Raw genomic sequence first — 72,089 nt, 5'->3', positions numbered from 1 at the left:
TCAGGCACAGTCCAAACGAGCATGCGCTGTAGCCCAAAATTAAGACTTTGCCTCAGGAATGACACAGTCAGGCAGAGCATACTCAGTTGGCGAAACACTGGAGTTAGGCTGCGGCTGGGGTAAATCGGCACACAGGAAGGAGCAACTGCGGAAACACTTCGTTCAATTGGGAGGGGAGTCATTTTGGAGTTTGGTGAGGAGTATCGTAACGCCAGTGAGCAGCATCCTGTGCCACAGACCAACATTCTTCCGGTGTTGTCTATACTGTTAATCATGATAGGAGCGTAAAGTCTGTATTTATGGCAACTGGACATCACAGTACCCGGGTACGGTAGGCTGTGCCCAGACATTAATGCGTGCACGGAACACTTTGTTTTATTATGAAAACACATATCTGTTCTGGGTAGGATGACTATATAGACAATTACACTTGCTGCCTCTGCACTGTCAAATTGTCACGTACAGTTTAAATCATAGAGGGACAGCGACACATGTTTGCATTGAATGTTGCTTTTCAATATTTACATGACTGTGATGCAGAGCTGTGTGGTTTGCATTCACACTGTTATCATCTGCCTTATCTGTGAGGCTTCAGCTAACAAGGGTATTCAGGGTGGGTGATGTGTTTTCTCTATGTTTAGGTAGATAACTGGGAAGCTCTTGTGATGCGCCACTAGTAAGTTGTCTTCGCACACACACACAAACACACAATTACTGCTACTACGCAGAGGGCTTAGCAAGCAGTAGGCAACTGAATAGATTGTTCTATTATTTCAATTTAATGCATGGTTCTTATTGTTTGTTTTGGGAAAGTGAAACAATCATTTATGAACCCAACTGCAAACAGTGCTTTTCATGTTGCGTGGTTTTGCTGCATACTGTGGATCCCACAAAATACAAGACTTAAAATGAAGCATAAGTCACAAAGGGAATTTCACTGTGCTACAATGCGGCCTAGCGGGGCTGTGCAACCACCGCCTGCCCCATCACATGCATCTGCGTGCTCTTCATCTGCGTGCATCTGCGTGCTCTGTGACTGTGGGGACAGCAGTCACACATGCTTTTTCACACTGAACTTCCACCCCGTTACCCGTAAGCGGGAGTGTGATTGGCAGGTCGTCACTTGTTTTTTAAGTGCAAACAGATGGTATTGTTGAGCTGTCAGACATCGAGAGAACCACCATTGGATGAAGGAAACATTATATCCACGCCTGCACCTTTGTGAAAGATTGGCTGGATTACCTGCAGTTAATTATTGCGTTCCACAAATGGAAAGGAGTGTAGAATGCACAGGTGTTGTACCTTGCTTGGCAGCAAAGGAACAATATCTTAATATTCCAGACAATTTTAGGATGGCAGAAAAAGTGTCAGCTCTATGGGCAAATTAAATAGAGTGGCAAAAGTGGGCAGGTGGGTACAGTGGCCGTGTTCTGTGTGTACCAGGACAGTAAAGGAAGCCTCACTTTCTATCCCTCCTAATGATGAAATGCAGTAAGGAATTCCCTGAGTTTGCTATAAAAATAGCGTTGCAAAATGTGCATGAGGGTGTCATGCAGAGGTGCTAGAAATAGCTTGGCACCAGTGGGGCACAAATGGAGTACAACAGCCACTTTTTGTATGCCACTAAGTTGCAGCATTTTTTGCTATTATTATAGCTTATTAAAAACAGAGCAGGTGGGTGTAATGCAGAGGTGCTGGAAATAGCTTGGCACCATTGGGGCACAAATGGAGTACAACAGTCACTTTTTGGATGCCAGTAACTTGCAGCATTTTTGGCTATTATTATAGCTAATTAAAAACAGAGCAGGAGGGTGTAATGCAGAGGTGCTGGAAATAGCTTGGCACCAGTGGGGCACAAATGGAGTACAACAGCCACTTTTTGGATGGCACTAAGTTTACTCAGTGTTTGCTAGTTTAATGGCTTAGTAAAAATGAGCTTGAGTGTGCAATGCAGAGGTGCTGCAAATAGATTTGCACTAGTGGGACACTAATGGAAGTCCAAGAGCCACTTTTAGGATGCCACTAAGTTTACTCAGTGTTTGCTAGTATAATGGCTTAGTAACAATGAGCTTGAGTGGCCAATGCAGAGGTGCTGCAAATAGATTTGCACTAGTGGGACACTAATGGAAGTTCAACAGCCACTTTTAGGATGCCACTAAGTTTACTCAGTGTTTGCTAGTATAATGGCTTAGTAACAATGAGTTTCAGTGTGCAATGCAGAGGTGCCGCAAATATCTTTGCACCAGTGGGACAATAATGAAGTCCAACAGACACTTTTAGAATGCCACTAAGTTTCCTCAGTTTTGCTAGTATAATGGCTTAGTAAAAATGAGCTTGAGTGTGCAATGCAGTGGTGCTGCAAATAGCTTTGCACCAGTGGGACAATAATGAAGTCCAACAGACACTTTTAGAATGCCACTAAGTTTCCTCAGTGTTTTCTAGTATAATGGCTTAGTAACAATGAGCTTGAGTGTGCAAAGGGCAGGAGGGTACAGTGGCAGGGTTGTGGGTCAGTGTAGAGGAAAGGAAGCCTCACTTTCTAGCCCTCCTAATGGGGAAATGCAGCGAGGAAGTCCCTGAGTTTAGCTACACAGACGCTGTTATCTTCTGTAGCTGTTAAAATCTGTTTCCACGGTCCTGTCACCTATGGCTCTGAGCCTGCTGTAATTAGCCCTTACAAGGGCTAAAAGAAACTTCTATCCCTATTCTGTATAGCGCTGTGTGTATAGCGTACACAGCAGTATCGGAGACAGGAGCTACGCCAGCGGTGACTGACACCCAGACGCAGAAGGCAGATAATGGCGTTCTGACGGGCAGATACCCGTTTTTATAATTCAGGGACATGTGACATGGACATCCTATCACACATGCCGTTGCTTCTCTGGCTAAAAGTCCACTTAGCTGTGTGTGTGTCTGGGATTGGCTGACATGCTGGCCCGCCCCACTACACGCGCGCGCTTAGGGAAGGAAGACAAGGAAAAAAAAAAATGGCGATCGCCATTATCTCAGCAGCAGTGATCTGAATGCGCAGTCCACGCACACTATACATTGAAATTTCATAACAGTGTGAGTCCCAGAGTGACTTACATTATTACAGCGAAAAGCCAGCTAGTAATTAGCTTGGTTTTTGCTGCTAGAACCGTTCTAGTACGTAACTAGAACTATCGAGCTTTTAGCAAAAGCTCGAGTTCTAGTTCGATCTAGAACAGCCCCCAAAATCACTCGAATCGCGAACTGGAGAACCACGAACCACGAACTGCGCACAACTCTAGTCACGTTACAGTATTCACCTTCAAATAATCAAACCAAAAAAATGGGGAAAATAGGGGGTAAGGGTGGTGACAGTGGTGGTCGCCCAAGCAGTGTGATTGAGCCAAAGAAAAAGGTTCCTGCTTTATCTACCTCTGCCTTCCTATCTCAATTTTCTTGTCCACGTGGGAAAGCACTCTTTCGCCCTGAACAGTGCGAACAGGTAACGAGTTGGATATCAGAAAATGCCTCCAGTTACTTGTCGAGTAGCAAATCCCAAGGGTCCACACAGACAGACTTGAGTAGCCTAGAAACTATAAATGCATACAGTTGCACACTGAAAAAGCCAAAAATGTACAAGGGAAAATATGACACTGCATTACTGCAAAAGAGAGATATTTAGTTTATGTAATGGCCAATGCATGTAAGCCCGGAAACCAACGGCAAGGTATATCTCTGTAATCCGGGAACCTAACTTAAATGCCAGGCAGTTTTGGATGTGCGGGTCAGGTTTTTTTTTATATTTCTAGCGAGTCTCTTTCTGACTTAGCACTCCGCCCTAAGACCTGGCTGTGTTCATAACCATTGTAGCAGGAGCTTAGCTGGACGGCCAGGTCTAGGAAGAGTTCTGGTGGTCCTAAACTTCTTCCATTTAAGGATTAAATAGGCCACTGTGCTCTTAGGAACGTTGAGTATGGCAGAAATTCTTTTGTAATCTTGGCCAGATCTGTGCCTTGCCACAATTCTGTCTCTGAGCTCCTTGGGCAGTTCCTTTGACCTCATGGTTCTCATTTGGTTTGACCTGCACTGTGAGCTGTGAGGTCTATTATAGACAGGTGTGTGCCTTTTCAAATCAAGTCCAGTAAGTTTAATTAAACACAGATCAACTCCAATGAAGGAGTAAAACCATCCCAAGGAGGATCACAAGGAAATGGATAGCAAGTGACTTAAATATGAGTGTCTGAGCAATGGGTCTGAATACTTATGACCATGTGATATATCAATTTTACTTGTTTAATAAATTTGCAAAAGTTTCTACATTTCAGGTTTTTTTCTGTCAAGATGGGATGCAGAGTGTTCATTAATGAAAAAAAATTAACTTTTTTTGAATTTACCAAATGGCTGCAATAAAACAGAGTGAATAATTATTTTTTTTCAGTAAATAATTTTATTAAGTTTAAGGCAAAGTGAACAAAGTATCGCTCATACCACATATAAGATGTAAATGTACATCGGTTAAAGTTAATTCAAACATGTGGATCAGGCAAATAGCACTGTATTGTGAATACTTTTACCAAGATAGGAATGGTAAAATAAGAAAAGAAAACAGAAAAAACAGAGAAAGCAAATCAATTCAGATTATACCGTGTCATGGTACAACTTCTCAAAACAGTATTATGGAAACTATTTTAACTATAAAGACTGAGTGGAGATCAGAAAGAGAGAAGAAGGAAGAAAGAGATAGGTATAGGAAAGAGAAGAGGGTATGAGGGGGGGGGGAATAGATAGATAGATAGGAGTAAGTCGGGCGTCCAGAGAGCTCATGCGCACAAATATACGAATCTTCACAAAGATTACAAATACCAGTTAAAGGAACCTGGGGGATAAACGACCACAGTATAGCCCCTTATCTGTGCCAAGACGAATATTCCGGAGTCTCTCGGAAAATGAGCCAGGAAGTCCACGTGCCAGCATGTGCATCCCATTTGTCACTGTCATCTGCCATCAGGGATTCCATACGCTCCAATCTATTTATCTCCTCCAAAAATTCCCTCATAGAGGGGGTGGTAGTTGTCTTCCAATGTCTTGGAATAATCATACGAGCAACGATGAGAAAAAAACGCAAGATACCTCTTTTGGTCACAGAGAGAGATCCAGGAATTAGGGACAGTAAGGCTATTTGAGGAGTGGGGATTACTCGAATACCCGACAGTTGAAAGTACACTTCAAAAATTGAATCCCAGAATGGCCTTATCAAGAAGCAATCCCACCATATATGTTTCATAGTACCAATTTCGACTCCGCATCTCCAGCAGGTATCTGGTACTGTGGGGAAGATCTTATGCAGTACGTCAGGGCATCTGTACCAGCGTGTAAACATTTTAAAATTTTTCTCCTGTGCACTACAAGAAATGGACATTTTATGAGAGAGTGTAAAGATTTTGTGATGATCTTGTTCCGACAACGTAATCTGGAGCTCTCTTTGCCAGTCCTCCAGATACGTTGGGGTCCCTTTATACTGGGCTGTACATAAGAGGTTGTAGATCAATGCGATGGCATGCTGCGGCACGGCTTTTAATGAAATTAGAGTCTCAAAGTGTGTAGGTTTGGATAATAGAGCGTTTCCCGGGGATTTTTTTTTAGAAATGTGGTCAATTGAGTATATTCCAGCCAGGATAATCTCCTCTCCGGGCATGACTACTGCAAAGCCCCAAAAGACGCCGTTCCAGATAATTTCCTAGCCACCTGTCCCAGTGTAGCTCCGTCTGCGGAGTCCCAACATAAGAAGGTAGATCTCTTCAACGCAGGGGGAAAGTCTAAATTATTAAAAAGTGGGCTCATACTTCCCGGTCTGTGGGATAAGTTTAATGTCTCCAGATGTCTGTCCCAGAAAAGCATGAGCGCCTGAGTCAGAGGTTGAAACCCCGAGACCGCCGGTCTCTGTTGAAGGGGGGCCCATAGAAGCTGTGCCAAAGGGAACGGGGAGAGATGGGACTCAACGCCCACCCATTGTTTATTGAGATCGTTAAATCTCCAATCTAAGACCCTCGTGAGGAGGACACTCTGGTAATATTTTTCGAAGTCAGGTAAACCAGCGCCTCCCCTGGATTTGGGTCTCACCAGTGTGGCGTATCGAATCCGCGGTCTTCCCGTCCCCCAGACAAATCTGCTACACGCCCTCTGGAGCTGTCTAAAATACTGTTTAGCAACTTTTACCGGGACTGTTTGGAATAAATAAAGAAACCTCGGGAGTATGTCCATCTTGAGGGCATTGATCCGGCCAAACCAGGAAAGTCGGCCCCGGTTATATCTATTAAGATCTGCAAGAGTTCTAGTAAGCAGTGGGGAGTAATTAGCCTTAAACAACTCATCCGGATTGGCCGAAACAAATATCCCAAGATACTTGATAGATTGGGTCTCCCACTTAAATGGGAAGGCGGATTTTAGTCTATTGACTTGTGTGGTAGGAAGAGTAATATTAAGGGCCTCTGTCTTTCAGTAGTTTACTTTGAAGTTAGAAACCATGCCAAAGCGTTGAAATTCCTGGATGAGAACTGGAAAGGCGATTTCCGGGTTTGTTAGATATAGAAGGAGGTCATCAGCGTATAAGGCAAGTTTATAATATTTCTGACCTATATCAAAGCCCTTTATATCGGGGGAGTTTCGAAGGGATATAGCCAAATGCTCCATGGCTATCACATATAGAAGGGGTGAAAGAGGGCACCCCTGTCTAGTGCCATTAGATATTTGCAGGGGAGAAGATAGAGTATTATTGGCTTGAACTCGTGCCGAGGGCTTATGATACAGGGCAGAGATTCTCTCCAACATAGTTTGACCGATTCCCAGCTGTCTGAGGGATGAGTGTAGGAAGGTCCAGTTAAGACGATCGAATGCCTTCTCGGCATCGATCGATAGAAGGCAGGCTGGAGTACCTTGTCTGTACATGTGGGAGGTCAAAAGTAGAGTTTTAATAGTGTTATCGCGCGCCTCTCTACCCCGGACAAACCCTGTTTGGTCAGTATGGATTGAGGCAGGCAACAGCGGGGACAACCGGTTAGCTATTAGTTTGGCGAAGATCTTGATATCTACCCCTATAAGAGAGATAGGGCGGTAGTTGGAGCATAGCGATGGGTCCTTCCCAGGCTTGGGAATCACCGTTATGGTAGCCGCAAGAGTTTGCGCGGCAAAGGGGCAAGCTGAGGATATAGCGTTAAAGGTCCTGGTCAGGAAGGGCGTCAGTTCCAAGGCGAATTGCTTATAGAAATTGGCCAGGAAGCCATCCGGACCAGGACTCCTACCATTGGCTAGACCCCTAATAACCTCAGTGACCTCCTGTTCGCTAAAAGGGTCATCTAGCATGAGAGAGTCCACATGGTTCAGTGGGGGGAGAGGGGTACCATCGACATACTCGTCCACTTTCGCTTGGCAATTTGTTGGGGACATGTCCGCCACTGGGCCACCTTGGTTGTACAACCCGTCATAATAGTCTTGGAATACATCTGCAATTTCATGAGGTTTATATGCTGAATGGCCATATGGTGATTTAATGGTGGGGATAAATGTAGAGGGCAGGCGAGGATTAAGAAACCTAGCCAGAGCTCTGCCTGGCTTGTTAGAGAATTCGTACATAAATCTCCTACCTCTGTCTCGGTGACGGGCAGACGCTGCATCCAAGAGGGACCCCAGATCTAGTCTAGCCTTGAGCAAGTCTGTTAAAATCTGAGGGTCATGGGTCCGTCTATGGGCCTGTTCTAGGTGTTGGATGGAAGTCAGTAATCTATCTATTTTGCAAGCTCTATCCCTCTTGAGTCTGGTTCCCTGTTGAATAAAAGTCCCCTGGATCATCCCCTTCAGGGCCTCCCATTGGAGCGGTAAGGGTGTTGGGTCATTGGCGTGAAATTCGAAGAAGTCCATGATGGTCTTCCTGATGGCTGACTGACATATCTGATCTTTTAATAAGTGTGGGTTCAATGACCGTACCAACTCCCCAGGGCGCAAGTCTGTCAAGAGGAAAGAAAGTGACACCGAAGCATGATCGGACCACACCATAGGGTCTATAGTACAGGCCGGGTCATGTGAGAGTAGGTGGTGGCTAATGAAAAAAAGGTCTATTCTACTGTACATATCATGGACAGGAGAATAGAAAGTGTAGTCCCGTGTTTTAGGGTGTAGGGTACGCCAGATGTCAATAAGCCTCAAGTCCAGTAATTTACTCCTAAGACCCCGCAGTTTTACTGCAGGAACAGAGGACCTACCCGAGGAGGAGTCAACAGCTCGATCAAGGATAAGATTGAAATCTCCTCCAAGAATCAAGGAGCCTTCAGCGAAGTCAGAGAGGGTGTTCAGGTACTTTTGGCAAGTCCTGGCCGGGTCCTGGTTGGGGAGATAGAAATTGGCAATGGTAAATAATTTGGTACAGATCTTAAGTTTGATAAAAATAAATCGCCCCTCTGGGTCGGACTTAACTGCTAAGACCTGGGCTGGGAGAGATTTATGTAGAGCGATGCTAACTCCCTTGGATTTTGCAACTGAATTGGTACTATGAAACCAGGAATTATAATACCTATGCTTAAATGTGGGAGTGTGGTCCGTTTTAAAATGAGTCTCCTGAAGCAATAGAATATGGATTCTTTTTTTATGCATGTTATAAAGGATCTTGGATCTCTTCTCTGGTACATTAAATCCTCTAACATTTAACGAGCATAGGTTGAGGTTCGCCATCTTAGAAGCCCTATCTTCTGGGCACCCGAGAGAAGAGTAGGGAGATGGAGAGGGAGAAGAAAGAAACTGAGATTACAGGAAAGAGAGGAGAGGAAGTAGAACAGAAAAAGAAACCAGAATAAAAAGACTAGTATCAAAACCTGTCTTTACTTAGCCTCCTGAGTCCTAGCTCAGAAGGCAATTAAACTGAGAAAATATTCGTAACTAGTGTTCTAGAAACACACCCTAATGTGGGAGGTGACTGAAATAAGAATTATTCTTACCGTTAATTCGATTTCTAGGACCTTCCACGACAGCAGGTAATTCCCTCCCCTTTTATATTCATATATTCATGGATATGTTGTACTTCTCATTTGCTATGGGTTCTTTGTAAGACACTGGCTATGGGAGGTGGGAGGGTCCTTTTAAACCTCTTGAACTTCCTGTCCCAATTAGGGCGTGGGGAGACAACCTCCTATGCTGTCGTGGAAGGGACTAGAGAAAACTATGTCGCCTGAAGGACGGCTGCTACACCACCTAACTAGTTAATACCGAAAAGGGGTAGAAGAAAAGGAAACCACAGATGGTCAGTCACCCGACCAAAATGAAAGTAACATATATAACAGCTAACAGCTCAAGTTCAATATAATTAATCACAGCAACAAGGTGAGGAATGCAGCAAGAGAGATAAACTCCCATCTCCTGGCTCACAACTCGTGAGGCTTTTAGGAGAAGCATAGATACCCATGGGGGTTCAGGCGTCCCAACTCAGCATTGGAGCATGCCGGGAGGGGAGGCAGAGAATCCCAACATTATTAGAATTAGTGATGCCCGGGGGAGGGGGGGGGAGGGGGGACAGGAAAGGAGAGGAGGGGGAGAGAAAAAAAAACAAAAACAGACGGACAAAGGGCAATATTGGTTAGGCATCAGAGTAGGCCATAACAGCCCTCATTCCTCCTTCAAACTACATGTATAACCCAGTAGTCCCGAGAGTTCAGGTCTCCGCCGATGAGGATCTCGGCGACTTCTGGGATCTTGGTCGCTGAGTACGGTGTTGATCAGGTGGGAAGGGACCTCCACGACGGACCATTCTCTGGGGTGGAGGTGTAGTATACGGCCAGTCCAGCAATTTTATCCCAGGGAGATCCAGAGCCGAAAGAAAATCTGGCCGGTCAGCCGGAGACCTCAAGATGATCAGGTTGGGACCTTTCCTGACTTGTAGTTGAAAAGGATAGCCCCAGGAATAAGCAATATTGTTGTTACGTAGAACCTCCAGTAGGGGTCTCAGGGCTCTCCTTTTTGCAAGTGTTGATCGGGAAAGATCCGCTAGAAGTTGTATGGGAGTTCCTTTAAAATCCAGAGTACCTTTATCTCTTGCTTTTCTCATAATATTCTCCTTGACCTGGAAGAAGTGTACCCTGCAAATAATGTCCCTTGGCCTCTCTGGGTCCGGGTTTCTAGGCCCCAGTGCACGGTGTGCTCTGTCCATCTCAATGCGTGTTTCAAGGGGACGTTCCAACAAGGAGTTAAACATCCTCTGCAGTGTAGAGGTCAGATCCTGAGGCCCGACTGACTTCGGCAAACCACGAATGCGCACATTATTTCGCCTGTTGCGGTTTTCAGCATCTTCAATCATGTCAAACAAGAGGTGGATCTGTTGAGCCTGCTGATCTATAAGCTGTTGTTGTGAGCTTTGCTGAGAGTATAAATCCTGGGTGGACGATTCAAGGTCCCGCACGGAGTTAGTTAGTGATGACATATCCTCCTTCAAGGAGCGAATTTCAGTTTTACACACAGCCTCCAGGCGGGCAATGTATCCCTCCATATCCATTTTGGTTGGCATAGCATTGATTTGAAGCCTTAAAGCTGATATTTCTGAGCCTTGGTCTTCCCCATAGTGTTGCAAGGGAGTAGCTGTGTTCTCCCCTCCATGGCAGGGGAGGGCGAGCAAGCTCTGCTCCATAGCCTCTCCTGAGCCGGCTGCTGGGGTATTTGAGTGCTGTGGGGCAGGGAACGACCGAAGGAGATCCTCTGCTCTGTGAAGCCCCAGGGGGAGAAGCGCGCCCTGCAGCCAACTTCCCACTGCTCACCCCTCCCCCATCAGTCACCACAGGCCGGTCTCCAGTGCCTCCTTCAGGAGCCATCCATCCAGGAGCCTGCGATGCCGGGTCAGTCTGCAGCCCCTCTCCGGGTTGCTGTGCAGAGCGGGCGGGGGAAGCAGGAGAACGCTCAGGCTGTGACAGCCGGGTCGCAGCAGCACGTGTCCCGGTCGCCATTACAGGCCTGGGAGGACGCTGGGCCTCAGTCAGGTATGGCACAATACCTTGCCCCCCACGGCTGGGAGTCCCTCTGGCAGGCGTCTGCGACCGGAGACCTGCTTTCCCTCTCATCTGACCCCCCGGTGCTCGCTCTTGATAGCTGGTGGGTGGTGGTGTTTGCAGCCGTTACTGAGGAGCTCCTACAGTGTGTGTCTTGCCGGCTCCATGTCCAGGCCACGCCCCCCAGAGTGAATAATTTAAAGGAGTCTGAATACCCACTGTATATAGTCCCCTAAGATATGCCTTCATAGCTTCCCAAACAGTCCCAAATAGACGCTGGCTCTTCACTAAACCTAAAATATTCCTGTAAACCCCCTCCAATAGTGCCGCCTTCTTTCACCAACTGCAGCCAAAAGGGATTTAATTTCTATAAGGGCCTACCCTGGTTCCATTGTTCCGCCAAATCTAATTCTACACATAAGGGCGAGTGGTCTGACCCTGTCTAGGGAAGTATTTGGTTCCCACTACCAATCCTTGCATTGCTTCAGTACTAGGGATGAGCGAATGTATTCACCACTATTCGGTATCCGACAGCTAATAGGGTATCCAAGGTATCCGCTATCCAATGGCTAATATGGTATTCGCTCCGGTACTTTCATTTTCGTTTCTGGACTTCCTGGTGACATTTTACAGTGAATGAACACATCTGACGTTGCTTGCCCTCACAGTAACGCCGCAGCCATATTTGTTGTGGTGTTACTGTGATTGGCTTGGCCGCACGGCGCCATAGTGGCTATAAAAGCCAGCGGCCATTATGGTCAGTCGGTCTCTGCCTCTTTCTTTCTTACTCACCGATTACTGGCGCATCGCTGCATGGCTCTCACACTGTGGGGGGTTCTCCAGTTTTTGAAAATGTCGGCCGCACATTAATCCATCTTGTATTCCCTGCTTTCCCTGCACATCGGTGCCTATGATTGGTTGTAGTCAGACACGCCCCCATGCTGAGTGACAGCTGTCTTACTGCAACCAATCACAGCCGCCAGTGGGCAGGTCTATATCGTGTAGTAAAATAAATAAATAATTTAAAACAACGACGTGCGGTCCCCCCCCAAATGATACCCAGCCGAGGTAAGCACACAGCAGCGGGCCAGTATTCTCAAGCTGGGGAGGGCGAGGGCCATGGTTACGGCCCCCCCTCTCACAGCCGAGAATATCAGCCCCCTGCTACCCCAAGAATGTCGCATCCATTAGATGCGACAGTCCCGGCGTGTCATCGGCTCTTCCTGATTGCCGTGATGCGGTGGCCATCAGGGTAATAGGGAGTTAATATCAAACCATAGCTGTCACTAAATCCAAGATTAGTAATGGCAGCGTCTATGACACACCATCAATAATCTGTAAGTAAAGTAAATAAACACAACACCGAAAAATCCTTTATTGGAAATAAAACACCAAAAAGCCCCTCTTTCACCACTTTATTAAGCCCCAAATATCCAGGTCTGGCGTAATCCAACTCTGTGACGTCTGTGAGTGAGTGCCCAATGCAGCCTCTTTCCGTGAACTGCTCTGATTTTTAGAGGTGTGTCCCGCGGCTCACAGCTGATGCCCGGCTCATCCCCTAAGTGCATAATAAAATTAAATTAAAATTGTAAATAAATTATAATTATAATTTAAAATTATAAATAAATTAAATTCTTTACTAAGACGGCCGGGACTCGAAATCGTGAACTAATTCTCCTTAGGCAGCAGCTCTACCCATTGAGCCACTGCCTGTAATGAAAAGCATAGGCAGATTTGGTAATCTTGACCTCTGTATTGCAGTAGAGAAACCAGAAGCAGATTATTCAGCTACAAAGATGAGAGAGAGAGAGAGAGATGAGACAGAGAGAGATGAGTGAGAGAGTGAGATGTGAGTGAAAGATGAGAGAGAGAGATGAGAGAGAGATGAGAGAGAGAGATGAGAGAGAGAGAGATGAGAGAGAGAGAGATGAGAGAGATGAGTGAGAGAGAGATAGAGAGATGAGTGTGAGAGAGAAAGAGATGAGTGAGAGAGAAAGAGATGAGTGAGAGAGATGAGAGAGGGAGATGATGAAGATAGATAATGGATAGATGGATTAAAAAGGATAGATGAATAGATAGATAGACAGGCAGACCGATGTCAAACACATATATAATGTCCCCCCCCCACCCCTGCATATTCTAAGCTGGCACTCTTGTGACTTTCATGTGCCACTAAAGGGTGCCTAGCCTTGTATTTAGAAAAAAAAAAAAAAATAATGGAAAAAAAAAGCGACGTGGTATTCCCCCCATTTTTGATAGCCAGCTAGGGTAAAGCAGATGGATGAATGTCACCTGACATTAAGCCCAGCAGTTGGTGATGTCATGGCGTCTATCAGATACCCGACATCACCAACTGTCAGTAATAAAAGTAGAGAAAAAAAAATAGACGACAAAAAAAAAATATTTGAAAAAGCACTCCCCAAAACATTTTCTCTTTCACCAATTTATTGTAAAGAAATAAAAAAAATCTGTAATCCATTGTGGTAGTCCCACGATGACTTTGGACCTTCTAGAATATGGTGTCCCCCATTTTCTAGGAGTGCAGACTCTCCATATGAGGAGTGTGGGTGCAAAGAATCTGCACCCACACTCCCCGGGTCACAGCAGCGGTGTGCATGCAGCCAGCACAGCTCTACAGCCATTGTCAGTGAACACAGGAAGCTGAGCTGAGCTGACAGCCATGCTCTGCGCATGTGTATACCGTGTATTGTGAAGGGGGAGGGATGCGGGGATCAGCTCTGCAGAAAAGGTAAAAACAGCGGTGGAACGCCGTTAAACATCGGGAGGGTATGCGGGGGGACTTAGCTGGACCCAGGGAGTAGTTTTCTGTCGCATGTGTCATGGCACATGCGACAGAAATCAGAGGAAGAGGGTGAATGCGGACGACGCGTCAGTGTGCGTCCTGTCACCTTGGATGAATCGGGAAGGGGCAGAAATGCAGTGAGGCACCTTCTACAGGCTAAGGCTATACTGTTTCTGCCTTTTCCCATCCATTTCAGCCTTTTCCTCAGTCACCACAGGTCACCCACGGGTCCAACATAAAGTTATTCGAGTTTCCCATAGACTTGCATTGGGTGTCGGATATTTGCGAATACTCGAATAGTTGCGAGGTATTCGGCGGATATTAGGCGGAGCGAATAAAAGGGTATTCGATCATCCCTATTCATTACCTAAGGCAAAATCTATATGTGAGAGGGATGAAAGAAGGGAATTTTGTTACTTACCGTAAATTCCTTTTCTTCTAGCTCTTATTGGGAGACCCAGACGATTGGGGTATAGCTACTGCCCTCCGGAGGCCACACAAAGCACTACACCAAAAGTGCAAGGCCCCTCCCCTTCTGGCTATACCCCCCCGTGGTATCACGGGTACTCCAGTTTTAGTGCCAAAGCAAGAAGGAGGAAGCCAACAACTGGTTTAAACAAATTAACTCCGATTAACATCGGAGAACTGAAAAACCGTTCAACATGAACAACATGTGTACCCGCAAACAGCAAAAACAATCCCGAAGGACAACAGGGCGGGTGCTGGGTCTCCCAATAAGAGCTAGAAGAAAAGGAATTTACGGTAAGTAACAAAATTCCCTTCTTCTTCAGCGCTCTATTGGGAGACCCAGACGATTGGGACGTCCAAAAGCTGTCCCTGGGTGGGTAACGAAATACCTCATGTTAGAGCTGCAAAACAGCCCTCCCCTACGGGGATGTCACTGCCGCCTGCAGGACTCTTCTACCTAAGCTGGCATCCGCCGAAGCATAGGTATGCACCAGATAATGCTTGGTGAAAGTGTGCAGACTCGACCAGGTAGCTGCCTGACACACCTGTTGAGCCGAAGCCTGGTGCCGTAATGCCCAGGACGCACCCACGGCTCTGGTTGAGTGGGCTTTTAGCCCTGAAGGAACCGGAAGCCCAGCAGAACGGTAGGCCTCTATAATTGGTTCTTTGATCCATCGAGCCAAGGTAGCTTTAGAAGCCTGCAACCCCTTGCGCGGACCGGCGACAAGGACAAAAAGTGCATCGGAACGGCGCATGGGCGCCGTGCGGGAAATGTAGATCCTGAGAGCTCTCACCAGATCTAGCAAACGCAAGTCCTTTTCATACCGGTGAACCGGATGAGGATAAAAGGAAGGCAAGGGTATATCCTGATTAAGATGAAACGAGGATACGACCTTAGGGAGAAACTCCGGAATGGGGCGCAGCACTACTTTGTCCTGGTGGAACACCAAGAAGGGAGCCTTGGATGACAGAGCTGCCAGCTCAGACACTCGCCGAAGCGATGTGATCGCAACAAGAAACGCCACTTTCTGTGACAGGCGAGAAAAAGAAACTTCTTTGAGAGGCTCGAAAGGCGGCTTCTGGAGAGCAACTAGTACTCTGTTCAGATCCCATGGATCCAACGGCCGCTTGTACGGGGGCACAATATGACAGACCCCCTGCAGGAACAAGCGCACCTTAGGAAGACGTGCTAGACGCTTCTGAAAAAACACGGATAGTGCCGAGACTTGCCCTTTAAGGGAGCTGAGCGACAAGCCCTTTTCCAACCCTGATTGCAGGAAAGACAGAAAAGTGGGCAATGCAAATGGCCAGGGAGACACTCCCTGAGCAGAGCACCAGGTTAAGAAAATCTTCCACGTTCTGTGGTAGATCTTAGCAGAAGTTGACTTCCTAGCTTGTCTCATTGTGGCTACCACTCCCTGGGATAAGCCTGTTGACGATAGGATCCAGGACTCAATGGCCACACAGTCAGGTTCAGGGCCGCAGAATTCTGATGGAAAAACGGCCCTTGAGACAGCAGGTCTGGACGGTCTGGAAGTGACCACGGTCGGCCGACCGTGAGATGCCACAGATCCGGATACCACGATCTCCTCGGCCAGTCTGGGGCGACGAGTATGATGCGGCTGCAATCGGATCTGATCTTGCGTAATACTCTGGGCAAGAGTGCCAGAGGCGGGAATACATATGGGAGGCGGAACTGCGACCAATCTTGCACCAAGGCGTCTGCCGCCAGAGCTCTTTGATCGCGCGACCGCGCCATGAATGCCGGGACCTTGTTGTTGTGCCGAGACGCCATTAGGTCGACGTCCGGCACCCCCCAGCGGCGACAGATTTCTTGAAACACGTCCGGGTGAAGGGACCATTCCCCTGCGTCCATACCCTGGCGACTGAGGAAGTCTGCTTCCCAGTTTTCTACGCCTGGGATGTGAACCGCGGAGATGGTGGATGCTGTGTCCTCCACCCAATTCAGAATGCGCCGGACTTCCTGAAAGGCTTGCCGGCTGCGCGTCCCTCCTTGGTGGTTGATGTATGCCACCGCTGTGGAGTTGTCCGACTGGATTCGGATCTGCTTTCCTTCCAGCCACTGTTGAAAGGCTAGTAGGGCAAGATACACTGCCCTGATTTCCAGAACATTGATCTGAAGGGTGGACTCTAGCGGAGTCCACGTCCCCTGAGCCCTGTGGTGTAGAAACACTGCTCCCCACCCCGACAGACTCGCATCTGTCGTGACCACTGCCCAGGATGGGGGCAGGAAGGATCTTCCCTGAGACAATGAGGTGGGAAGGAGCCACCATTGTAGAGAGTCCTTGGCCGTCTGGGAAAGAGAGACTTTCCTGTCTAGGGAAGTTGTCTTCCCGTCCCATTGGCGGAGAATGTCCCATTGAAGTGGACGCAGATGAAACTGCGCAAAGGGAACTGCTTCCATGGCTGCCACCATCTTCCCTAGGAAGTGCATGAGGCGCCGCAAGGGGTGCGACTGGCCCTGAAGGAGAGATTGCACCCCTGTCTGTAAGGACCGCTGCTTGTTTAGCGGAAGCTTCACTCTCGCTGCTCGAGTATGGAACTCCATGCCAAGATACGTTAGTGACTGTGTCGGTGACAGATTTGACTTTGGAAAGTTGATGATCCATCCAAAAGTCTGGAGAGTCTCCAGCGTAGCATGTAGACTGAGTTGGCATGCCTCTTGAGAGGGTGCCTTGACAAGTAGATCGTCTAGGTAAGGGATCACCGAGTGTCCCTGAGAGTGCAAGACTGCTACCACCGCCGCCATGACCTTGGTGAAGACCCGGGGGGCTGTCGCCAGACCGAATGGCAGAGCCACGAACTGAAGATGGTCGTCTCCTATCACAAAACGTAGAAAACGTTGATGTTCTGTAGCAATTGGCACGTGGAGATAAGCATCTTTGATGTCTATTGAGGCAAGGAAGTCTCCTTGAGACATTGAGGCAATGACAGAACGGAGGGTTTCCATCCGGAACCGTCTGGCGTGCACATGTTTGTTGAGCAGTTTTAGGTCCAGAACAGGACGGAACGAGCCGTCCTTTTTTGGCACCACAAAGAGATTGGAGTAAAACCCTCTCCCTTGTTCCTGAGACGGTACAGGAACCACTACTCCTTCCGCTCTTAGGGAGTCCACCGCCTGCCGCAGGACATCTACACGGTCTGGATGTGGGGAGGTTCTGAAGAACCGAGCTGGAGGACGAGAACTGAACTCGATTCTGTACCCGCGAGACAAAATGTCTGTCACCCACCGGTCTTTGACCTGTGACATCCAAGTGTCGTAAAAGCGGGAGAGCCTGCCCCCGACCGGAGATGCGGAGGGAGGGGACTGGAAGTCATGAGGTAGCCGCTTTGGAAGCGGTTCCTCCATTTGCTTTCTTGGGGCGTGCGTGAGCCCGCCAGGAATCTGAGTTTCTTTGCGTCCTCTGAGTCCCTTTGGACGAGGAGAATTGTGTTTTGCCCGAACCTCGAAAGGACTGAAACTTCTGCTGCCACTTTCTCTGCTGAGGTTTGCTTGATCTGGGCTGGGGTAAAGAGGAGTCTTTACCCTTGGACTGTTTAATGATGTCAGCCAATGGCTCGCCAAACAGTCTATCTCTAGATAAAGGCAAGCTGGTTAAACATTTTTTGGAACCAGCATCTGCTTTCCAGTCCTTTAACCACAATGCCCTGCGCAAAACTACCGAATTGGCAGACGCCATTGAGGTGCGGCTGGTAGATTCTAGGACCGCATTGATAGCGTAAGAGGCAAACGCAGACATCTGCGAGGTAAGGTGCGCCACTTGCGGCACCGCTGGATGTATGATAGCATCCACTTTTGCTAAACCAGCTGAAATAGCTTGGAGTGCCCATACGGCTGCGAATGCTGGAGCAAACGACGCGCCGATAGCTTCATAGACAGATTTTAACCAAAGGTCCATCTGTCTGTCATTGGCATCCTTAAGTGAAGCGCCATCCTCCACTGCAACTATGGATCTAGCTGCAAGCTTGGAAATCGGGGGGTCCACCTTTGGACACTGGGTCCAGCGCTTGACCACATCAGGTGGGAAAGGATAACGTGTATCCTTAGAACGTTTAGAGAAACGCTTTTCTGGATGAGCGTCGTGTTTCTGGATTGATTCTCTGAAGTCAGAGTGATCCAACAGAGCACTTAATTTACGCTTGGGATAGAGGAAACGAAACTTCTCCTGCTCTGCCGCTGCCTCTTCTGCTGAAGGGGCTGGGGGAGAAATATCTAACAGCCTATTGATGGCTGAGATAAGATCGTTTACCATGGCGTCCCCATCCGGGGTATCCAGATTGAGAGGGGTTCCAGGATTAGACTCCTGATCACTCTCTTCAGACACATCACATGGAGACTGATTGCGCTGAGACCCTGAGCAGTGTGATGACGTTGAGGGTCTTTCCCAGCGAGCCCGCTTGGGGTGGCTGGGGCAATCATCTGAGTCATTATACTCATCCTGAGAAGCCGGGGACCCCCTTGCAGTCTGGATTAAATCCAACTGCGGAGGATTAGAGGACATAGACCTCGCCGTGTCCATAGACTGAGCCCCAGGCATGGATTGCAAAGTTTCCAGGATTTTTGCCATAGCCACAGACATATTATCCGCAAAAACTGCAAAGTCTGTCCCTGACACCGGGGCAGGACTTACAAGCGTCTCAGCCTGGGTCACTACCTCTCCGGACTCCGGCTGGCGAAGCAGCACCGGATCTGAGCATTGCACACAATGGGGGTCATTGGAGCCTGCTGGTAGAGCAGCCCCACATGCAGCACACGCAGTGCACACAGCCCTAGCCTTGGCAGCCTTGCGTCTTGTGGATGACATGTTGCTGCCTCCTCAGAGCGATCTGGGGTATACAGCCAGGAAGCGACCTCACAGTGCAAGAAATCAATAAATATCTATGTCCAGTGACACAGTACACTAATACACAGTAAGGCACTAGAGGGGCCAGCTGAAAAGCCGCTTACCGCCCGCTTAAGAGCGGGTGTGTGGTCTCCCAAAGCCCCTCAGTCTAGGTCTCCCAGAGCCTTGCGTCCTTCCTCCAGCCAGACATGCATGTAATGGCTGCCGGCGTCCTGAGAGAGGAAGGGGGGCGGGCCCTGGGCGTTCCTGACCAAGAGCGGGAAGCCTGCTTCCCTCTGTGCCTAGTGAGAGGGCTGGAGCATGTAAATCAGGCTCCAGCCCTCGTCGCTGCCGTGAAACAGCGTCTCTCCCCTACCCTGATTGACAGGGTGGGGGCGGGAACGATCGGAGCTGCCGGCGTCCTAGGCCCAAAAGCCGGGGACTAGAGTTATAAACGCCCCCGCCGTAAAAGCGCGGTCGGCGTATCCCCGGCGCACCACAAGTCACAGCAGCGCCGCCGGTCCAGTGAGGGTCGGCGCTGCGTTCCCACAACACAAAGTCCCCCAGATAACTGTAGGAACACCAGCTCAGTGTACGGTCCCCGGCGCACTACAACGCCCAGCCAGCCCGGAGTGCGTCTGTGCCTGCCGGGGACACAGAGTACCTGTATGATGCAGGGCCCGGTCCCTGATGGTACTCCTGCTCGGCATCCACCAGGTGCTATGGGTCTGTGGATGGAGCCCGGCGTCAGAGCTTTGAGGCCGGCAGGATCCCACTTCCACAGAGCCCCCAAGGGGATGTGGAAGGAAAACAGCATGTGAGGCTCCAGCCCTGTACCAGCAATAGGTACCTCAACCTTACAACACCATCCAGGGGTGAGAAGGGAGCATGCTGGGGGCCCTATATGGGCCCTCTTTTCTTCCATCCGAAATAGTCAGCAGCTACTGCTGACTAAAATCTGTGGAGCTATGCATGGAATGTCTGACCTCCTTCGCACACAAAGCTAAAACTGGAGTACCCGTGATACCACGGGGGGGTATAGCCAGAAGGGGAGGGGCCTTGCACTTTTGGTGTAGTGCTTTGTGTGGCCTCCGGAGGGCAGTAGCTATACCCCAATCGTCTGGGTCTCCCAATAGAGCGCTGAAGAAACGTAGCCTAATAGCATGAGTATTGATACACCTCTGGGAGCCAAGTCCTGCACAGGTCAATTAGTGCTGTTTCCTTAAGGAAATTACCAAGGGGCGTACAGTTTCCTCCCACTTTTCCTGTCTCATGCCTCCCCTTATCCCAATGAGAGTTTGAAATATTATTAAAGTTTCCCATTATCACAAAGGGAATCCCTGGAAACTCTGCAATTATATTTAGCAAGCTGTGAATGAGTTTACTACAGTATGGCGGAGGTATATATAGGGATATAATTAATATAAGTCTAGCCCCCAGCCTACATGACAAACATACATACCGACCATCCTTATCTGTAATGACCTTCAGATATTCGAACTGAGTACCCAAATGAATCAGTATGCTGACCACCTTGGAGTAAACAGAGTATGTGGAGTGGTATCCCACCCTGAGCCACCTTCTATTTAGTAGATGCAATCTCTCCGGTACCATATGTGTTCCCTGCAAACAAATCAGATCAGGTTTTTCTGTCCATAGAAATTGAACTACAGCCTGCCTTTTAATGCTAGAGGCAAGGCCCCTGACATTCCAGCTAATTAATTTATGCATCCTGCCATATTGCAAGCCAGAGAATACATGCAGCACTAGAATCCCTTTACGAATGATATGAGACTTTCGACCAGCCCACCCACCCCCTAACCCCCAGTGCAAAAAACCCTCCCAACAATAAAAATATAAAAAAATCATTGCCATCAGTCCCCTTTTCAACCGGGACAGAGGGCACAATATTGCCTTAGCCATTCCACCAGATAACATGTTCGTCCTTCACCGATAGTTCTCCTCCAAAAAAACAGGGCCCAATTGGCCATCAACAGAAGAAGAATAAGGGCCTCTGGAAAATTCTCTGTCACCTTTTTGTGAACCTGGCTTTCCCTGTGATCTGTTCATCAGTACTGCCATATCTTCGCAATGTCCCTAAGAGAAAGGGGGGGAAGAAAGAAAGCGGGAAAGAGAGAAAAGAGAGAGAGAAAAGAAAGCCACCATAGCGCCTCTTTAGGATCCAGGAAAAAGTGCACAGTTCGTCCCACCACCACTCTGAGCTTTGACAGGTACATCAAGAGAAGATTGTGCCATTTAAATGTGGTATATTCAATGATGTCGATGAACTTGGCTCTTTGCTTTTGCACTTCTATAGAATAATCATGAACAATCGAGATCTTGGAGCCATTAATAGTCAGGTCCGGATGTCCTCTGGCATGCTTCAGGATGTTATCTCTGTCCCTGTAGTGCAATATTTTGGCCAGGACAGGTCACGGTGGGTGTCTAGGAGTCAGAGGGCATAGGGACCCTGTGAGCTCGCTCTACCTCATAGAAAGGATGAAGATGTTCGGCTCCAGTTGGAGATGAGCCTTCCACTTTCTCTAATATGACAAATAGTCTCAGATTATTACTCCTCGACCCGTTTACTAGGTCGTCCATTTTTGCCAAAAGTGCTGCTATTTACTGTGCTGAGCACTGCCCATCTCTGTCAGTCCCTACCATACAGTCCTCCATGACACTGACTCTCTGCTCCCTTCTCCTGTTCTCGCTTTTAACTCATGTAACTTGTGATGCATAGATAACATGTCTTCTCTGAGACTCCTCTGCTGCTGAGTCACCTTAGTAATTGAAGTTTTGCAATGCATGACGGCCATTAGAATGTACTTAAGTGTGGGCTCCTCAGGGACAGGTGGCCTGCAGAGCTGCCCCCTTGACTGTGCAGCCTGGGATCCACCACCTCCATGTAGGCCTGATCTCCAATGTCTCCACCACTCCTGTCTAGCCTCCCCCTCTCCTCACTTCCTGCTGTGCTTCATCCATGCCCTGGACTATTATCCTGCTCCGGCCATTAGCTGCTTTGTAGGTGCAACCCTGCTCTTGTGGTAAAGGTCCAGTCACACTAAGCAACTTACCAGCGATCCCAACAACGATAGGGATCGCTGGTAAGTTGCTAGGAGGTTGCTGGTGAGCTGTCACACTGCGACGCTCCAGCGATCCCACCAGCAACCTGACCTGGCAGGGATCGCTGGAGCGTGGCTACACGAGTTGCTGGTGAGCTCACCAGCAACCAGTGACCAGCCCCCAGTCTCCTAGTTACAGCACACATCAGGTTAATTAACCCGATGTGTGCTGCAGCTAAATGTGCACAGAGCAGGGAGCAGCGCACACTGCTTAGTGCTGGCTCCTTGCTCTCCTAGTTACAGCACACATCGGGTTAATTGCCTGATGTGTGCTGCAGCTATCTGTGCACAGAGCAGGAGCCGGCAGCACAGGCAGTGAGAGCGGAGGAGTCTGGTATCAAAGGTAAATATCGGGTAACCAAGGACAGGGCTTCTTGGTTACCCGATGTTTACATTAGTTACCAGCCTCAGCAGAAGCCGGCTCCTGCTCACTGCACATTAGTTGTTGCTGTCTCGCTGTCACACACAGCGATCTGTGCTTCACAGCAGGACAGCAACAACTAAAAAATGGCCCAGGACATTCAGCAACAACCAACGACCTCACAGCAGGGGCCAGGTTGTTGCTGGATGTCACACACAGCAACATCGCTAGCAACGTCACAAAAGTTGTTCGTTACCAGCGATGTTGCTAGCGATGTTGCTTAGTGTGACGGGGCCTTAAGTCTTTAGTCCTGTACAGGGGTGTGATAGTGAAAGCCAAAGTTAAGCAAAGATAAGTTTCCAGGCTCCAAACTTGGCCAGACTATTAACGTTCATTCTATAGGGTCCTATAGGTGAAGACCACGTCATTCTGTACTAATACCTATGAAAATAAAGATTAGTGTAGTTCAGGCAAACAAAGAATGGAAGTTTCAAAACTACATATTACACTTGTAGTAAAATAGGCAGACCTCACATGTACAGTTTGCTTTATAACCCTTTCAGATACTTTGCCTAAATTAGGAGCAAATTGATTCATTCAAAATAGAGTGGCTTGCGCAAAGTCTGTCCGAGGAAGCCTTTTTGAGCTGATGGACTCTCACCTCAAGCTTGCTCCTCCATCCAGCAGCTACTCTGTAGATGCAGCCCTGGGCTTGTGGTAAGTCTTTATACCTGTACATGGGTGAAGTGGTGAAGGCCAGGGTTTCTTTGGGACATACAGAATGGAGTGACTTGCGCAAAATCTGTCTGAGAAAGCCTTTTTCAGCTGATGGCCTCTCGCCTGAAGCTTGCTCCTGCGGCCGGCAGCTACTCTGTAGATGCAGTCCTGGGCCTGTGGTAAGTCTTTATCCCTGTGCATGGTTGAAGTAGTGAAAGCTAGGGGTTCCTGTTAGAAATTCAGAATGGAGTGGCTTGTGTAAAATCTGTCCAAGGAAGCCTTTTTGGACTGATGGCCTCTCGCCTCAACCTTGCTTCCCCGGCCAGCAGCTACTCTGTAGATGCAGCCTTGGGTTTGTGGTAAGTCTTTACCACTTCCCCCATGTACAGGGATAAAGCCCAGGGTTCCTTTGGGGCATGTAGAACGGAGTAGTTTGCACAATGTCTGTCTGAGGAAGCCTTTTTGAGCTGATGGCCTCTTGCCTGACGCTTGCTCCTCTTGCCAGCAGCCACTCTATAGATGCAGCCCTGGGCCTGTGATAAGTCATTGTAGGGTTCTACAGCTAGTTGATTGAAAAAAATCATCTTATTCTTTGGGTCAGCAATGATTATGGCAAAACCAAATTTAAATGTAATTATTTTGTGTTTCTTTTATACAAAATGTGCATTAATTGTACAAAAATAATAAAAATTATTTCCATAGAAATTTGGTGTCGCCATATTCTTCTAACCCAAGAATAAAATGTACCCTATATTCGTGCAGGATGGCAAAGAGGATAAAATTTAAGAAGCAAAAAAAACCCAGCAGAAATGCTATTTTTGTTTAGATTCCTTCCCATAAAGGGTTAATAAAGGAAGTTTACGATATATGTACCTTAAGATGATACCACTGGCAGAAAGAACTCATCTTGTAAAAATAAGAAGTCCTTGTATGACTGTCACCGACAAAATAAAGTTGTGGCACATAGAACGAAATAATAAAAAAGTTGGAAAACAAATGGTCTGGCATAAAGATTCAAACTGGCTGTGACGCTAAGTAGTTAAAGGGGTTGTCCTTGACTACACAACCATGTCTGCCTTCTAAAAAAAACTGTTACTGCCTATTGGTTGTGTCTGGTTTTGCTGATAATGCTTTACTGAAGTGAACAGGGGAGAGTTTCAACACCACCCATAACCTAGAGATGAGAAATGCAGTTTTTGGGAGAAATGTTTCTATCTACAGACAGCCTGTTTAACCCTTTCACCATCCTGTGATGTTCCATTTTTCATTATTGCTTTTTATTCCCTTGTTTCAAAGAGCCTTAACTTTTTACTTTTTTACTTTTTCCACCAATATAGCCATATGAGGGCTTGTCTTTGCGGGACGAGTTGTACTTTTTAAAGACACCATTCATTCTGCCTCATATTTTACCGAGAAAGGGAAGCCAGCACGATCTGAAAGCGGCATGCATCATATAAAAGGGCAAATTAACAGATTTATTCCAACTGTACTATAATACAAAATGAGATTTTCAGCAAATAATTGATCAGTTTTTTGAGCCACCCCTGCCACGTCACGGCAAATCTCAATAGGTGGGTCCTACTCTATATTATGTATTTCACGTGCCATGTGTCCTCATAGATAAAATAAAAGCAGAAACATATTGGAGCACACATACCTGTAACCTATATATATAACCACTTCCATATTGCAAAAAGAGGCAACTGAGGATAAAAGGGAGCCCAGGTGCCAGCATGTGCAGCAGACACCACACATACCAGGACAATGTCAGAAATGACCTTCACAATGCCAGACCAGCAACCATAAATAAAGGCAGACCAGACCCCTGTATGGTGCTTAATTAGCAATGCCTGTGGAAAAGGGTGAGGCAGCTGAATGTAAACAGTCACCAACAGGAGTAATATATTGCAAACTAGGGGTATATATTCCTCCTCTTGGTGGCTGTTCACATTCAGCCGCCTCACCCTTTTCCACAGGCATTGCTAATTAAGCACCATACTTGGGTCTTGCCCGCTTTTATTTATGGTTGATGGTCTGGCACTGTGAAGGTCAGTTCTGGCATTGTCCTGGTATGTGTGACGTCTGTCTGTGCAGGAGGCTCTCTGTGAGGGCGGTTGGCTGACTGTGCGGCTGCAGTGGCTGTGTGGAGCAGGGTGGTGCGGCAGGTGTCCCAGATGCTCTGGTTTCAAATGATGGCACCTGGAGTCGTCGCGTACGCAGATGGAGCTCTTGTCTCAAAATCTTGTCATTGAGCTGAGAGCTCAATCTGTGCACGCAACGCTCCGTGCGCCATTTCTTTGAAGCCCGCACTGTCGACAGAGCATCTGGAACACCCGCCGCACCGGCCTGCTCCACACTGCTAGCACCACCCTAACCTCCTGTGACTCCGCTCCACTACCGCTGCCGGCCCCACTCTGGTAAGACAACACCAGAGTATAAGACGGACTCCAATTTTTTTACCTTTTTTTATCTCTAAATTTGGGGTACGTCTTATAATCTGGTGTGTCTTATAAAACGAAAAATACGGTACTTATATATAGGGTTCAAGAGAAATACACTCACGCATATATACAGTTAGTATAAACACATCCATTAGCATAAATTAAACATAAATCACCTAAGGATGACTATATAAGTAATCCATGAGGTGCAGCAACTCTACTGAATACTGAAGCAGAAAAGGAGAGTGGAATAAAGTTGCAAAAAGCAAACAAACATTTATTAGAACAAAAATAACACAAATGATAAAACAATTAACCTACAATTTGACCACCACACAAAACAAACCAGTCCAAATATAAATAAAGCCGGGCAGTGATACAGTGGTAAACATTAAACCTACAAACACTACCCTAAAGAAAACTCAAACGAATTTATTGCAAAAAATAATCTTTATTGTTTAAAATATATTTTAAAACAGTAGTACAGCAGAACAAAAATGTGAAAGATATACCAATTACATATACCCCATGATGTAAACAATCAATCATCAGTCCGTCAGTTTAGGGTATCCAACCCAATATCAATATGATTTTAGTTATAGCGACAAACTCAAGATAATAATATCAATATGGCAAAAACTGAAAGATCATTTTACAAGAAAAGGACACAGGCTTAATAAGAGAGCAACTGTGACAAGATTGTATTATATAAGCAAAGGAATGTTTATAATAATATGATAACCAGAAAAAGGCTTATAATAAAGCCCAATAAAAAGTAACAATATTAAACATGCCTGCTATGAAAATTACAGTGCTACATATTATGACAGCCTCACCAATATCACCCTGACTTGTTTCGCCATGGCTTTCTCCAAGGGCGTATTTAGCAGAGAGTGATCTGAGTGGGGTTTTTATAATATTGGTGTACCAATTCACTAACCCAGAGATCAGTGTCATTAAAAAAAATTAACCAATGAACGTGCATGGAATAAGTACTGAGGTCCTAACATTGGTGAATTAAAAAAAATGCAACAAATATTTGCATAAATAATACACTCACCGCAGGTGAAAGAGCAGCTATGGAATTAAATAAGCTTTCAGCGTTCAAAAACAGGAAACCGGAAGTGAAGGGAAGCAGTGCAGCGGGGAAAAAACTTCCCCGCGTGTATAGTGCTTCCACTTAGGAGGAAATAACAAAATAAAAGTGTGCGCAAGCCCCATGGAATCTTAGAACAATCCAAAAAAGTTTTTCCTTGTTGTCCTCTGTGGTGACTGTACCAAGAAATCTTTCAAACTTTTTGACCTCTGAAAGGTAATGTTAGGGTCAGATGATAAATATTGACTGAGAATATTATCCGGCAGAAGAATATCCCAGTGTTTTTTCAAGATGGTACGTACCTCTTCAGAGTGTGAGTTGAAGGTGGTAATAAACCGGATAACATCTTCTTGAGGTTTCAATTTCTTCAAATTATTCAGAAGTGTCCGCCGCTCGATGTTTTTGGCAGCATAATAACCACGATTCACGTCTCTAGGATGATAGTCTCTAGACAGAAATATTCTTTTTTGTTCTTTAGCCTGCGTTTCAAAAAATGTGTCATTGGAGCATATTCTTTTTATTCTTAGAAATTGTCCCTTTGGAAAGTTCCTGATCACATGTTTTGGATGGGATGATCTGGCATGAAAAACTGAATTAACGGCAGTTTCCTTTCTGAATAAATCAGAATATATAGTCCCATCCAAACCAATATGAAATTTAACATCCAAAAAATCAATGACGTTGGTTCCATTTCGGTATGTAAGCTTCAGAATGATGTCATTCTGATTGGCAGCCAACATGAAAGACTCAAGTTCCTCCTGGCTACCCTGCTAAACGAAAATGACATCATCGATGTACCTTGACCACATGTGGACTTTCTCAGACAGAGGTAATGGATCAGTAACAAAGATGTTCCTTTCCCACAGCCCCAGGAAAAGGTTAGCATATGAGGGGGCACAAGCCGCCCCCATTGCTGTTCCCTGGAGCTGTAGGTATAGAACATCTCTGAAAAAGCAGAAATTATGATGTAATATGAACTCAAGGAGTTCCATAATTAGGTCTGCCAAACCCCTGTCAAGATTCGAAGAATCAAGAAAGAATCTCACCGCTGTTAAACCATCTTTGTGACGATTGTTCTACATCAGTTGTAATGAGTAACATATCTTGATCAAGATGCAAGTCTTCCATCTTCTTCAAAATGTCCTTCGTATCCCTAAAAAAGGAAGGTAAAGTCTCAACCAGTGGCTGTAGATAATGATCCACAAATTTACAGATGATTTCACAAATATTTCTATTGCCTGAAACAATTGGCCGCCCGGGGGGTACCAATGGGTTCTTATGCACTTTGGGCAAAAAATATATTGTCGAGACAGTGGGATCATCAATACATAAGGATTCTGCTTCTTTAGTAGACAAGATACCATCTTCAACCCCTTTTGCAAGAATCTTTTTCAAACTAGACTGAAATTCAGTCAGAGGATTGTACAACAAACGTCTGTAACATTGGGAGTCACGTAGCTGACGCATAGCTTCCTTTTCATAGAGGGCATGTGGCCAAATGACCACGTTGCCCCCTTTGGTCAGACGGCTTGGTAACTAAATCTTCCATTTTAGAAAGATCCTTCAATGCCTCTCTTTCAGCATTGGTACAATTATCATGCAAAATGGTTGGTAAGATGGTTTTCAAATCCTTGGCCACCAGATGCACAAAAAGTTCTATAGTGGGACATATAGCGAGCGAAGGAAATTTCTTAGATTTAGCGATGAGTGAAGGCACCTTACCTACAATTTGATCATCTTGCTCTCTCAATAATTCCTCAAGGATTTGGATGGCTTCTCTCTCTTGAGACGTAGGAAAAATAGATCGTAAATTCTCATCATGAAAGAACTTCTTAAACAATAGCTTCCTTGCAAAAAGGTTCAAATCTGTGACAGCTGAAAAACAATCGAATTTGGAGGCAGGACAAAAGGATAACCCCTTACTCAAAACACTAATGTGTGCACGCGTCAGGGTGATATTGGTGAGGCTGTCATAATATGTAGCACTGTGTAATTTTCATAGCAGGCATGTTTAATATTGTTACTTTTTATTGGATCTTTATTGGGCTTTATTAGAACCCTTTATCTGGTTATCATATTATTATAAACATCCCTTTGCTTATATAATACCATCTTGTCACAGTTGCTATCTTGTTAAACCTGTGTCCTTTTCTTGTGAAATGATCTTTCATTTTTTGCCATATTGATATTATTATCTTCAGTTTGTTGCTATAACTAATATGATATTGATATTGGGTTGGATACCCTAAACTGACGGACTGATGATTGTTTACATCATGGGGTATATTTAATTGGTATATCTTTCACATTTTTTTCTGCTGTACTACTGCTTTAAAATATATTTTAAACAATAAAGATTATTTTTTGCAATAAATTCGTATGACTTTTCTTTAGGGTAGTGTTTGTAGGTTAAATGATAAATCAAGATAAAAGAGAAGATGAAAAGCAACTGCAGGCAAAATTACACGGCACAGATTCAAGTACAAGTATAGTGCATCTGTGACCAGTAAAAGCTTAATATAATCAGACACAGTGGTCATAGAGTCACAAGGGCATGATCACAGAGACAATAGCGGTGAACATGAAAAGAGAAATAAAGTGCCAGCAATGCAAAAAGTAAAAATCCCAGGTGGGTGACGCGTGTTTCGTGTGGTTCACGGAGCTCGCTTTATCAGACAGGAGTGTTATGATTTATGTGCAACCACAAGGGCCTAAAATCCCTGTGATTACTGGTCACATGATAAGACGACAGTCCAGTGAGTGATGGCGTGGACGGCGCGAGCATCCGACATCCACCTGCACAGTGTCCATCCTGCCTGATAAAGCCTGCTATGTGTACCACGCAAAACAGGCGTCACCTGCATGCGACTTTCACTTTTTGCACTGTTGGCACTTTACTCATTTCATGTTCACTGCTATTGTCTCTGTGATCATTCCCTTGTGACTCTATGACCACTGTGTCTGATTATATGAAACTTTCGCTGTTCACAAATGCCCTATACATGCATTGGAATCTGTGTCATGTAATTTTTCAGCAGTTGTTCCTCATCTCTTTTATCTTGTTTTATCATGTGTGTATTTATTTGTTCTAATAAATAATTGATCACTTTTTGCAACTTTATTGCACTCTCCTGCTTTTTGGTATGTATACATTAGGTCCAGAAATACTTGACCGAGGCCGAATCTTTGTGATTTGGGCTCCGTCTGACACTATTTGTTTCATTTTAAATGAAACAACTATGATGCAATTGAAGTGTAGACTTTCAGGTTTCCTTAAAGGGGTTGAACATCATTATATGCCTAGTATTATAAATGCACAGATGAGGTTTGTATAGGGCACCAGTCACACAGGTACGCATGATGCACAGTTTCTTCATGACGCCTATACTATTAGATCAGGTGGGCTGCCCATCATTATATAAGTGCACCCCACATGACAGACACACCAATTCACCCGCCCAATATAGGGCCCGGCTGCATCCTGCATAAAAATGTGCAATAAAAAGAGAAAATATAATGTAGAATTCAAATATCAGCTCACATAGAACATAATTGGAAATTATTTTAGGGACTTGCAAGTATGGAGACCCTTGATTTAGATTGCGGGTTTGCATATTTTGACCAAAATATAGAATGATACCTCATGTATTTTATTCCTTTTACACATTTTTATTGTACATTTTTCTATTTTTATGGAGGATACAGCCAGGCTCTTTAGTGTCAATCCTGTGGGGTGTACTTATATAGTACTAGGTAGTCCGTCTGATCTAATAGTAGTCAGCAATAGGCTGTAAGTTGGACATTGAGCACTACACATACCTGTGTGACTGGCGCCCTATACAAGCCACACCTGTGCGCATTAATACCAGGCAGCCGCCTCCTCCATGATTTGTTAGGTTGTGAGTTGTTGTTTCATCATTATTTTCACCCTTGCTGCCCCCACCTTTATCATGGGGGTCTGCGGCGTCCTGTAGTGCATTGGTGATCTGACCTGGTGTTGGTAATGGCCTCTTATTTTTTTAGTGATGACATCTCACATAACCTCAGGAGAATATGTTGACGAAAGAAAAAACACCCTGAGAATCATAAAATTATCACTGTCCATCACTGAAAGTTGGTGGGAACTTCATGTGGATAAAAACAAAACAAAAAAAAGCAAAAATCCTGGTTTTAAGCATTTCCCATTTTTATGGTGGCTGTTAGACCATGCAGAACGTTCTATAGTATTGTATAAATAGACAAATTACAAGTGATTTTCATCAGTCGTCTGCAGCAGTTGCCTTGTCATCAAAGTCACAAAAACCTCATACGAACTCTATTATATCCCATCATAATATGAACAAGTGGAATTGAATTCTACTCAAATTTTACAAAAATCCACCTTCATGAAAATGAAGGTTTTTTTGTAATTTGCTTTTTGCATTGAATCAGCAAATCCGCCATTTTTCGGAACCTTTAATTGCCGTAAAAAATGTTAAAAAATAAATTCTTCAATGTATCTGGTATCTCTGCATCACCCGCATCTTCAGATCGCCTCCACTCATGCCAAAAGCCTTGCACATCTCATACTAGGCCAAGACGTCCAACTATAATGGGAGCCCAGAAGAGTTCTGCGTAAATACACAAAAGGCTGCGGTGTGACCTGTGCGTGCCCTAATCAAAGCTGAATGTCCTAGCCCAGCATGACACCCGAGGATTTCGGCGTGAAAGAAGGCAGTTGGAAGTTGTCATGAGTAGGGGCCAGAGAGGGGAGCATAAGAATTTTGCAAGTCACCTTAAAGGGTTGGTCCAGAGAAAACAAATTATCACCAATCTATGAGATCGGTCATACCTTGCCGATTGGAGAGGGTCTGACTGCTATGACCCGCACCGATCAGCAGAACAGAATTTTAATCCATGTTGCAAAATGACGCCCGACCATAACTTTATCATTTTTTATGGAGCTGCTGAAAAAAAAAACGACTGCAGAGCTTAGGGGACCCCATAAGGAATGATTGGAGGAAGGAGCAAGTGTGCGCAGTGCTGCTCTATTCCAGGAAGGAAAAAAGTTAGGTGTTGTTGATTGGTGACTCACTCCCCGATCGGAAAGCATACGTTATCCCCTGACAATCCCTGTAATGTTTTGTTATTTTCAGATAAAGAAGTAAAAAAAAAAACTGAAAAAAGTTAATTCCCTTTAAATGCATGTCAGATCATGTACAATCCTCATCAACATAAACGTTACTGCATATAATTATATACATCATGCAAAATTGCAAACAAAAAAGAGGAATGGCAATAAAGGGAATCTGTCAGGAAAGTTGTGCCCCGACTGCGGGTGGCATGGGACACAGATGACAAGGGTGGCACAGTTACTTAAGATTAGCCTTTCAAATGTTGGGATGTTATCAATACCATGGATATCAAGAAGAACAAACAATTCAATTTTGAAACAAATCATTCACACAGGTCACTCCAAGCCTAGATCACCAAGCTACGACTTGCCTACTTTGGACACATCCTACAAAGAGAGCAATCACTGGATGAGGGCATCATGGTGGAAGAGTAGAAGAGCCAAGGCGAAGAGGAAGACCAGCAACCCGTTGGCTTGATACTATGAAGATAACAGCAGAGAAGACTCAGGTGGGCCTATCTAGGCTGCACAAGATCTATCTTCCTACACAGCGATCATCCATCAAGTCATCATTAATGGTGACCGCACACTGCTCCATACTTGACCGAGAAATGGGGCTCGAATAAGGGCCGTTTCACATTTGCGCTATTTTAACGGATTCGGGCTCCGTTATAAATACATTACAGATAATTTATTTACAGTGGAAGCGCGACATCATGTGGACACAAGCGGGTACTGCATAACACACACACGCGCCATAGTAACGCGCTTCCACTGTCAATAAATGAACTGTACGGCATATGTGATGGATCCCGTTTCCGTCAAAACAGCGCAAGTGTGAAACGGCCCTAAGCTTGGTGCTTGGCCAAGTATTACGGATGCTCAGATGTGTTTTTACAGTGTTCACTGTGCGGCAAATATGACTTGGAAACGTGACTGTTATATCAGCACGATTACAGCGATAAACTTGTGTAATTCTTTTTATATTTTAGTGGTGCAGTCTTCATTAGTATAATTGTGTATCACATAGTTTAAAATGTTTGGGAGGTTTTATGACAATTTTGGCACTTTGTTATTTTTTTGACATGGTGGTGTCACATACAAGCCTCTCATTTGGATTTTTGATCTTAAGAAAAGCACCAATCCAGTATCAAAATGCGTTGGTGCTAATAAAATCCTTTTCTGAAGCTCCAAGGCTCCTCACTTTCCGCATCGCACCTTATTCTTTCATTAGGGTACAGTTCCACTACCATATAGCTTCTGATCCGAGAGCATAGAAAGCGATCTGCTGCGAGCATCAGCCAAGGGTCATGCGACTGTGATGCGATCTTGCGATCGTATCACAGCTGTGGAGAAGAGGGAGGGAACACTTTCTCTCCATCTTCTCCGCTGCTTGTCTTTTCATAACTCGCACTGCACGCGGATTACATGCGAGTGCAGTGCGATGTTTCTCATGCTCCCATTGACTTGTACGGGGGTGCGTGAGCCGAGACTTGCTGCCAAACGCAGCGTGCTGCAATTCATTCAGCATGCCGCTATGGCATGAAAAATCAATCGCAGATGGACACTGCCCCATAATTTTGCACTGGAGTGAGAGCAATCCAATGTTTTATTGGATTTTACTCAGTCATGCAAAACGCAAGTGGAACCGGGTACAGTTCCACTTGCAATTATCATGGACGACTGCAATCAGATAAAACATAAGATTACACTCCCACCAGTGTTAATCAGGCAGCGTCCTTCTGCTATTTTTTCCTCAGCTCTAATCATGCTGAAGCTCAAATCGCAGCATCCTGCGTATGGCTGCGTAGATCGCACCAGATTTGCTAATGCAAGTCTATGGGTGCAGAAAAATATCGCACAGCAATACATACACATGTCAAACAGATGCTAGGTGAGAAAAACCTACACACTCGCATAGCACTTGCACGGCACTCACATGTCATACGGATGCTACGTGAGGAGAAAAAAAAAACGCACACTCACATGACCATATACATAATACTCTCCCACTTCTCGGGACAAGTATCAGAGTGATTATTTGTATGCCAGTGGAACCGTACCCTTATGGTAAATTACATACAAGCCAGAGATAGACCGTGACATGTGGGAGGTTAAACTCTGATCACTGCTGTTAGAGGCGGCTGCTGGCTGTGTAACACCAGCCAGAAACTATAGTGCACAGAGCAGGCTCAGCTCCTGAGGCGGCCACTCCGTACACTCACACCCAACAGGCGGCACATATGTACAGCGCATGGTCAGAAGCGCTTCATAGCTGCATGTTGAGCTGCCCACGTGGCAAGAAAGTGGAATCTGCTCACCCACTACGACTTTGTCTAGATTTTGTCTCAACGTACGACTAAATCTGGTGGAACGTACCGTATTTTTCATTTTATAAGACACACTGGATTGTAAGACGCAGTCCAAATTTAGAGGGGAAAAAAAAATGGGGTCCATCTTATAATCCGTTGGTGCCCTACCAGGGAGGGGGCAGCAGCGGTGAAGGAGCGAGGGTTACAGGAGCCAGGGGTGGTGCTGGAATAAGCAATGATGCTGCGGGCGGTGCGGCAGGTGTCCCAGATGCTCACTGCGGGGCAGAAAAAACATCCAGAAACTGTCAGCGGTGCAGGCTTCACTGATAAGCCGAGATCTCATCTGCACATGTACCACCTCTGGGAGCCATTTTCCTTAAGTCCGCTGCTGGGACATCAATGGGCCGGAGGTGGCGCGTGCACAGATGCCATCTTGAGTCAAGAGCTCCATCTGTGCACGGGCCAATTCCGGGCACCATTATTTGAAGCCTGCACTACCGACATGGCTCGTCTCACCAACTGCAGCACAGAGCAGCTCACACAGCACTGCTGTGACGGCTCTCCACCCCCCCGGTAAGCTACATTTCAATTATAAGACGCATCCCTCATTTTCCTCTCAAATTTTGGGGAGGAAAAGTGCATCTTACAATCCGAAAAATACGGTAATTTTAAACTCATTCGGCCTGCCAATGCCACCTGCAAAGTTACCCACACTTTTTAGACAAGTTTAGGGTTGGTGGAAAAGAGACAAAAGTCTTCCAGATCTGATGCCACGTGACCCTCCATGTTTTACATTGTGACATTTCAGAAAAAACACAAACTATGGAAAATAAGTCGGGTACAGGGAGAGGAGTCTGCGGGGCGGCTGCCGCTGACTTCTCCCTGCTTTTTCAGCACTGATCTCCTGACCAGTTCCCTTTACACAGATTTACATTCAAGTAAGGCTCATGGATAGTGGATATGAATTATATCGGATACCAAAGTGTAATAAATATATAGAGCAGAACGATAAAGTGACAGCAGGCTCTGTATACGTCTTTGTCTAGTACATCTTTTAAAAAAATAAATAATTTTTTTGGAGGGCAGGACTGAAAATAAGATAAAGTGTCAACTCTGAAGTTGCTCTTAAATACATTCTGGAATCGGTACAAAACGGTCTTAGTTAAAGTTAGTTTTCCTTAAATGTCTGTTGGGTATTTCTATGGCACTGACTTGCAGCGGCCAGGATCCCCCCACAATGCCTGCTTGTATGGCCACTCCTGTGACCACAGCCAAATCCGGGTCTACAGACGTATTTGGTTCTTTGTCAAAGTAGTCCCTGATAACTTGGCGTATGCACGGTATGCGAGTGGAGCCCCCCACGAGAACAATTTCATCCACTTCATCCTTTTGGAGGTGTCCTTCCTTCAGCACTCGCTCAATGGGAACCAAAACCTTCTGGAAAAGGTCCTCGTTCAGGTGCTCAAATAGCTTTCGTGAAATCTCAGCTTCAAAATGGACCAGCTCCGTATTTCTGTGGTCATCCTTCCAGTCCTCCTCACGCCGCGCGGCTTTTTCCACGGGCGGCATCTTCTTACTCTTATCTTCCGCTTTACTTTGTTGACGTGTGGGCAATCTCAATGGCATACGGACCCAGGAGGAATTGTGCAAGGTGAGGTTCAACTTGATGGCCTCCACGGACTGCCGGAGCCTGTGGATTTCTTCTTTTAGTGGCGGCAGTGCCCCATATGTGGTATAAATACTGTCATATAAATACTGTAGGAGCCTCTGATTGAAGTCCTGTCCGCCGAGCTTATTGTTACCTGAGAGGATACAAGAGAGGAGTAAAAACAATGGCCAAATGGACAGCAACCCTCCTGTTTCTTTAAGGAGCAAGTTGTAATTTTGACTGACTTCATTCACTTTACCTTATAAATGTATAGAAAAATTCGGAAAAAATTCTAAATGTGGTGAAATGGTTAAAAAACAAACAAAAACCTATTCTTCCATTATACTTTGGAGTTTGTTTGTATGGCATTCCATGCAACTTGAAAATGATCATGTGTGAAAAGGGGTCTCTCTTGGTATTAATGCACACTAAGCAATATTCGAAAAAAGGAGGCGCTCATAAGTGTGTATTGTATATATTTATGCATGAAGAGAACTAGTTTGCCATCTGTGTGATCCCTATGGGCTAATCAGTCTGATTAATTGGCTGACAGAGGCTCGTACCTGCCATGGCTCTCGTTAGGAACATCCCTCCTTGCTTGTTCAGCAGCGAGACGTCCAGCGTTCCTCCTCCCAGGTCCACCACCAGGACATTGAACACGTCAACCTTGTGTAGTCCGTAGGCCATGGCTGCAGCTGTGGGCTCATTGATGATCCTCAAAATATCTAGACCTGGAACACAAATAGAAAAGAACATAAACACCATAGTAAAATACATCAATAACAAAAATGCACCAAAGCCACAACTGCAGAGACGTTTGATCTTTGTGACATATTCGAGGTCAAACCCACGAACGAGCCGTTCACTGGAATGACTGGATTGGAAAAGTCACCCTCACCAGTGAGAAACAAGGTTTTTTGTTTGTTTTTGTTTTTTTTTTTAAAGGGTTGAAACTGGAGAAAATTGGAGCCATTTTATGAAAGCCAAACTTTTTTTCTTTGATCAAGGAGACGGCTGACGGAGCACCCTTCCCAATCACAGAAAATTATGCAGCGGCACCTTTCTCTGCTCCTGCCTGACACTGATCAGTCTGATGGGTGCAGGGCAGGACAGGTAGCACCCAAGACCTGCCCATCACTAACACCGCACAGATGCTGCAGGTCCTGAGACGCTGAAGGATCTTTCAAGTCATTCGATCAGTCACGTCTGGGAGAAACTTCAAAATGTGGACAGTCAACACCAAATACATATAGATTTTTTTAATTGCTTGTTCCGACTTAGGCTAGTTTCACACTTGCGTAGAACGACATCCGTTGCATTGCGTTGTGTGACGGATGCAACAGATGCGTTGCATATAGTGGAACAACGGATGCAACGGATCGTACAAAACAACGGAATCAGCTTTTTTTTTTTTTACAGTTTCACTGGCGGCTATTGTGAGCGATCAGCTGATCGCAAACAGCAGCCGGTCGCCGGGTGATCAGCTGATCGTTCGGCGGCCGAGAATGTGTGCGGGGGGCGGAGTGTGGGGTGGGTGGAGCTGAGCGGGGCCATGGCGCTGAGGACAGGTGAGTGTGTGCACGCATGTGCATGTGTGTGTGTGTGTGTGTGTGTGTGTATGCGTGTGTGTGTGCACGTGGAGTGGAGTGCGGGAGGGGACGGAGCCAAGCGGGGAAGTGTCGGGCTCCCTGCACACGTAGCCAGAGTAAATATCGGGTAACTAGGCAAAGCACTTTGCTTGGTTACCCGATGTGTACCCTGGTTACGGGTGCAGGGAGCCAGAGAGAGCATACGCAGTGAAATCCTAAGGATTCCGCTGTTCAAAAAAAACGTTACATGCTGCGTTCCTTCCGCCCGGCAGAAACAACGCAGCGTCGGCCAGCCGAAGCAACGCAGGTCCTTTTGGCACAATCCGTCATCCATACAAGTCTATGGGAAACAGCGGAATCCGTTAACGGATTCCGCTGTTTTCCAAAAGGGCGGATTGTGACGGAAGGAAAAGAAGGGAATTTTGTTTACTTACCGTAAATTCCTTTTCTTCTAGCTCCAATTGGGAGACCCAGACAGTGGGTGTATAGCTACTGCCTCTGGAGGCCGCACAAAGAACTACACTTAAAAGTGTAAGGCCCCTCCCCTTCTGGCTATACACCCTCCCGTAGGAGTACGGATTCCTCAGTTTTAGTACCAAAGCAAGAAGGAGGAAAGCCAATAACAGTTTCAAAACCAAATTCAATCCGATAACTAGATCGGAGAACTTAAGAAACAACGTGAACAACATGTGCACCCGAAAAAACGAAACCCTAAAAACAGATAGGGCGGGTGCTGGGTCTCCCAATTGGAGCTAGAAGAAAAGGAATTTACGGTAAGTAAACAAAATTCCCTTCTTCTTTTTCGCTCCTAATTGGGAGACCCAGACAGTGGGACGTCCAAAAGCAGTCCCTGGGTGGGTAAAAAGATACCACATGAACGGGCTGTCATACAGCCTCTTCCTACAGGTGGGCCACCGCCGCCTGAAGGACCCGTCTACCTAGGCTGGCGTCTGCCGAAGCGTAGGTATGCACTTGATAGTGTTTGGTAAATGTGTGCAGACTCGACCAGGTAGCCGCCTGGCACACTTGCTGAGCCGTAGCCTGATGCCTCAACGCCCAGGACGCACCAACGGCTCTGGTAGAATGGGCCTTCAGTCCAGATGGAATCTGAAGCCCAGCAGAACGGTATGCGTGAAGAATTGGTTCCTTGATCCACCGCGCCAGGGTGGATTTGGAAGCTTGCGATCCCTTATGCTGACCAGCGACTAGGACAAAGAGCGCATCCGAACGGCGTAGAGGCGCCGTGCGAGAAATGTAAATCCTGAGTGCTCTCACCAGGTCCAACAGATGTAAACCCTTTTCAAATTGGTGAACTGGATGCGGACACAAAGATGGCAAAGTGATATCCTGATTGAGATGAAAGGAAGAAACCACCTTGGGAGAAAACTCTGGAATTGGACGCAGTACTACCTTGTCTTGGTGAAACACCAGGAAGGGAGATTTGCAAGATAACGCCGCCAGCTCGGACACTCTTCGAAGAGATGTGACCGCTACAAGAAAAACTACCTTTTGTGAAAGCCGAGAAAGGGGAACCTCTTTCAAGGGCTCGAAAGGCGGCTTTTGAAGAGCAAGGAGAACCTTGTTCAGATCCCAGGGTTCCAATGGCCGTCTGTAAGGAGGAACGATATGACAAACTCCTTGGAGAAACGTGCGTACTTTAGAAAGCTGTGCCAAGCGCTTCTGAAAGAATACGGATAACGCGGAGACTTGACCCTTAAGCGAGCTAAGGGACAAACCTTTTTCCAACCCAGACTGCAGGAAGGAAAGAAAAATTGGCAATGCAAATGGCCAGGGAGAAAACCCTTGAGCCAAGCACCACGCTAAGAATATCTTCCACGTCCTGTGATAGATCTTAGCTGAGGATGGTTTTCTAGCCTGTCTCATTGTGGCAACAACTCCCTGAGACAAACCTGAGGCCGCTAGGATCCAGGACTCAATGGCCACACAGTCAGGTTCAGGGCCGCAGAATTCAGATGGAAAAACGGCCCTTGAGACAGCAGATCTGGACGGTCTGGTAGTGCCCACGGTTGGCCTACCGTGAGATGCCACAGATCCGGGTACCACGACCTTCTTGGCCAATTTGGAGCGACGAGTATGGCTCGCTGGCAGTCGGACTTGATTTTCCGGAGAACTCTGGGTAACAATGCTAGAGGTGGGAACACATAGGGGAGTCGGAACTGCGACCAATCCTGAACCAAGGCGTCTGCCGCCAGCGCTCGGTGATCGTGAGACCGTGCCATGAAAACTGGGACCTTGTTGTTGTGCCGTGACGCCATCAGATCGACGTCCGGCGACCCCCAGCGGCAACAGATCTGTTGAAACACGTCCGGGTGAAGGGACCATTCTCCTGCGTCCATGCCCTGGCGACTGAGAAAGTCCGCTTCCCAGTTTTCCACGCCTGGGATGTGAACTGCAGATATGGTGGACGCTCTGCTTTCCACCCACGTCAAAATCCGCTGGACTTCTTGAAAAGCTTGGCGACTGCGTGTTCCCCCTTGGTGGTTGATGTACGCCACCGCCGTGGAATTGTCCGACTGAATCCGAATCTGCTTGCCTTCCAGCCATTGTTGGAAGGCTCGCAGGGCAAGATAGATTGCTCTGATTTCCAGAACATTGATCTGCAAGGTGGACTCTTCCTGAGTCCACGTCCCCTGAGCCCTGTGGTGGAGAAACACCGCTCCCCACCCTGATAGGCTCGCATCTGTCGTGACCACTGCCCAGGACGGGGGAAGGAACGACTTTCCCTGTGACAATGAGTTGGGGAGAAGCCACCAACGTAGAGAGTCCTTGGCAGTCTGAGAGAGGGAGACAGTCCTGTCGAGGGACGTCGATTTCCCATCCCATTGGCGCAGAATGTCCCATTGGAGAGGGCGCAGATGAAACTGCGCGAACGGGACTGCCTCCATTGCTGCTACCATCTTTCCTAGGAAATGCATGAGGCGCCTCAGTGAGTGCGACTGGCTCTGAAGGAGAGATTGCACTCCAGTCCGTAGCGAGCACTGCTTGTCCAGTGGAAGCCTCACTATCGCTGATAGAGTATGAAACTCCATGCCAAGATAAGTCAGAGATTGGGTCGGGGTTTGATGAGACTTTGGAAAGTTGATAATCCCCCCGAAAGTCTGGAGGGTGTCTAGCGCCACCTTCAGACTGTGTTGGCATGCTTCTTGAGAGGATGCCTTTATAAGCAGGTCGTCTAGATACGGGATGACCGAGTGACCCTGCGAGTGCAGAACAGCTACTACTGCCGCCATGACCTTGGTGAAGACCCGGGGGGCTGTTGCCAGACCGAAGGGTAACGCTACGAACTGTAGGTGCTCGTCGTGTATGACGAAACGTAGGAAACGCTGATGCTCTGGTGCAATCGGCACGTGGAGATACGCATCTTTGATGTCTATTGATGCTAGAAAATCTCCCTGAGACATTGAGGCTATGACGGAGCGTAGGGATTCCATCCGGAACCTCCTGACTTTTACGTGTCTGTTGAGCAACTTTAGATCCAGGACGGGACGATACGATCCGTCCTTTTTTGGGACCACAAACAGATTGGAGTAAAAACCGTGACCCTGTTCCTGAAGAGGGACGGAGGTCACCACTCCTTCCGCCTTTAGAGCGGCCACCGCCTGCAACAGAGCATCGGCTCGGTCTGGTGGTGGAGAAGTTCGGAAGAAACGAGTTGGCGGACGAGAACTGAACTCTATCCTGTACCCGTGAGATAGAATATCTCTCACCCAACGGTCCTTGACGCTTGCTAGCCAAATGTCGCCAAAGTGGGACAGCCTCCCACCGACCGCGGGTGTGGGCATCGGAGACCGCAAGTCAGGAGGACGTCGTTTTGGCAACGGTTCCTCCGGCTGGTCTTTTTGGGCGTGACTGAGACCTCCAAGAATTTGAACGTCTCTGGTCCTTTTGAGTCTTTTTTGACGAGGCGAATTGGGACCTGCCCTGTCCTCGAAAGGACCGATAACCAGACTGACCCCTCCTCTGTTGGGGCTTGTTTTGTCTGTGTTGTGGCAAGGAAGAGTCCTTACCCTTGGAGTGTTTGATGATTTCATCCAAACGCTCTCCAAACAATCGGTCACGAGAAAAAGGCAAATTGGTTAAGCACTTCTTGGAATGAGAATCTGCTTTCCAATGTCTCAACCACAGAGCCCTACGCAAAACAACTGAGTTGGCTGACGCCACTGCCGTGCGGCTTGTAGCGTCCAAAACAGCATTAATCGCGTACGACGCGAATGCCGCCATTTGCGAGGTCAATGGTGCTACCTGCGGGGCAAATGCACGTGTGACTGAGTCGACTCGCGCAAGCCCGGCCGTGATAGCTTGGAGTGCCCATACGGCCGCAAAAGAAGGCGCTAATGACGCTCCAATCGCTTCATAGATGGATTTCAGCCAGAGCTCCATCTGCCTGTCCGTGGCATCTTTAAGTGCCGCTCCATCTTCAACAGCAACCAAGGATCTAGCTGCAAGCCTGGAAATTGGAGGATCCACTTTTGGACACTGGGTCCAACCCTTGACCACTTCAGAGGGAAAAGGGTAGCGTGTATCTTTAAGTCGTTTAGGAAAACGCCTTTCAGGATAAGCGTGGGGTTTCTGGATTGCGTCTCTGAAGTCAGCGTGGTCCAGAAAAGTGCTTAATGTACGCTTAGGGTATCTGAAATGGATTCTCTCGTGCTGCGAAGCTGACTCCTCTACAGGAGGAGCTGGTGGGGAAATATTTAACATCTTATTGATGTTAAATATAAGATCATTAACTATGGCGTCACCATCTGGTGTATCTAGATTGAGAGCGGTCCCAGGATCAGAATCCTGATCAGTTACGTCCGCCTCATCACCCATAGATTCATCCCGCTGGGATCCAGACCATTGAGATGAATGTGAAGGCCCGTCATAACGAGCCCGCTTAGGCTGCCCGGGGCCATCGTCCGAGTCAGAGTCTTCACCCTGAGGTGTAGATGCCCGTCCCGGAGCTAGGAGCTGAGGGGGACCAGGGGGCAATACATGCACAGTGTCCGTGGTCTGAAGTACAGGCCTAGCTCGCAATGTGTCAAGAATTTGTGACATAGTGAGAGACATTCTGTCAGCAAAAGCTGCAAACTCAGTTCCTGTCACCTGGACAGCATTCACAGGTGGTACACCCTGGGACACGTCCAGCAGAGGTCCCGACTGTGCAAGCGCCGCAGGGGCCGAGCACTGCACACAATGGGGGTCCGTGGAGCCTGCCGGTAGAAAAGTCCCACATGCGGTGCAGGAAGCATACAATGTCTGTGCCTTGGCACCCTTGCGTTTTACGGGCGACATGCTGCTGGCTCTCTGCATGTGAGAGAGTCTATAGCCAAAGGGCGACCAGCGCTATGTAATACCAAGTATTTGTAGCAACAAAATACTAAGAATACTACGAGCACAAGAGGGGGTGAGCCCTGAGGGCTGCTTACCGCCCGCTGAACAGCGGGTAAGAGGCTGCAGAATGCCTTGTCTGGGTCTCCCCGGCTCCCCTCTGCAGCTCAGCGTGTCAGCAAGAATGGCTGCCGGCTAATGTGGAGAGGGGCGGTCCGTGGGAGTTCCCAAACAAAAGTGCGGGAACAGTGTCCCCTCTGTGCTGACTGTGAGGGCTGGAGTATGTAAAAACGCCTCCAGCCCTCAGCGCTGATGCACTGGCCAGCGTCCCGCCCCTCTCCTGACTGGCAGGTCTGGGGGCGGGAACGAACGAAAGCAGGCCGCAAAAGCCGGGGACTCGAGTTATCAGCGCGGCCGCCGTAAAAGCGCGGGCCGCGCTGAAGTCCCCGGCGCACTACAAGTGCCAGCCGCGCCGCTGTTCCAGCGGCCGGCGCGACCGAGTCCTAGACGTGGGCAGCGTCCCGCCCCTCTCCTGACTGGCAGGTCTGGGGGCGGGGAACGAACGGAAGCAGGCCGCAAAAGCCGGGGACTGTAGTTATCAGCGCGGCCGCCGTAAAAGCGCAGGCCGCGCTGAAGTCCCCGGCGCACTACAAGTGCCAGCCGTGCCGCAGTCCCAGCGGCCGGCGCGGCCGATTCCCATAAGTGTGCCTGCTTCAGCTAAGCTGAATGAGGCCATGGCACAGGCGCCGCAGCGCTGATGTCCCCCGGCGCACTACAACACCCAGCATGCTGCGGTGTGAGCGCCAAATGCACGGGGACACAGAGTACCTTAAGGAAGCAGGGCCATGTCCCTGATGTACTCCGCTCCATCCAGCATCTTCTCCAGGGGCTGTAGATGGAGCACGGTCTCAGTGCCTGGAGACCGGTAAATCCCACTTCACCCAGAGCCCTGTAAAAAGGGATGGGGAAGGAATCAGCATGTGGGCTCCTGCCGCCGTACCCGCAATGGGTACCTCAACCTTACAAACACCTCCGACATAAGTGGGGTGAGAAGGGAGCATGCTGGGAGTCTGTATAGACCCTCTTTTCTTCCATCCGACATAGTCAGCAGCTGCTGCTGACTAAAAACAATGGAGCTATGCGTGCGTGTCTGACCTCCTTGCGCACAAAGCTAAAACTGAGGAATCCGTACTCCTACGGGAGGGTGTATAGCCAGAAGGGGAGGGGCCTTACACTTTTAAGTGTAGTTCTTTGTGCGGCCTCCAGAGGCAGTAGCTATACACCCACTGTCTGGGTCTCCCAATTAGGAGCGAAAAAGAAAAACGCAAGTGTGAAAGTACCCTTAGAAGCAAGTTTTGATAAAAACTAGACTTTTTTATTCATATTATTTATTTAATTACTTTCTGACTTTTTTGCTTTTACATTATGCATTGGTTCCGTAAGTAGACCTACATGCAATATTAAATCACTTAAAATACCCGACATGGTTGTGCGGTGTATTATTTCTGCATGTATGGCTATGTGCACGTTGCCACGTTTTTTTTTTCTTGCATATCTCTATGCCATTAAAATCTATTAGAATCCTAAAGTGTTGTGCACGTGTTCAGGATTCTTTCCTTACGGCACTTCAATTCTTTCTGCATTTTTAGCTGCGGTTTCACCATTGAAAACAATGAAAAACAAAAAGCAAAAAAAAAAAAAAAAAAAAAAAAAAAAGGACACAGCAAAACATGCGTTTTTGAGACAGCATTTTTCCTACTAGGAGATGTAGATTTGGATGCAGGATCTGCACTGTGGGCACACCGCCTAAAAAGTCTACTGACAGGTGACCTATAGGACTCAGGCTACAGTAGATGGCGAACTCTGAGGCCACAGTTAGGCTTCTGGTTGCTGTTGCATCCCGTGGTCCTACCATGCGATGACAGAGGGAGCTCTCGTCCCCTGTCTAACCACCTAATCGTTTCTGAATATGGCATCTAGGTGACTAAACAGCAAAGTTAAAGGGAACCTGTCACGAGATTTGGTGACTATAAGCTGCAGCCACCACCAATGGGCTCTTATATACAGCATGTTAGAATGCTGTATACAGTGTGCCCACCCATATCCTGTCCATCATCATTAACTTGAGAACGGCGGCAGCTATAGGCATAGAAGTGGTGTCTAGGTATAGTAACGTATCCATGCGCTACGCAATGAAACCACCTATAGCGCCACCTTGTGGAAAACAACGGAGTTAGCATTTTTATCTCGAAAACGGAACGAGAGAAAAAAAAGTGAATTACAAAGTTGAAGGGCATCATCAATTCAATACGAATCGACACCTTGCATACAGAAATGCTATGATAAGAACGTGTAAAACTCACAAGGCTGCGGACGTGAAGCGATACCTCATGGAGACCTTCCTACAAGTCATTGGGTATGGTGGCTGCGTGGAGTGGCCTCTGCACTCACCTGACCTGACCACATTGGACTTCTTTCTGTGAGGTCACATCAAACAGCAGGTGTATGCGACCCCTCCACCAACATTGCAGGACCTACGATGACGTATCACAGATGCTTGTGCAAACGTGTCACCTACCATATTGCAGCAAGATACAGTATGCTGTCCAGAGTCCAGATGTGCATTGCAGCTGACGGGGGCCACTTTGAGCATCAAAGTTAAATGAGCGCCATATGTGTGACCAGCATTCAATGTTTTGGGGGGGGGGGGGCATGGGTCTCCTATCATAGCATTTCTGTATGCAAGGTGTTTTCGTATTGAATTGATGATGCCCTACAACTTTGTAATTGACTTTTTTCTCTCTCGTTCCAGTTTCGAGATAAAAATGCTAACCCCGTTGTTTTTCACCAGGTGGTGCTATAGGTGGTTTCATTGTGTAATGCATGGCTACTTTACTATACCTAGACACCACTTCTATGCCTATAGCTGCCGCCGTTCTCAAGTTAATGGCGGTGGACAGGATATGGGTGGACACACTCTATAAGAGCTCAGACCGCTGTGTAGAACATAAAAATCACTTTATAATACACACCTAACAGGCGGTGCGGTGCAGATCAGTTGAATGGGTGTCTCCGTTCTCCGGGTCTCGTGCCTCCTCTTTAGGCCATCTTTGTCCTCCTTCTTCTGAAGCCTGGATGCAAGACATGTCCTACGTCATACACACTAGCCAGCATTGAGGTCCCGCTCAGGTATTGTAGTGCGCCTACGCGGGACCTCAATGCCGGCTATTGTGGATGACGTAGGACATGTCATGCACCCAAGCTTCAGAATAAGGAGGACCGAGATGGCCAAAAGAGGAGGCACCAGACCCGGAGAGCGGAGACACCCATCCGACCGGTCTGCACTGCCCCGCCCCTTAGGTAAGCATTATAAAGTGATTTTTACGTTCTACATAGCGGCCTGGGCTCTTATATAGAGCATTCTAACATGCTGTATATAAGAGCCCATTGGTGGTGGCCGCAGCTTATAGGCCCCAAATCTACTGATAGGATCCCTTTAAAGGTTTCTCTGATTCTAGACGTTATATTGAGAGCCCGGCTGTCAATCACTGCTAGGCTCCAGAGGTGACCGCACAGGCTATGCCCTATCTCTCCCACATTAAAAGCGTTCCCAAGCACCTGAACCTGGATCTCCAATCCTTAGAATATGCTATACAGATTTATCCTGATCGCTGTGCCTAATATACAATTGTCCTGTGGAGTCTCCTCACTTTGCCCTTCTATTAATACCACATTAGGTCACACACCTGCCAGATTAGCCGCCTTAACAGTATAGTTGCGCTGTCTTTCATCAAACTCGGCCGGCACTGAAATGACGGCTTTAGAGACCGGGAGACCCAGATACTCCTCCGCCATCTTCTTTAGCTTTAGAAGCAGCTGAGCGCCGATGTACTCCGGGGTCACAGTAAAGGTCTCGTTGGTTTTGATTGAATACACGGCTTCACCCTCCTTGTAAAGGACCTGAAATAGAAGAGATCACAATGAACCCGCGCGGTCCACACACTTCTGACAACCATAGGACCCTCAGACGAAGAGTCTGTAAACTAGACCGACAACTGCTTTGGATACCATACTTTAGCTATAGGCAGAACACATAATACTGGGGAATGTATAAATTACTTTTACAATGATAAAATAACGCACATCAGCTTATCTCAGGCTCTTTTAAATTTTCCTTACAATAAAAACATAGGTCAATAAACCTCGTAATACATTTAAAGGGAACCTGTCACCAGATTTTTGCCATCTAATCTGAGAGCAGCATGATGTAGGGACAGAGACTCTGATTCCAGCGATGTGTCACTTACTGGGCTGCTTTTGATAAAAGAAAAGTCATATCAGCAGGAAACCACTAAAGAACTAAAAAGCCTGCTGCCATGTAGTCCTCTATACCCATGAGCTCTGTATAACCACGCCATACCAATGATTTCCGTCAATGCACAGTGTACACAGAACACTGCCAATCAGTGGTGGGGGCGGAGTTATACAGATCTTCAGAAAACTGTATGATCAAAACTACAGTAAGCAGGCCAATAAGCGACATTGTTGGAAATGGGATCTCTGACCCCTCATCATGCAGCTCCCAGATTACATAGGGAAAAACCTGGTGACAGATTCCATACAGTGACATCTACCAGACATAGGAATCAAGAGGATGCCACGGTATGGGACAGTGCTGCTTGCTGTGCTATCCACACAGCCACAATGCCAGAAGTTAGTAGTGAAAAGCTGATAACGAGACACAGAACTGGCATCTCAGTACACATCTAGGTAGAATTCTCCTTAGAGGGAACATTTTATGAAAAAAAAGCCATTAACCTGCTTATATGGGGTTAATCTGCAGGTTAATAGTGTTCAGATGTCATGTAGCCGCTGCAATGAAAGCCCTGCCGCCCGGAGGAAATGATTTTGATTCCTCCCAACAGCCTCCGTCTTTCAGTCATAGAGGCGCGGCTGGCACAGTTTCAGTCACCCCCTGGCACTGACTGATAACTAGTTGTGTACTGATGCACTGCTGAGCTGGCTGTCAGTCAGTGCATAGTGAGCAACAACTGGAACTGCGCACCTACACTAACTGACAGCCGGCTCAGCAGTGCATCAGTACAGAACCGACTGTCAGTCAGTACCTGAGGCAAATGTTACAGCCACCGCTCACTGTACACTGAGAAATTACTGAGCCCGCACCCTTCGTTGCAGGCTACGGGGGACGAATAAAGTTAAATTCCTCCCCGCAGTTACCACACAACATCACAACGCTATTAAACTGCAGATTAACCCCATATCTGCAGTTTTTTTTTATTCTTTACATGGTTTCCTGTAAGAAGCACATCCAACAAACTGTTATCCTATTAATAAATTGAACTCATCATATTATATGGCATTGTGTACTTACAATTGCTCATTTTGCCCCAGCTCATTCTTTGTTTTTTTATTAGGAGTATGAATGGCATCATGTGATTAAAATCAGACTAGCTGATTGCTTCTACGCTCTATGGAAAAAAAACAGGAAGTCTTTTCCCTGCATGAGTCATCATTAGAACTGCAAAGTGTTTTCAGCTAGCTCGCTTTGTACCGTGTTTTTCCAAAAATAAGACACTGTCTTACACTTTTTTTACCCCCCAAAAAAAGCACTAGGGCTTATTTTTGGAGGAGGTCTTATTTTTGTAGAAACGTGTAAGTTTACCCCCCCCAAAAAAAGCAGACCCCCCCCCTTCCCCTTCCCAGGAGACTCATACTTACCAGACTCACATGTCTGCGTGGCTCCCAGGTCCTTCCTGTGATCTCCGGTGGTTGCTGCACGCCGTCCTCCCCTGCTGCTGGCTGACGCTGACACACACACACACACACACACACACACACACACAATCCAGCCTTACCGTATACTTCTGGGCACAGGGAATTATGGGAGGAAGTCACGTGTCTGGCTGCAGGTCCTTGCTCTGCACTGCACAGCCTCTCAGGATTCTGCCGCCCAGAAGAAAATCGGTGTCGCTGGATGTGGTGAGTATGTGTGTGATGCAATGTGTGTGATCCGATGTTTGTGTGTGTGATCTTATGTGTGCGGCTATGTGATCTGATGTGTGCGGGTGAGACCTGATGTGTGCAGGGGTGCGATCACGGCAGGTCCTGACGCTCAGCATCAGGTGAGTGTGATTACAGGGTGTCCGCTGTCTATAATAAAGTGTTCTGCAGTAACTATCTTTTTTAGCTGCACGGACACTTCATTATTGATGTGCGACTAGGGCTTATTTTTGGGGGAGAGCTTATATTTAAGCCTTGCTCCGAAAATGCTGAAAATCCCTGCTAGAGCTTATTTTTGGAAAAAACACGGTAGTTGCATCGGATGACTCATGCAGGGAAAATATACTTCCGGTTTCTACGTAGAGCTTAGAGGGATTCAGCAAGTCTGTTTTTAGTCATGTGGTGTCAAAGACCTAATTAAAAAAGAGAAGAATTAACTGGGTAGAAAGGCAAAATGAGTGATAACTACACAGTGCTATATAATATGATGACTGTGGTATGTTAAGAGGATAAAAAATTTGATGAGAGTGCATCTTTAACCACTGTAGTTCCATCTCCTTCTGTAGCACCTCTCACCTTGAATGGATACCTGTCACTTTCTCTTTCCAACTCCTCACGGGTAAAAGTTTTTCCAATAAATCTTTTGGTGTCATAGATGGTGTTCTGTGGATTGGAGTCGGCGAGCTCTAGGCCTTCATACCCGGCGTACACATCGTTTTCAGTGAAGGATACGATGCTCGGTATACTCTGATGTCCACTGCTATCGACAATGACTTTCACTTCTCCTGTGCCAGGATGAAAGACGCCAACTGAGCAGTACGTCGTTCCAAGGTCTATGCCAATCACCTTTGGAGTAGGCAAAGGCAGATACTGCTGTGCCAGGTATCCCGCCAGGAGGAGAGTCAGGATCGCAGAACCTGGAAAAGGAAGAAATGTATGTGTTCATACATCCAGCTGGAAAAGAGGAGCCTCTGACATATGATATACAAGAGGGGAAACTTATGATTCAGGGACCAGGGAGGATCAAAAAATGCGAAATCCCAAAAGATAACAGAGTGGATGGAACCTTAACGGACTGCAGACCCAATCCTGACATACAACTAGAAGTAGACGTGGGACGAGCCTACGATGACCTGGATGCCTCGACAAAGCCGGAGAACTAAATAATCTCACAGATAGAGATATAAGAAAGCTAATCTGCCTCGGAGCAGTCCCCAAAGATAGATAGATAGCCCCCCACATGTAAAGGCTACGGTGATATAGAAAAACACAATACAAAGCTAGAAAAGTCAGATTTCAGCAAAGGTGAGGCCCAAACTATCTTTATAGGAAAGCGCAACTGTCTGCAGCCATAAAATCCCTAATATATATCAGCACTTCTGATATGGAAAAATCCTGAGGTCACACAACCTCTCCTCCACTGTATCAGCACTCTGATATTACTGTAATCCAAAAACACTAATACAGATGAGGGACTGAATTAATACCAAGCATGACAAACACAATACCTTGCAGAATTATGCAGCTAAGTATACAGACACTCCCAGCCGGGAATGATCCCATTCCAAGAACTCCACACAGACAAAAATAGTAATCAAACATTGGTGTCAAAGCAGAAAAAACAACAAGAAAGTGGAAAACAAACAGCAGAGGTACGCAGACCACTTATCTGAGAGTTCTGGTTGTGGCAGAGCTGGTTACAGAATATCCTTAACACACAGGAGACATTGACCACCAGCAAGACAAGAGAAAACTACTCAGTTAAATAGCCCAATCTGACCCTGACTGCCAGTCCTCCACTGGTGTGTGGCTTTCATTCCACACATCAACTGCACCGCCAGCACTGACCACCAGAGGGAGCCCCAAACTGGAAAACGTATTTACAACAGGAAACTCACAGAATGAATATGGGCAGATGTACAAGTGCCACAAAAGTCACCGGACACATCTACTATTAAGCAGTTAGAAAGCTACGAGCATCAGAGAAAAGGTGCCCCAAATTATACAGCTAAGGAAATACAAGGAACGGTACAGCCGAGCTATCTGCATCAGACATCACTGAGAAACAGGTACATAAGACAGCAATCCAGATCTGAAAATGAGCTGACATCAGAGAGCAGGTTTTGTGCAATGACTGCTTAATGAGCATTTACTCTGCAGGTGTCATCTGACATTGCTCGTACTGGACCAGACACCGTCACTTGTGATGTACCAGGAAGAAAAGTGTATCTGCTATTTACTGCACAGCTAGCTCTCCCTTTACAGCCATTTAAAGGGTCCCTGAGCCCTGGGAATTGTCTGCAGGAGAAGCAATGGGCAGCTAGTGGCTCCTGCAAGGATGGTCAAGATCATGTGACCCTAGCAAAGCTGGGCCATGCACAGGACGGCTCATAGTGAGGGTCCTGAGTGGGGGATTGCCCTGTCTATGACATCCATACGTTCCAATAAACCATATGGACAGGACTCCAGCTGCCATCATCAGGGGAAACGCTGAAAATTCCTTGTTTCCGCGAGGAACCTGCAGCTCCGGCTCATGGAGTCCATACTGTGGAGACAGGACAAGACCCCAGGTGATTGTAGTCCGTCCTAACAGTTCTGGTCTGTACAGCTTCCCCCTAGTTATTCTGGATCATGGACTCACAGGACAGGCAGGGCATGCTGGGAGTTGTAGTTTTACAACATAAGGAAAGCTGCAGGTCATTGAGTATGATGCACTAAAGTCTCCTGCACATGACTGGTGGCAGAGAAATCATCACGGAGGAAAAACCCACCACTGCCAGCGTCTGCAGAGGACATCACAGACCTGATCTGTGGCCCCGTACAATATACTGGACACTTACACCAAGTCTTTGCGACTTTTAATGCTGCGTCCACAGGGTGGAAAAATCTGCATGAAATCTGCCACCAGACGTCACCGCCCGTCCAAAGAGGATCTGCAGCAGCTCAGCGCTTCCCACAAGGTAGAAGTCTGTTCCACCAAATGTACCGTATTTTTGAGAACTTTATTTTTCCCTGACAATTCCGGGGTAAAACCAGCATTGACAGTGAAGGGGCACATAAGGGGGGGGGGGGGAGGCTCTCTTCTTTCAGCGGTATAACCAATCAGATCCCAGCTGTCATCTCTCTGGGTCCCAACCAATCAGGTCCCACCTGTCATCTCTCAGGGTCCCAACCAATCAGGTCCTACCTGTCATCTCTCGGGACCCAACCAATCAGGTCCCAACTGTCATCTCTCCGGGTCCCAACCAATCAGGTTCCAACTGTCATCTCTCCGGGTCCCAACCAATCAGGTCCCAGCTGTCATCTCTCCGGGTCCCAAAGAATCAGGTCCTACCTGTCATCAATCCAGGTCCCAACCAATCAGGTCCCAGCTGTCATCTCTCAGGGTCCCAAGCAATCAGATCCTAGCTGTCATCTCTCAGGGTCCCAAGCAATCAGATCCTAGCTGTCATCTCTCAGGGTCCCAACCAATCAGATCCTAGCTGTCATCTCTCAGGGTCCCAACCAATCAGATCCTAGCTGTCATCTCTCAGGGTCCCAACCAATCAGATTCCATCTCTCATCTTTCACAGTCCCTTGGTAAAATGAAATCTGCTACCTGATTGGGTGCTGCGGATCATGGCTTTCCGTAGGTTTTATTAACTTCCTCTCTTCTGTGCCCCAGTCTGTCGTACGTTCCTCTAGTTTGTTAAACCATATGTACGGCTGGGACTTGTAGTCCACCTTCTCCCCGCATTGTCATCCTCCACAATAACTCACCTAGTATAGTCATTTCCCCGGACATGGTCGTACACCGATCTCGCCTCTCACTTCCTACAGTACAAGCGCCTTCCTGCGCTGCTGCTCAGCGATGACTGTACCTTATTACACACATAGCCGCCGGCCGCGGTGCATGATGGGGCCGGATCAGAATTCCGCGTTCGCGCTGACCGGTTTTGCCTTGCGCATGCGTCATGCGGACTGTGCGCAGAGACGCGCACGTACAGGTGGGCGGGGTTAAAAAGGTCACAAGGCTCTTTGCAAGTCAGTGCGGCAGGCGTCCTGTCACCGTGGAAACTCACGAGAAATGTTCTGTCCCAGCGCCTCAGCGAGGTATTACTAGAGGTCGGAAACTAGAGGAATAGGTGTAGGCTTCTAGTGTCTGCACTGGTGCTCCTCAGCAGCCATATTGTTGTAGTCTAATTCCTGGTACAATAAAGGTGAATAATATGTAGTAATGCTGTGCGCTCACAACGTGGTTTTCAGGCGGACGTGCCTTAAGGTTATTGTTTTTTTTCCCATATCATAGTTACATAGGTTGAAAAAAGCCCCTGAGCCATCTAGTTCAACCTTCCTCCACTAATTATATATTTTGTCATTACCACAGGCTGATTTTGCGCTTTCAGTTTCTTTTTTTCGCCATTCTTCTTCCAAAAGACGTAACTTTTTTTTTATTTTTCAGTCAATCTGGTCAAGTAAGGGCTTGTTTTTTTGCGGAACGAGCTGTTCTTTTAAATAAAACCATAAGTTTTACCATATAGTGTACTGGAAAACAGTAAAAAAATTCCAAATGCGGAAAAATTGCAAAGAATGTGCGATAGCACTATTGTTTTTGAGATATTCTATTCACTGTGTTCACTATATTGTAAAACTGATGTGTGGGTTTGATGCCTCAGGTCGGTGCGAGTGTGTAGACACCAAGTATGAATAGGTTTACTTTTATCTAAGGGGTTAAAAAAAATCAGAAGTTTGTCCGAAAAAAGTGGCGTGCATTTTACGCCAAATTCCGTGACCCATAGTGTTCTCATTTTTCAGGATCTATGGCTCAGTGACGGCTTATTTTTTGCGTCTTGACCTGGCATTTTTTTAATGGTACCATTTGTGCGCAGATGCTACGTTTTGATCGCTTGTTATTGCATTTAGGGCAAAATGTGGCGACCAAAAAATGCAATTTTGGCGTTTGGTATTTTTTTGCCTCTACACCGTTTACCGATCAGATTAATTGATTTTATATGTTGGTAGATTGGGCGTTTCTGAACGCAGCGATACCAAATGTGTGTATATTGTTTATTATATAACCCTTTCATTTTCAATGGGGTGAAAGGGGGGTGATATGAACTTTTAGGTTTTTTATTTTTTTTTTACTTTTTTGAAACTTCTTTTTTAACTTTTTTTTTTACTAGGTCACCTAGGGGACTATATGGATCAGCAGTCTGATCGCTCTGCCATATCTGCTGATCACAGCTACACCAATGTGAACAGCAGATATGCTCATTACCTGTCTCACCCAGCTCTGGGCCAGGTGACACAGGAAGAGATCACGTCAGGTGACTTCCGTTATCAGCCGGTGAGTAAATGTTTACCACCGATGCTATTATAATGGCGCTGTCACATATTGACAGCGCCATTTAAGGGGTTAAAAGGCAATGGCGGGTAACGATTCTGCTCATGCCTGGCAGGCACACATATCAGCTGTATAAATCAGCTGCGATGTGCGCCGATCGCTGCAAGCTGCTTGCAGCAGACTGCGGGCAGTATCACTATGACTGCTAGGACGTAATATTACTGCCCGCTGTCGCTAAGGAGTTAAAAGCTGTTATAGTATCTGACATTACTACCTCTTGTGGTAGGGCATTCCACAGTCTGACTGCTCTAACTGTAAAGAACCCTTTCCTATTTAGCTGCCGGAATCTCTTTTCTTCCACTCGCAGTGAGTGCCCCCCGGACCTTAGTATTGTCTTTGGAAGGAATAAGTCACTTGCCAGTCCTTTATATTGACCACACATGTGTAGCGCCCCTGAGGCTTCAGTCGCCACAGATTATTGCAGCTCATTTAAGCTGCAGTATTCATCTCGAGGTAAGGAGGGGGTTAATCACCGCTGTTCCACATTCACACTTTACAGACAGCATAGGAATCTTCACTTTGGGGAGCTGTGCTAGCGTAGGCAGCGGGTGGCCATCACGAAGCATGGGAATTCCCCGGTCACTAGGACAACCGCCTGGGGGGCGGCTTGGGGTAGAAATAGAAGCAAAGACACACAATCTACCTGGGACACCACTTCTGGGACAGCATCACTTTCTTCTCTCTTCCTGAGGCTGGGGGTGTACCACTCAGCCCAGGTGCCTCACAGCTACAAGGACCACTCTAAAAAAGGACTTTCTTCTTCTTTCGAACACCGGTGACTTCTCCTAACTTACCCGGGGTCGGCGGAGCCCATCACAGCGGGTGATCAGCACTAACCGGGCGAGTGGCACAGCACAAAGAGTGAGTAAAGACACCTTGAACCGCAACAATTGACTGACTCTTGATTACTGGCACCGCCGCCCCGCGCCTCAGTGCCCAAATGCCATCACTACTTTTCTTATTATTCTCTCCGGGGCCCGCTCCACCTGTGGGGAGCGATACCATTCCTGGCTGCTACTACCATCCGCCCCAGAGGACAGCGACAGCCGCGTACCCTGGCCGCGTACCACAGGTGGCGTCATGACATTCATCCTACCACTACTCCTATCATCTTCTCTCTTTATTGGTGTACACCTCGGGACACGAAGCCGGGCAGGCCACCGCGATAAATCCCGGATCATCACACCAGCCCGACGAGTGACGAGTAACTCAGGTACGAGACACCCTGTAAAAAAAAAAAAAAAAAAAAAAAAAAACCCCTAAAAACTGAGCTGTGACAAATGTTCAATAAACATGCAACATTACAAGCATGTGAATTGCAGCCTCAAGACTAGAAAAAAACCAAGGAGAAAATTGTAGAAAAAATACCCTGACTATAAATAAATAAATTGCAAGTGCTTAATAAACAGGGTACTTAGTATATACATTTTTGCAAAAAGGTAAGAAGCTGTCTCACCTCGTCACGGTGTACCCATCTGAGACAGTCCCTAACCTACTAAAGTTAAAAACATATTCTGTACCTGACTAGTGTCATGTCAAAACTTCAATATGGATGGTAAAGTGGTTAGCTGGGTCCCAGATTAAATACACAGCAAAAAGTGAGAAGCAGGTAATTGTTCAGCCTCAGTATCAGGAGGGCTGCACCCCCAACTTGCATTAAAGCAAGATAACAGACAAAAAACCCTAAAAACTGAGCTGTGACAAATGTTCAATAAACATGCAACATTACAAGCATGTGAATTGCAGCCTCAAGACTAGAAAAAAACCAAGGAGAAAATTGTAGAAAAAATACCCTGACTATAAATAAATAAATTGCAAGTGCTTAATAAACAGGGTACTTAGTATATACATTTTTGCAAAAAGGTAAGAAGCTGTCTCACCTCGTCACGGTGTACCCATCTGAGACAGTCCCTAACCTACTTCTCCTTGGTTTTTTTCTAGTCTTGAGGCTGCAATTCACATGCTTGTAATGTTGCATGTTTATTGAACATTTGTCACAGCTCAGTTTTTAGGGTTTTTTGTCTGTTATCTTGCTTTAATGCAAGTTGGGGGTGCAGCCCTCCTGATACTGAGGCTGAACAATTACCTGCTTCTCACTTTTTGCTGTGTATTTAATCTGGGACCCAGCTAACCACTTTACCATCCATATTGAAGTTTTGACATGACACTAGTCAGGTACAGAATATGTTTTTAACTTTAGTAGGTTAGGGACTGTCTCAGATGGGTACACCGTGACGAGGTGAGACAGCTTCTTACCTTTTTGCAAAAATGTATATACTAAGTACCCTGTTTATTAAGCACTTGCAATTTATTTATTTATAGTCAGGGTATTTTTTCTACAATTTTCTCCTTGGTTTTTTTCTAGTCTTGAGGCTGCAATTCACATGCTTGTAATGTTGCATGTTTATTGAACATTTGTCACAGCTCAGTTTTTAGGGTTTTTTGTCTGTTATCTTGCTTTAATGCAAGTTGGGGGTGCAGCCCTCCTGATACTGAGGCTGAACAATTACCTGCTTCTCACTTTTTGCTGTGTATTTAATCTGGGACCCAGCTAACCACTTTACCATCCATATTGAAGTTTTGACATGACACTAGTCAGGTACAGAATATGTTTTTAACTTTAGTAGGTTAGGGACTGTCTCAGATGGGTACACCGTGACGAGGTGAGACAGCTTCTTACCTTTTTGCAAAAATGTATATACTAAGTACCCTGTTTATTAAGCACTTGCAATTTATTTATTTATAGTCAGGGTATTTTTTCTACAATTTTCTCCTTGGTTTTTTTCTAGTCTTGAGGCTGCAATTCACATGCTTGTAATGTTGCATGTTTATTGAACATTTGTCACAGCTCAGTTTTTAGGGTTTTTTGTCTGTTATCTTGCTTTAATGCAAGTTGGGGGTGCAGCCCTCCTGATACTGAGGCTGAACAATTACCTGCTTCTCACTTTTTGCTGTGTATTTAATCTGGGACCCAGCTAACCACTTTACCATCCATATTGAAGTTTTGACATGACACTAGTCAGGTACAGAATATGTTTTTAACTTTAGTAGGTTAGGGACTGTCTCAGATGGGTACACCGTGACGAGGTGAGACAGCTTCTTACCTTTTTGCAAAAATGTATATACTAAGTACCCTGTTTATTAAGCACTTGCAATTTATTTATTTATAGTCAGGGTATTTTTTCTACAATTTTCTCCTTGGTTTTTTTCTAGTCTTGAGGCTGCAATTCACATGCTTGTAATGTTGCATGTTTATTGAACATTTGTCACAGCTCAGTTTTTAGGGTTTTTTGTCTGTTATCTTGCTTTAATGCAAGTTGGGGGTGCAGCCCTCCTGATACTGAGGCTGAACAATTACCTGCTTCTCACTTTTTGCTGTGTATTTAATCTGGGACCCAGCTAACCACTTTACCATCCATATTGAAGTTTTGACATGACACTAGTCAGGTACAGAATATGTTTTTAACTTTAGTAGGTTAGGGACTGTCTCAGATGGGTACACCGTGACGAGGTGAGACAGCTTCTTACCTTTTTGCAAAAATGTATATACTAAGTACCCTGTTTATTAAGCACTTGCAATTTATTTATTTATAGTCAGGGTATTTTTTCTACAATTTTCTCCTTGGTTTTTTTCTAGTCTTGAGGCTGCAATTCACATGCTTGTAATGTTGCATGTTTATTGAACATTTGTCACAGCTCAGTTTTTAGGGTTTTTTGTCTGTTATCTTGCTTTAATGCAAGTTGGGGGTGCAGCCCTCCTGATACTGAGGCTGAACAATTACCTGCTTCTCACTTTTTGCTGTGTATTTAATCTGGGACCCAGCTAACCACTTTACCATCCATATTGAAGTTTTGACATGACACTAGTCAGGTACAGAATATGTTTTTAACTTTAGTAGGTTAGGGACTGTCTCAGATGGGTACACCGTGACGAGGTGAGACAGCTTCTTACCTTTTTGCAAAAATGTATATACTAAGTACCCTGTTTATTAAGCACTTGCAATTTATTTATTTATAGTCAGGGTATTTTTTCTACAATTTTCTCCTTGGTTTTTTTCTAGTCTTGAGGCTGCAATTCACATGCTTGTAATGTTGCATGTTTATTGAACATTTGTCACAGCTCAGTTTTTAGGGTTTTTTGTCTGTTATCTTGCTTTAATGCAAGTTGGGGGTGCAGCCCTCCTGATACTGAGGCTGAACAATTACCTGCTTCTCACTTTTTGCTGTGTATTTAATCTGGGACCCAGCTAACCACTTTACCATCCATATTGAAGTTTTGACATGACACTAGTCAGGTACAGAATATGTTTTTAACTTTAGTAGGTTAGGGACTGTCTCAGATGGGTACACCGTGACGAGGTGAGACAGCTTCTTACCTTTTTGCAAAAATGTATATACTAAGTACCCTGTTTATTAAGCACTTGCAATTTATTTATTTATAGTCAGGGTATTTTTTCTACAATTTTCTCCTTGGTTTTTTTTTACGAGACACCCTGTGCCTGATTCCCCTTGCCCCCTGGGTGCTACACATGTATTTATACATTTAAATGAGATCTCCTCTGAGACGTCTTTTTTCTAAGCTAAACAGATCTAACTTTTTCAACCTGTCATCATATGGGAGGCCTTCCATTCCTTGTAGTAGTTTAGTTGCCCTCCTTTGAACTGACTCTAACTTCTGAATGTCCTTTTTAAAATGTGGAGCCCAAAACTGAATTCTAGATGTGACCTTACAAGTGATTTATAGAGGGGTAACAATACGTTAGGATCACGGGATCTAATCTCTCTTTTTAAACACCCCAGAATCTTGTTTGCTTTAGCAGCTGCTGCTTGACATTGAGTGCTGCTGCTCAGCTTATTTGTAATGAGAGTCCTTCTCCTGTTCTGGAGTCCCGAGTTTACTTCCATTTAGGGTATTTGCACACATTGCGTTCTGTGCACTGCGGGAAAGAACGCACCTTCTAAAACTGTAAACAATGCGTTTGTCAAAAAAAATGCATCCCAAACGCATGCATTTTGGATGCATTTTGCATGCGTTTTGCATGCGTTTTGAATGCATTTTTTGCAGTGCGGTCCCACGACAATTGAGCTCTGCTACATGCCCGCTGACAGCAGACAGAGTTGCGCAATGAGAATGAACTGTGATGAACTTCACCCGACTTCTTTCTCCTCCCCCGGCTCTGTCTGTTTGTCGCATCCTGATTAGCGGTCACCCGTGAAGGACTCACCGGTGACCACAAATCCCCTGAGTGGCTAAAGTGAGCAACGCAATCAGCGCTGCTGTCACTCAGGTTACCCGCGGCCAGCTGGAGTCCTCCATCCGAGACCGCAACTTAACTGTGACGTCATCGCTGATTGCGCAGCTCACTTCAGTCACTTGGGCGACTTGCTGTCACAGTTGGAGGATCCAGCGGTGGCTGCGGGTAACGTGACTGGTGTCATCGCTGATCGTGCGGCTCACTTCAGTCGCTGCGTGGAGCTGACAAAGAGTGGTCTGGTCTGTGGCCGCTCCTGTCAGCTTCATGGAGCAGAGCTGGATGTGTTGTTGGACGTCGTGTGGATTACGCCGGACCTGGGTGGGTATTTGGGGGTTAATAAAGTGGTGAAAGAGGGTGGGGGTTTGTTTTTGTCCTATATTCCAAATAAAGGATTTTTTCGGTGTGTGTGTTTATTTTCTTTAACTTACAGGTTAATCATGGAGGGTATCTCGGGGTGACGCCTGCCATGATTAACCTTAGTGGCAGCTATGGGTTGCTGCCATTAACTCCTTATTACCCCAATTGCCAGCGCACCAGGGCAATTCAGGATTAGCCGGGTAGAGTCCCGGGACTGTCGCATCTAATGGATGTGGCAATTCCGGGCGGCTGCTGGCTGATATTGTTAGGCTGGGGGGCTCCCCAAAACGTGGCGCTCCCCATCCTGACAATACCAGCCTTCAGCCGTGTGGCTTTATCTTCGCTGATATCAAAATTGGGGGGGGCCGCAGGTCGTTTTTTTTAATCGTTTATTTTACTGTACGATATAGACCCGCCCACCGGCGGCTGTGATTGGTTGTAGAGAGACAGCTGTCACTCAGCGTAGGGGCATGTCTGACTGCAACCAATCATAGGCGCTGGTGGGCGGGGAAAGCAGGGAATACGAGATAGAATAATGAGCGGCCGGCATTTTCAAAAGAGGAAAAGCCGCCAGAGCATTGTGACAGCCGTGCAGCACTGTGCAAGTGATCGGTGAGTATAAGAGAGGGGGAGAGACCGACCGACGGACAGAGAGAAAGAGACAGAGGGACCAACTGACAGAGAAAGAGACCGACCGACAGACAGAGAGGGATTGACCGACATTGACAGAGAGAGACTGAAAGACCTGCATTTTGTTTGTCAAAAAAGCATGCGGAACGCAACAACAATGCAGTCCAAGTGCATTTTGGTTGCGTTCTGACCCACATCATTGATTTCAATGGGTGGAGAACGCAGGTACAACGCACAAAAGAAGTGACATGCTGCTTTTTTTTTTCTGCAGCGATTTTTGGCATCTAAAATTCTGCGTTTAAAAACGCAGCATGCGCATTGAATTTTCATACTGCTTATAGACTTTCCTGGGGAAGCAGAACGCATGCAATTTGGCACTGAAACGCTGCAGTTCAAAATGCAACGTTAACGCGGGAAAAAACGGAATGTGCGCACATAGCCTTAATGTATACGCAGCTATAGGATTACTCCGTCCTAGGTGCATTACTTTACGTTTATCAACATTAAATCTCCTTTGCCAAGTATCTGCCCATTCTGACATCTTATCCAGATTGTTTTGTAATATTGTACTATCAAGATCAGTTTTTAATATCCTACATAGTTTGGTGTCATCAGCAAAGACTGACACTTTACTATCTATGCCAATCACAAGGCCATTAATAAAGATATTAAAAAAAATCGGTGCTAGCACAGATCCCTGCCGCACCCCACTGCTGACTATAGCCCATTTAGAGAATGTTCCATTTATGACTACTCTTTGTTTCCTATCTTTTAGCCAATTCTGTACCCATCTGCATATAGTATCCCCTAGTCCTTGATTCTGGAGCTTTAGTATAAGGCTATTATGTGGTACAGTATCAAATGCCTTTGCAAAGTCCAAATGAATCACGTCAGCTGCATTACCAATATCTAGATTTGCACTTACCCCCTCATAGAACCCCAACATGTTGGTTAGACACAACTTATCTCCTTCTGACCTTGCTCGCCGTCCTCCTTTCATAATTGACGTGAATGACGCTCTGTCATGGTCTATGTTGCTCTGCCAAATCTCGCGCCCGTACAAAGTCATTCCCGGCTCGCACAGGCGCAGTTTGCTGTGCCCCATCGCTGGTGGAGCTAAAAACATAGTTGTCCTCGCACGCGCGGGTAAGGTATTTGCGCAAGCACGAGATTATGGTCGGGTACGAGGATGACACAGGTGAGGTCATGCACAGCGCCGACCATAATCTCGCGCCTACGCAAATACCTCACCGGCGCACGCGAGGGCAACTGTTTTCAGCTCTGCCAGCGATGGGGCAGAGCGAACTGTGCCTGCGCGAGCTGGGAATGACTCTGCGCAGGCGTGAGATTTGGCACAGCAATGTGGATGATGATGTGTCATCCACGTCAATCATGAAAGGAGGACGGCGAGCAAGGCCAGAAGGAGGGAAAGTAGCCGAAAATGAGCATGCCCATCTGTCAAATTTTATAAAGTTATTTCAGGGGTTTACAATTTTAGTCAGGAACAAGGTGCACCTTCATAGAATGCAGCCCAGGAGCTGCAGAAGGTGATACTTTTAGTAACAGTGAAAAAATTGGTGACTTCTCCAGGCCCTACCTAAGTTGGCCACTAGATGGCAACATGTTCCCTTTTCCAATATAGTTTACGGTACATTCTTATATTACTCTATGTATGAATATATACAGTTAGGGTATGTCCGCACGCTGCGTTTTGGATTTGTCAAAAAAATGCACCCTCTGGCAGACTTTGACAAATGTAAACACTGCATTTGACAATAAAGTGGTAGAAACGCATGTGTTTTCGATGCGTTTTCCTTGTGTTTCGGCTGCGTTTTAGACAGTGCATTCTTGAAGGAGAAATGGAATATGATAGGATAGGATTTGATAGATAGGTAGAATACATAGTTAAATAGAGGGATAGATAGCATGACTGCCCGCAGACAGAGCCATGCCATGAGAATGAACTCAGGTGAACCTCTGAGGTCAGTTCCAGGACACAGGCAGTAGTGCGGGGCCTGCAGCTGTGATGTCAGAGCTTCACCTGAGTTCATTGATGTGAAAGAGAGAGAGAGACCGACAACGACAGAGAGAGAGACCGACATCGACAGAGAGAGACCGACACTGACCTAGAGAGACCGACACTGACCTAGAGAGACCGACACTGACCTAGAGAGACCGACACTGACCTAGAGAGACCGACATCGACAGAGAGAGAGAGACATCGACAGAGAGAGAGAGAGACATCGACAGAGAGAGAGACATCGACAGAGAGAGACCGACAGAGAGAGAGAGACCGACACCGACAGAGAGAGACCGACACCGACAGATAGAGAGACCAACAGAGAGAAAGAGACTGACACTGACCTAGAGAGAGACCGACACTGACCTAGAGAGAGACCGACACTGACCTAGAGAGAGACCGACTCTGACCTAGAGAGAGACCGACACTGACCTAGAGAGACAGACACTGACCTAGAGAGACCGACACTGACCTAGAGAGAGACCGACACTGACCTAGAGAGAGACCGACACTGACCTAGACAGACCGACACTGACCTAGAGAGACCGACACTGACCTAGAGAGACCGACACTGACCTAGAGAGAGACCGACACTGACCTAGAGAGACCGACACTGACCTAGAGAGACCGACACTGACCTAGAGAGACCGACACTGACCTAGACAGAACAACACTGACCTAGACAGAATGACACTGACCAAGAGAGACCGACACTGACCTAGAGAGACCGACACTGACCTAGAGAGACCGACACTGACCTAGAGACACCGACATCGACAGAGAGAGAGAGAGACATCGACAGAGAGAGAGACATCGACAGAGAGAGACCGACAGAGAGAGAGAGACCGACACCGACAGAGAGAGACCGACACCGACAGATAGAGAGACCAACAGAGAGAAAGAGACTGACACTGACCTAGAGAGAGACCGACACTGACCTAGAGAGAGACCGACACTGACCTAGAGAGAGACCGACTCTGACCTAGAGAGAGACCGACACTGACCTAGAGAGACCGACACTGACCTAGAGAGACCGACACTGACCTAGAGAGAGACCGACACTGACCTAGAGAGACCGACACTGACCTAGAGAGACCGACACTGACCTAGAGAGACCGACACTGACCTAGAGAGAGACCGACACTGACCTAGAGAGACCGACACTGACCTAGAGAGACCGACACTGACCTAGAGAGACCGACACTGACCTAGACAGAACGACACTGACCTAGACAGAACGACACTGACCTAGACAGAACGACACTGACCAAGAGAGAATGACATCGACAGAGAGAGAGAGAGACCTCGAAAGAGAGAGAGACCTCGACAGAGAGAGAGAGACCTCGACAGAGACTGACACTGACAGAGAGAGAGAGAGACTGACACTGACAGAGAGAGAGACTGATAGAGAGAGAGACTGACACTGACAGAGAGAGAGACTGATAGAGAGAGAGAGACTAACACTGACAGAGAGAGAGACCGACAGAGAGAGAGAGGCCGACACCGACAGAGAGAGGCCGACACCGACAGAGAGAGAGAGGCCGACACCGACAGAGAGGCCGACACCAACAGAGAGAGAGGCTGACACCGACAGAGAGAGAGGCCGACACCGACAGAGAGAGACCGACACCGACAGAGAGGCCGACACAGAGAGAGAGAGAGAGGCCGACACAGAGAGAGAGAGAGAGGCCGACACCGACAGAGAGAGAGAGGCCGACACCGACCGAGAGAGGGACCGACACTGACAGAGAGGGAGGGACCGACACTGACAGAGAGGGAGGGACTGACACTGACAGAGAGGGAGGGACCGACAGAGAGAGAGGGACCGACACCGACAGAGAGAGAGGGACCGACACCGACCGAGAGAGAGGGACCGACACCGACCGAGAGAGGGACCGACACCGACCGAGAGAGGGACCGACACCGACCGAGAGAGGGACCGACACCGACCGAGAGAGGGACCGACACCGACAAAGAGCGAGGGACTGACACCGACAGAGAAAGAGGGCCCGACACCGTCCGAGAGAGGGACCGACACCGACAGAGAGAGAACGAAAGACCTGCGTTTTTGTTGTCAAGAATGCATACAAAATGCAACCAAAATGCAGTGCAAACGCACAACTAAACATTGTGGTTGCGTTTTCACACACCTCATTCATTTCAATGGATGGAAAATGCAACCAAAATGCACTGAAGAAGTGACATGCTGCTCTTTTTAGGCAACAATTTTGACAAATAATTGACAAAACGCTGCAAAAAAAAAGCAACATGCAGATGGAATTTTCTGACTTCTCATAGACTTTGCTGGGGAAGCACAACGCATGCATTTTGTCATTGACATGGTGCAGTTTAAAACGCAGCCAAAATGCAGGAAAAAAAGCACACGTGCGGACATGGCCTTCTACTTTTGGCTTCAGGTAAGAATCCAGCCATCTCCTCACGCATGCACCATGCACACATGTAAGGGCTCATGCGCACGTTGCGGAATTGCATGCATTTACGCTGCGTATAGCACTGCAGCGTAAATGCATGCGTCCTGCGTCCCCAGTACAATCTATGAAGATTGTGCATAATCTGTGCGCACGATGCTTTTATGAACACAGCGATTTGGGTGCTAAAATTTTGACCCAAATCCATGCGTTCATAAAATGAGCATGTCAAAATTAATTTGTGCTCTTTGGATGCAGCTCCCACTCTGTCTATGGTGGGGGCAGCAGCCAGAGCGCATGACATCAGCTTTTTTATACAAAAAAACTGCATCCATTATGCAGTGTTTCTGCAGCGATTTGAAGCGTACATGTGCTGTCAAATCGCTGCAGAATATTCAGCAGTTACGTGCGCATGAGCCCTTAATCACACTCCACACCTCAGGATTCTCCCCTGAGGGATGGGGCATGCTCTGTTCACTAACTTGCCTCTTTTAGAGATCACACTGCTTCTCCGCACCTCTGTTCCTGTCTCCACACACAGGAAGGCCCTTCAGGGAGCACCATTTACTGGGAGATTGTCCTTGTCCAGGTCTCCGCTTTTTTTGCTCCTATAGGATACGACCAGACGAAGTGTCCACAACTCATGTGACCGAAAACCAGGCCAGTGTATGGCTTTACTTGTTTTTTTTTTTTTATTTAAGGGTGGGTGCACACGGTCAGGACAGGCTGCGTCCTGGATGTGTGACGCCCTGGGCAAGCCAGGGGTCACAGGTCATCACACCACCACACCCTACATCCCAGTTAGGAACACCAAAGCTAACCAAAAATCCTTGTTGCCTTCCTCCAGAGGCTGATGTTCACACCAGGGGGTGGGCCAGGCGGTTGGCTCCGCCCACCGAGGAGGACACAGCTCTGGAGGCGGGAGAAACCAGGCAGATAAGCTAGGGGAGTGAAGGAGTAAACAGCTAAGATGAGCTAAGGAAGTGAAAGTGGAAGTAGAAGTGGAAGTGGTAAAGGAGGAAAGCAAGAAAGGTGACAGAAAGGAAGTCTGAAGTAGTCCAGCTGTGTGCAGGACAGGTCAGCAAGGTCAGCAACGGCGGTGACTGTCTGGAGGGGGACCGTTTGGAAGTTCCTGGAAGGACCGCGGACGGGTAGTGGCCCTGCGGTCTGGAGCAGTGTTCCGAAGGACAGTCAGCACCAGGGCAGGGGCCTCTCAGACCCCGGCAAGGCTAGGAGTCGCCATAATTTGCCAAATCCGTCAGTGAAGGGGACGTAGATCCCCCAACAACCAAGTCCCGATTGAAGGCAACAGCCCAACCAGAGTAGGAGAGACACCGCCACCGCCAAGACACCAGTTTCTCAGGGCCAGCGCCTGCGGGCAAAGAGTAGAGCTCCTCCGGTCCAGCTTGAAGCCGGGGAGCGGGTTACCGGTGGGAACCCATCGCTACCAACACAGAAACAAAGGTGCAAGGAAAAGGGACATCACCGTCACCTACTGGGAGAGCAAGTGCAGCCGTCCGTGGGAACCGTCTTTCCAGCCGTGTGGTTTACCGTAAAACTGTGTCAACGTCTCAGGCTGAGTGAGTACCACAGTGCCGCAAGGCACAGCGCTGCCCCCGCGTCCCTGCGCCCACCAGGCCCTGCACCTCCCTCACCATCACTGGGCCCCGGGATCACCAACCCCTACCCACGGAGGGGCAACGCAACACCTAGCTGCTCCGCATCACCATCCCCGGGATCGCCATATTGAGCAGCGGTGGTGAAATCACCACAACCGTGGGTTGCGTCACGGACAATAAACAATTCCCACACCCAACAAACCCCCTTTCACTCACGGGCGAGGAGTGCCGCTCGAGAAACCCCCGGGATCCGGCCCACAGCTCGAGCCACCACTGAGCAGCAGCCGCCGGACCCGAGCAGAAGGGGTGAGCGTAGTGTGCTGACACCCTCCTCCCCGCCCGCGACAACTTGGCGTCACGAACAGGATCTTACCGCTCTGCCGTTTGGTAGAGGTGCGCCTTGTTACCGCCGGAGATATCCGGCAGAAAAATTTCAGAAGCCGCCATCTTTGGCGCGAAAAAGTTCCCGCTCGAGCGTCTTCTCGAGTAGCAGAGGCGCGAAGGCCAAAACCCCGCCCCGAGAGAGGAGGGGCCAGAAAGAGCTAAGGGGGACGCGATGGCGGCTGGCTGCATGTAGCTGCAGCTATAAAAGCAGGGACGCCAGGACTCTGCAAACATACCGTTCCTGGAAGAAGAGAAGAAGTAACCATGTGGATGCCGTCCCGCGACACCGTAGCCCCCGCGCCTGGAACCGCGGCGTGGGTGGAGATCCGGACCGCGCAGCTCTACCAACGGCTGCAGGTGAAGATGCAGCTCCTCATGGAGGAGTGGGAGGCCGACATGGTGGATGTTATAGCCACCGTGCAGAGACGCGAGGAGGAGGCGGAGAAAGGGAGGGTGAGTGACCCACGTCCCGATGCCCTGGAAGGGCCGGTCATCGCGGCTGCGGGGCCCGGTCCAAGCCCTCTCCCCCCGTTGCCTCCCTCGCCACCCGTCTCAGAGGCCGTGACCCCGCCACTAGGCCTGCTACCACCGCAACCGGTAGCAGTACCCAGCGTCCCTGCCCAGGCGGGCCAACCTGTAGCCAGAGCCCGTAGTAAACCGGAGGTGTTGCCGTGGAAGATTCCGAAGGTTGAACCGGAGGCATCCCCTGAGAAGTCCCCCGAGCCGGAGCCGATGACCCGCTCCGAGCCGAAGGCCCAGCAGCGGAAAGCCCCTATGCCCATCCCCCACACCTCGGCTGAGGTAGCGCAGGGTTGTTGCTGTAAGGCAGCGCCCAAGGCCAAGACACCGCGGGACACGCCGCCCAGATTCCTGACAGTGGGCAACGTCCAGAATGTCCCGCGGGGCCCGACCCGTGCGCCGGCGCTCGCAGCAGCGCCGTATTGGGATAGGGAGCCGGTACCGCTGGGCATGGAGATCGCTGAGAGGGAACGGAAGAAGGCTGAGCTGGTGGCTCGAGCTATCCGGGAGAAGGAGAATCTCCGCCAGGCCATGTTCCGTGTCCGGGGTCCGTTGTACAAGGGGCAGGTGAGGCGGTTTGATGTCCGCCGGGGCTACGGGTTCATCTACGAGCCGGGCCTGGAGGCCGAAGTGTTTGTAGCCCGGCGGGATGTGAATGCCCACCTGCCTGAGGAACATCCCGGCCGCAACCTGATGCCGGGCGACATCGTGCAATACACCCGGCACTGTGGGGAGCGGGGGTGGTTCGCGCTGGATGCTAAGTTAAGGGGCAGCCAAGAGTCCCGAGTGAGCGCCGCGCCCCCTCCCTTGGAAGGAGCACTTGAGCCTGAAAGTCTGGAGTAGGGCAGCGGAGCACCGTTGTCCAGTCCCCGTTGGGACCACCTCAGAAAGTTTGTGTGAATTGTGTTTAAAAGTTTGAAAAAGTTGCAGAAGATGATGAAAAATGATGATACCGAGTACATTACCTGATTTTCTTTGTGATTTGCAATCGGCTGGAGCCGGCACCGTTGTCCCCGTGGGGACCGTTTGAAAAGTTTTGCATGAAGGACTTTCCATGGACAAGCCCGTGAACTTGCAGGGCACCCACAAACGTTAAGTGGCTTGTAAATATGTTGTTTACCGTTACCGTTTTCCGCAATGACGCCTCCGGAGAGGCAGGTTGGAGGGAGGGCCCTCAGCAGAGCAGGCAGGGGCCCAGCCACCAAAGGAACCGGTGGCTACCCTCTGGAGGGAAGGACAGATCCCGCTCGGGTACCGTGTGCTGGACTGTGGGTCAAGGGGTGCTGCCTGGGCTTTAGGGGCAGCATCAGGGCCAGGTTGCTTGGGTGGGAGAGAGCGGAAACCGTAACCGTAAACCGTTTGCAACGTTAAAGTAATGTGCCTCCCGTTATGGGAAGAGTTATTAAAAATGTATATATGTTACCGTTTACCATGTTATATTTTGCAGAAAAATAAAACCGGTGTTGGACGGGCAGCCCGCGGACGGTCTGCATTTTGCTAAGGGGGAATGTGACGCCCTGGGCAAGCCAGGGGTCACAGGTCATCACACCACCACACCCTACATCCCAGTTAGGAACACCAAAGCTAACCAAAAATCCTTGTTGCCTTCCTCCAGAGGCTGATGTTCACACCAGGGGGTGGGCCAGGCGGTTGGCTCCGCCCACCGAGGAGGACACAGCTCTGGAGGCGGGAGAAACCAGGCAGATAAGCTAGGGGAGTGAAGGAGTAAACAGCTAAGATGAGCTAAGGAAGTGAGAGTGGAAGTAGAAGTGGAAGTGGTAAAGGAGGAAAGCAAGAAAGGTGACAGAAAGGAAGCCTGAAGTAGTCCAGCTGTGTGCAGGACAGGTCAGCAAGGTCAGCAACGGCGGTGACTGTCTGGAGGGGGACCGTTTGGAAGTTCCTGGAAGGACCGCGGACGGGTAGTAGCCCGGCGGTCTGGAGCAGTGTTCCGAAGGACAGTCAGCACCAGGGCAGGGGCCTCTTGGACCCCGGCAAGGCTAGGAGTCGCCATAATTTGCCAAATCCGTCAGTGACGGGGACGTAGATCCCCCAACAACCAAGTCCCGATTGAAGGCAACAGCCCAACCAGAGTAGGAGAGACACCGCCACCGCCAAGACACCAGTTTCTCAGGGCCAGCGCCTGCGGGCAAATAGTAGAGCTCCTCCGGTCCAGCTTGAAGCCGGGGAGCGGGTTACCGGTGGGAACCCATCGCTACCAACACAGAAACAAAGGTGCAAGGAAAAGGGACATCACCGTCACCTACTGGGAGAGCAAGTGCAGCCGTCCGTGGGAACCGTCTTTCCAGCCGTGTGGTTTACCGTAAAACTGTGTCAACGTCTCAGGCTGAGTGAGTACCACAGTGCCGCAAGGCACAGCGCTGCCCCCGCGTCCCTGCGCCCACCAGGCCCTGCACCTCCCTCACCATCACTGGGCCCCGGGATCACCAACCCCTACCCACGGAGGGGCAACGCAACACCTAGCTTCTCCGCATCACCATCCCCGGGATCCCCATATTGAGCAGCGGTGGTGAAATCACCACAACCGTGGGTGGCGTCACGGACAATAAACAATTCCCACACCCAACAAACCCCCTTTCACTCACGGGCGAGGAGTGTCGCTCGAGAAACCCCCGGGATCCGGCCCACAGCTCGAGCCACCACTGAGCAGCAGCCGCCGGACCCGAGCAGAAGGGGTGAGCGTAGTGTGCTGACACCCTCCTCCCCGCCCGCGACAGATGCAGCATGTCCTCTCCTGCAGGGCCACGAGTGTTCTCCACAGGAGACCACATCTGCCTGTGCCCACGATCCGGGTTCGTTGCACTGTGGACTTTGTGTTCTTCCTGCGGGGAACACTTCTGTCTCTGCAGCATAAATGGACATCCTGCAGCTGAGGAAGACGCACCACGTCATTTTATGCTGCGGAGAAAAGAAGCACAGTGGGCATGGGATTTCTATAAGTACGTCCACTGATCACTGCTCTTGACCTCTAATGCTACTGTCGCGGGCGGAGGAGGGGACGCCGCGCTCTACCACTGCTCGGGTCCGGCTGCCGCTGCAGCTGCTGCGGCCTGCCGCTGCCGCTGCTCGGTGGCTCGAGCGATGGCCCGGATCCCGGGGACTCGAGCGGCGCTCCTCGCCCGTGAGTGAAAAGGGGAATTGGTGTTTTGGGATAGTTTATTGTCCGTGACGCCACCCACGGCTGTGGTGATCAAGTGGACACCACCGCTGCTCTTTCTGGGGAGCCCGGGAGTGATGGTACGGAGCAGCCAGTTATTGATTTGCCCCTCCGTGGGTAGGGGTTGTGGTGCTCCCGGGGCCCGGTGATGGGATGGGATTGTGGACAGGTGGGTATGGGGCCTGTGGAGGTGCAGGGGCGCAGGGGCAGCGCTGTGCCGCATGGCACGGAGGTACTCACTCAGCCAGTAAACACGACACAGTTCTCGGTAAACAAACGGCTGGTTGGACGGGTCCCTCGGATGGTTCACGGTGCTGATGTTCCCTGCAGTTAACGGTGACGGTCTCTTCCCTGCACCTATGAAAGTCTCTTTGGTAGCGATGGGTCCCCACCGGTTACCCACTCCTCGGCTTCAAGCTGGGCCGAAGGAACCCTACTTTGCCCGCAGGCGCTGGCCCTGGGAAACTGGTGCCCTGGCGGTGGCGGTGTCTCCCCTTCACGGTCGGACTGTTTGTTAGGACTTGGTTGTTAGGAGACAGACGTCCCCTTCACTGACGGATTTGGCAAATTATGGCGACTCCTAGCCTTGCCGGGATCCGAAAGGCCCCTGCCCTGGTGCTGACTGTTCTTCGTATACTGCTCCGGTACCGCCGGGTCACCACCCGTCCGTGGTCCTTCCAGCAACCTCCGAGCAGTCCCCCTGCAGACTATCACCGCTGTCTGCTGACCTTGCTGTCACAGTCCGGGGCACACACCCGGACCAACTTCAGGCTTTACTACTCTCACTTTTTCTGTCACTTCAGCTTTTCTCCTTAGCTCCACTACCACTTCACTGTTTACTCCTTCACTTCCCTAACTGTTCTGCCTGGTTTTCCCGCCTCCAGGGCTGTGAACTCCTCGGTGGGCGGAGCCAACCACCTGGCCCACCCCCTGGTGTGGACATCAGCCCCTGGAGGAAGGCAACAAGGATTTTAGGTTAGCTTGATGTACCTGCAGGGAATGTGGGGTGCGTGTGGTGTTGTGACCTGTGACCCCTGGCTTGCCCAGGGCGTCACATTCCCCCTTAGCAAAACGCACACCGTCCTCGGGCTGCCCGTCCAACACCGGTTTTATTTTCCTTTTGTTTTTCTTCTGAAAGATAAAAAACGGTAACATATATACAGTTTATGGCATCATCCCACAGCGGGAGGTTCATTTCTTAAACGGTTTCAAACGGTGTACGGTTACGGTTTCCGCTCTCTCCCACCCAAGCAACCTGGCCCTGATGCTGCCCCTAAAGCCCAGGCAGCACCCCTTGACCCTAGTCCAGCACAAGTTACCCGAGCGGGATCTGTCCTTCCCCTCCAGAGGGTAGCCACCGGTTCCTGTGGTGGCTGGGCCCCAGCCTGCTCTGCTGTGGGCCCTCCCTCCAACCTGCCTCTCCGGAGGCAGTAATTGCGGAAACGGTAACGGTAACACAAC

The 72,089-nt window shown here is 47.8% G+C and overlaps 1 protein-coding gene across 1 annotated transcript; it reads right to left on the bottom strand.

Annotated features, from left to right (window-relative positions):
* Positions 1-33,942: 33,942 nt before the first annotated feature.
* On the bottom strand, positions 33,943-52,800 carry HSPA13 (heat shock protein family A (Hsp70) member 13). The gene is made up of 5 exons (XM_075335075.1): positions 52,617-52,800; positions 49,434-49,774; positions 46,583-46,796; positions 36,477-36,644; positions 33,943-36,067 (listed from the first exon to the last, which is right to left on the bottom strand). The coding sequence occupies exons 1-5, from the start codon at positions 52,639-52,641 to the stop codon at positions 35,424-35,426; spliced, it is 1,392 nt and encodes a 463-aa protein (XP_075191190.1). The 5' UTR covers positions 52,642-52,800; the 3' UTR covers positions 33,943-35,423.
* Between the last annotated feature and the right edge of the window lie 19,289 nt (positions 52,801-72,089).

The sequence above is a fragment of the Anomaloglossus baeobatrachus genome, chromosome 2 (assembly GCF_048569485.1).
Source record: "Anomaloglossus baeobatrachus isolate aAnoBae1 chromosome 2, aAnoBae1.hap1, whole genome shotgun sequence".
Classification (NCBI taxonomy): Eukaryota; Metazoa; Chordata; class Amphibia; order Anura; family Aromobatidae; genus Anomaloglossus; species Anomaloglossus baeobatrachus.
This window is presented reverse-complemented; position numbering and strand designations above follow the sequence as displayed.

Bases quoted from the DNA above. Each gene is read 5' to 3' on its own strand.
- HSPA13 (XM_075335075.1), bottom strand. From the start codon at position 52,641: ATGTCCGGGGAAATGACTATACTAG. The intron at 49,775-52,616 runs GTGAGTTATTGT...TTCCTTTTCCAG, and splicing joins CGGGGAAATGACTATACTAG to GTTCTGCGATCCTGACTCTC. The intron at 36,068-36,476 runs GTACGAGCCTCT...GTATCCTCTCAG, and splicing joins CCTAACGAGAGCCATGGCAG to GTAACAATAAGCTCGGCGGA.